The sequence below is a fragment of the Hibiscus syriacus genome, unplaced genomic scaffold (assembly GCF_006381635.1).
Source record: "Hibiscus syriacus cultivar Baekdansim isolate YM2019G1 unplaced genomic scaffold, ASM638163v2 tig00116962_pilon, whole genome shotgun sequence".
Taxonomy (NCBI): Eukaryota; Viridiplantae; Streptophyta; class Magnoliopsida; order Malvales; family Malvaceae; genus Hibiscus; species Hibiscus syriacus.
The window spans coordinates 831,410-903,498 of NW_024063488.1; the positions used below are offsets into that span (position 1 = coordinate 831,410).

General features: G+C 31.9%; 3 protein-coding genes across 3 annotated transcripts; 1 reads left to right on the forward strand and 2 right to left on the reverse strand.

The window, feature by feature from the left end:
• Window positions 1-1,445: 1,445 nt before the first annotated feature.
• On the reverse strand, window positions 1,446-4,596 carry LOC120190119 (cytokinin hydroxylase-like). Its single transcript, XM_039193247.1, has 5 exons — window positions 4,215-4,596; window positions 3,906-4,132; window positions 3,597-3,838; window positions 3,136-3,514; window positions 1,446-1,962 (listed from the first exon to the last, which is right to left on the reverse strand). Exons 1-5 carry the CDS (start codon window positions 4,519-4,521, stop codon window positions 1,540-1,542), a joined length of 1,578 nt encoding a protein of 525 aa, XP_039049178.1. The 5' UTR covers window positions 4,522-4,596; the 3' UTR covers window positions 1,446-1,539.
• A 26,404-nt stretch (window positions 4,597-31,000) lies between these two features.
• Window positions 31,001-31,558, reverse strand: LOC120190139. Its single transcript, XM_039193267.1, has one exon. It carries the CDS (start codon window positions 31,556-31,558, stop codon window positions 31,001-31,003), a length of 558 nt encoding a protein of 185 aa, XP_039049198.1.
• Window positions 31,559-55,561: 24,003 nt separating this feature from the next.
• On the forward strand, window positions 55,562-57,179 carry LOC120190741 (putative glutamine amidotransferase GAT1_2.1). Its single transcript, XM_039193777.1, has 4 exons — window positions 55,562-55,707; window positions 55,786-56,516; window positions 56,592-56,798; window positions 56,874-57,179. The coding sequence occupies exons 1-4, from the start codon at window positions 55,614-55,616 to the stop codon at window positions 57,123-57,125; spliced, it is 1,284 nt and encodes a 427-aa protein (XP_039049708.1). The 5' UTR covers window positions 55,562-55,613; the 3' UTR covers window positions 57,126-57,179.
• Window positions 57,180-72,089: the final 14,910 nt, after the last annotated feature.

Here is a 72,089-nt window from a genome sequence, read left to right on the forward strand (position 1 = left end):
TTCAATAGTTTGATCTCCTTTTGTGGTTCATTTTCTGATGCAGTCAGATCTATTCACATTTTTGATTAATTTTTTTTTACATTTTCCTTGTATAGTCATTGTGTGATTTTAAGTGGTTAGTTTTCTCGTGTTAATAATTATAAGAAAATATGCTTATTATTTATTTAATTTACTGTTGTGATAGTAAACCTTCATTGTATTTAGATTTTTTTTATTTTTAATAAAATTAGCGGTTTTAATAAAAAAAATAACAATCATTACAAATAAAAGCAGATTATAAAATTGTAATTACATGCATGCGGCGATTAAGTAATATAGAATACATATTGATGTATCAATCCGGTTTGTGAAATCTATAAATTTCTAATTATGTATTTCTATATGATGAAGAGATAAGCATAAAGAGATTAAAAAAAAGGAAAAAGAAATTGTTAAAGTGGAATACTAATGATAAGATAAGGGTAAGTTTGTATATTATTCCTGAAATTTACCAACCAAATAGTATCTTTACGTTTGTTGGAGAGCATTAGTATGTATGCCCACAAATCCTAAATTCAATTGGTACAAGTACGAGTTGTCTTTCAATATCAATATCAATATTTGATCCATGCCAATAAACAAAATAAATAAATAAATAAATTAAGTACATTTGAGATTGTCTCAAAATAAATTATAAGTGTATCACGTGAAGTTGGACAGTTCTGTAGTGCGGTGTGTTAATTTAAGATTAATTTAAGATGATTTTATTTAAAAATGTTATTATGTTCAATTTAAAATATTATATAAATTTATAATATTTTTAATTTCGACCGAGAAATTATATTAAAATAATTTAAGACATACAAAAGAAAAATACTATAAAAAATATATCATTTTCAATTATAATCTATTTAACTTAAAAAATTATCTTATATTGCCGAATTGTATTTTAAAATTCACTTAAAAGTTGGATGAACGTGTTCTTAAACTCAAAGGGTCAGACCAATAAAAAAAGAACGAACGTGTGCGTAGGAATTTATCGTACACAGTGCTGTGGACAATGACAGAAAATGATAAATAAATAGAGACACTGACACGAAATTTGGTAGAAAAATAAGTAGAGATTTTAAGAATAATAAAAAAAAGGTAGTGGAGGAGCATCTTAACAAGCAGATGTGGGTGGCTAAGAAACTGAAATACAAGTTGCAATAATTTTTTCATGAAAATTAAATGGAGAGGGGAATGAATATTATGTTATGGACTGTCCTTGATTAACTAATTAATTTTACGTTATTAGACTCATTAAGCGATCTTACTGATAAATTATTATTCTTTTAAGAGGTTTTAAATTTGAATATTTATATTTAGAGGATGTGTGTAATGTCAATGACTAAAAAAGATTCTAAATATATATTATATTGTAATCACCGAAACTATTAAAAAAACAAAATGATATTATGTTATAATCTCGATTTCATAAACTTGTTCTTGTAATGATGCTAATGTATTATCAAAATTACGTTCTCTACTCGGTGGATTCCACTACAAAATCGGCTTGTTTCAAGGATCCAACGGGTTCAAGTGCACTTGAACTCCATATTTCGGCTTTAGAGTCATGACAACGACCGGAGCATGGCGATAGCTTTTTGAAATCGTGAAGCTGAACCGTGAGATAAACATGGATAATATGATCTTAGCTTCCATCATGGCGAAAGATTGGCCGATACAATTCCGAGGACCGGCGGCAAATGGCATGAAATGACGACTGGAGGCGTAAGGTCTCGAATTGAACCTATCGGGATTGAATTCATTGACATCCTTTCCCCACAATTCTTCACTGTGATGTATCGCCAACACTGGTATCCATATCGATAGTCCCTTGGAGATGAAAAGATCGCCCAATTTAATGTCTTCAAATGCCATCCGTGGCAGCACCGTCGCTGGTGGATACAGTCTCAACGACTCGTTTATAACCATGTGTAGCTACACCAAAGAAAAAAGAAAAGAATTCATTAATAGAAGAAATCACGATGTATGGATTTAAATAAATAGCAATTCATTATCGAAATATCAACTATTATATAGTGGTAACGGTGCCATTCGAAATTAGTATTATACGACTGCAACATCCGTAATGACTGCAATAACATCCGTTATATTTATAATCGCGATATACGTAATACAATCGAAAACATGATTACAACTGTAATTTAAAACGTTGGCATGAAGCAATATCTCAGGGAAGGCTTTTTTGACTCCCTTGTGTATAAAAAGAATTCTAACCATTATAATTTGGGTGTCAGTTTAAGTAGAATCTTTGCTGGATCTTTCTAAGACTTGTTTGTGATGTCCAAAAAGATTTCCCCCCCCTATGATTTTCAATTCAAAAATAGATTATGCAGCTTTGGGGCTTATAATTTATATAATAATAATGAAATAAAATAATGGCTATATTATCCACTAGGCGGCTAGAAATAGGATTAAATATTGAAAAGTGGAGATTGAAAAAGTTCAGATTATAAATTTTGAAAAATGTTAAAATACTTTTATACTTTGAAATATAGTTTTCTATGATTAAGATAGTCATAATTTGGGTTAAGATTGAATTTTTAGTTATTAAATTTGATTTTTTTAAAGTTAAAATTCGTGTTTGATCCGATATGACTTAACTCTTATATATATGAGTTAAGATTTACTTATATTTTGTGTAAAACTAAAAAAAAATTATACATTGTGAATAGATCCTATCTCTCTCTAAATAAAAAAAATTAATTTAATTAGTAAAATAATGATCTAAGTAAAAAAAATAGAAAATGGAATTATTATAATTATTCAAGATGATCATAATATTATCTCATATCAAGTTGTGGATTTTTTACCTTAAAATTAAATTCGACCTAATTTAAATTTTATGAAAAGAATATTCGAATCGATCTAATTTATCGAATCAAAATTTATCGATCAAAATTTATCAAATCTAAGTTAAATATGCATCCCTATGTGTGGCTTTACTAGTGGAAGAGTCTTTTCAAGAAAACCATCTCATATAAATAAATAACCTTCCATGAATGAATAAAAAAAAAAGCACCATAAAAAAATAAAATGAAAATTATCCTCTTCCCTATAGGTTTACGCCATGAAAAAAAGAAGTCTCACCACAGTTAGTTTATTGAGTTGATGAACAGACGGAACACCGCCATTGCAGATCTGTTTGAGTTGAGCTCGAACCTTATCTTGCCAAGCAGGGTTTGTGGCCAGTAACATGAGAGTCCACGTAAGCAAAAGAGCAGTGGTTTCATGGCCGGCGAAGAAGAAAGTCTTGCATTCATCCATTATCAACTGCATGTTTAGTTTGAATTTGTCTCCTCTCTTCTTCTCCATCTCATTAAGCAAGACACCCAACAGATCATTCCCATGTGAACTGCTCCGCCCAATTTCTACACAGTCTTTTCGGTTTTGTATTATCTCCAATAGTAATCTATCCACCTCCATCTTCAGGGACTTCATTTCTCTGTTGTATTTTGTTGGGAAAAACCTGGAAAAAGATTGAATACATTTACTCTTCAAGTTCATAATACCTGGCTGGAAAGAACCGGAAAAATGGAAAAATTACTCACCGGCTTCCTGGAAAGCACAAGTGCCTGCTTGCTTGAGCGCAAAGGTGTTGCAACGATGTTAAAAGATTGAATATTTGTTTCCCTTTCTCGTAACTGCTGTCGAATTCAGTTCTTGCGATTATATCAGCTGTAAGCCTAGACATGTATTCTCCGATTTCGAACTCACTTTGGCCTGAATGTACTGCATTCTGCAGTGATTGGATCATCTGCTTGGTGCAGTCCACCATATGTCCGGAATAACTCTGTTGAAACGAAAAAAATGATATAATTTCAAACCATCAAAGCACATTAGAGATTAGATTACAGTACCTTTAGATTATCCCCCATGAACGCTGGAGCAGCGATATGGCGCTGGTGGTACCAGTTCCGGTCATTAGCCATTAACAAACCTCTCCCAGTAAAATGTTTCGAGCCTTGCTGTTGTAGCCATGATTTGCCTGTTACCAGGTGGTGTTTGGTCATCAGTTCTTTGATCAGTTCAGTCTCTGTCACACACATCCTAGGTTCAATCCCATGCCAGTATATGAATCTTTTCCCTGTCCAAAAATTCCCAGAAGAAAAACCATAAGACTGAAACCAAGCATGGTACTATTAGTTAAGCATATACATATTACATACCGTATGATTTGGACCATTTGACATAATGCGGCAAAAGCCGGCCGACGATGTCGTGGTTGACGGTTTCCATGTCTTTCGAGGTCGATTCCGATGTTAGTTTGAACATTTCAAGTATGTTGCCGGTTACTCCGATGGGTTTCGGGCCATGCACTCCTTGTTTCGCCATGGTTTTCCTTATTCGTCTGGGAATCAGCAAGTAACATGATATGGTGTCTAACACAAGTTTACACAACAAGGAAACCATAAATAGAACCGAAAGGGTACTGAAACACACTACCATAGCTGCCATGGTAGTGATCTCAATCATTCAACGATTAAAAATAATATAAGCTCTTTTGTTTGTTTGTTTTTAAAACCAAATTAGTGTCGAGAGAGAAAAGAGTGTACTGAAAGGAATGAGAAAGGAAAAATAGTCTTGGTTGGTAGGAAACAAGCAATGTATAGTAGAACTAGGCCGTGGTATTTTTCTTTCATTAAGACCAATGAATAGGGAGCACATTGTTTATACACTAAAAAAAGAAAGAAAGCGTTACTATGAATTTAGTCACCCAATTATCACTTTAGTTCCGTTTTGGTCACCTAACTTTTTTTTTCATAATCATCACTACGTTATGTTTTAGTTTTATTTTAGTCATCCGTTGTTAAAAAAATAACAGAACTACTGATATGACATTTTTAATTTTTTTCAATGATGTACATGGCATTACCTTATGATTACACCTCAATATCACTGTTAATTTCTTAGCGGCGGATAACCAAAATAAACCAAAACGTAATGTCAGTGATGATTTTGAATTGGGTGACCAAAACAGAAGTAATGTGAGAGTTAGGTGACTAAATACGTAGTTTACTAAAAAAGAAAAGGATAAAACGGTAAATCGGTACAAGTATGGTTTTGAATATGTAATTCAAATTGCTTAAATTGATTAGTTAAATGGGACAGTAGAAGCAATTATAACATGGAAGGTTTGACTCCAATTGGAAGTTCTACATATTGGAAAACGAAATTTTCAGCTGTTCATGAATGGCCTTACTGACATTGAAACTCAGTGGAAGTTCTACTCTTCTTGATTTTCGGTCAATTAAGTGGAAGTTTTATTATATAAGATTATTTGTTTTTGTCATTTGCATTTAACATGGTGAATGTCCATCAGAGTTGACTTTATATGAACTTTTTATTTCCTGAAAATATGCGTTGCAAATTCATTTATGTCGGAAACTCACAAACTCGTAATGAATAAGGCGGGTCAAACTTCCAATAATATATTCTTATAACTCTTATATTTGTTTTGTTATGCTCTTCAAAGGTCATATTTATGTAACTTATATTCATTGAAGTTCTGTGCATAAAGGTCAGATACATGCTTATGGAAATAAGTGTTCTCTCTAAAGTGTCATTTTAAGTGGTGTTTTAGTACAGTCACCTTTTCTTTTCTTTCTTTTTTTTTACTTAATATTTCTATTTAAATTTAAATAAATATAATTTCTGTTTTGATTTCTTTCTTTTCCTATATTCTTTATTTTTGTATGCCTTTATGGAATGATTGTTCGTATGCTTTTATGGTATAATTTTGTCTATCGTCATTATAGTTTGAAGTTTCGTGTTGCATTCATCACAATGCACCTCCTGATCAGGTTAGGTTGAGAATCTTGTACAGTTAGATCCACGCTTCTATCAATATTGTGCCTAGGTTCGAACAAAGATACAGAGGTTATTGAAAGTTATTAAGTTTTTTTGAAAGATGAAACATTTATTCAAGGGAAGATATCGATTTTATTTTTATTCACTTCTTTTTAATTTTCATGTTGAAATTATGTTATTTTTATTGTATCTTATCTTTTTATCTAATGAGAACCTAGCTTTTTATAAAATAAAAAAAAGAAAATTGTCATCTCTTCTTATGTTATACATATATTTATTTGTTCTTACTATAACTTTTATAATTTTATAACACCTCATTAGTACAACCCGACTCAATAGTTATAATTCTTGTTGGTGATTCTGAATAAAAATTTTAGTTTAATATTGATAACTACATCCTCTCGGACCTCTACCTATCAACTTAATTTGAAAAATCTGTTATGTTTTATATAATGTTATTAAAATAAGATTGGTTGTTTTGTGATTGACAAACTATTTTTCATTTCTTTCTTAATTATATGTTGTTTATATATATATATATATAAAGACTCATATTTCTGTATACATAGTGTTCGAACATGTGACTTCAAGAGATAATAATAAGTCTCTTAATCATTGAGATCATTTGATTCATACAACTCTTGAGATATTAGATAAGAATACTTGTCACGAGTATCAGATGCAAAAAATTCATCACGATGTTAAAGTTCTTAGACGTACTATTGTGCAAGGTTCTAAGGCATCTAAACAAGATTAAATACAAGCCATGATTTTCCTGACACAGCATCTTTATAAATGATTGAAAACATATTATTTCACTTTGGAAGGTGCAGTTGGATTACGAAATAGTCTAAAAAAAGATATAACCATAGAAAATGATAATTCTACCAATTGTTCATTCTGTTTCGCTGCACTAAGTTTGCAAGATGTTAAAACAGTGGGTGTAGTTCTTTAGCAACATCATGAATCAGTAACAACACAATATTTGATGTTAAAAGATATTTTTCTCCAAATAACATTATAAATCAAGAACGAAAATAAAATTTTATATTACGCATGTGACGAACCCATCTCTCTCCAACTTCACCACTACAACATTTCCTTGTCCAATCAAACTAAAGTCATTTTGCAAAGTGGGATGCCACATGCCCGCTGTTGGGACACCAAATGCTCAAATAGTGTCAAACCTTTGCAATATATACCCTATTCTAATGTGGTGTGCTCTTTCACCTCCTGCTCTATGTTCAATCTTAGGCATTCATGGTATTCGATTCACAACCAAATTAAATGCTCCTTTCTATTGGAATATGGGAAGGGAATGGTCCATGTCGAGACGTTTCTCTGTCCGACGATGGAGAGTGCAAATAGTACACCTCAAAGAGTGTAACTAGTCTCGAAAAAGTAAGTGTTTATCCTCCTTGAATCAGATGAAACACTAAGTTGTAGAGTCGCCGCCAATCTTTTAATTTGGTGAGATTGGTCACCAAAATATCATATTATTTTAATAAAATTCCTAAGAATAATAAAATATTACAACTCGTGTCTGCTTACCAGGAAAATGAGTTAGAGAGTTGATTACGTATGGGGAAGAATTAGCACCCCCATAACACCCAAAATTGGCATCGGTATTTATTAATTAATGTCTTTGCAATAAATGATAAATTTGCTTCTTAAATTTAAATCTACAAATAACTTAATATAGATAAAATACTAAATAATATTATTAATCATATTATTAATAATAATATTATTATAATCACATAGATTAAATTATTTAAAATAATAATGGTCCTAAAGTATAAATACTAATAATAATTAATCATATAATATTAATAATTAAAATGTAAAATATTACAATTAATTATTATTATTCGAAATACTTCTAAAATAGTGTACTAATTATGTAATTTATCCTATATATATATATATATATATAATAGTGACTAAAATAAAAAAAAATATGAAAATAAAATTAAAAGGTACGAAAAACCTGATTTCAGGACCAACTTGCGAAGTTTACATAATACAGGGACCACACGTGGTATTTGACCATTCTTTAATTACACAGAAGCCCCTCCCCAAAACGACGTCGTTCGAGGAGGGTATAAATAAACTCTAACCCGACCATTAAGGCAATTTCTCACAATTTTCCCTCTTTCGCAACTCTGACTTCTCTCTATACTTCTTCACCGGAGAGAGAGTCGACCACCGGTCGGTCACTGAAAGTTACCACCGACAGCCACCGCCGGTCACCACCCACGGTGTCAGGAAAATACCCAAATACACCAAAATGTAGATCCCAACCTTCTAATCACTATTCCAAACTCCTTTTGGCCTAAAAACCTTCTAATCGGACGGGATCTGAGATTTTACCTTTGATTTCCTCGACTTTACGACGACGTTCAGACTTCGACGATGGTAAGCTTTTTCACTTTGTTGCTTTTCGTCGCTGTTATTATTGCTTGCTGTGTCTCTCTTCTCTTTGTTTTTTCACAGTTTTCATCGTTGTTTGCTTGGTTGTAGGATTGAGCTATTTATAGCCTCCAGAGATCCTCTGTTATAATGAGGAAATTCGGTGAGTCACCGGACCTATGGTGGTGACTCACCCTAGACAGTGAGCTGTGCGGTTCTCGATGATCTTTTGGAGCCTTTGGGAGAACTCTGGAGAGGCGGTGGAGGCGTGGAAGTATTAGAGTGGACTATCTGGACGGTTGTAGATCGTCAGTTGGAATAGCCCTTAGGGTTATAATGAGTAACCTAGGGTTATTGTTGGGTGAATCTAGGCCCTTGGATCTCCTTCTGATCGTGCGGTGGAGAGCTGCTGGCGGCTGGAGAAGATGAGTCAAAACCATAGCGTGTATGGGCCTTCTCGTGGGCCTGTTAGGATTGTTGGGCCTAGATGGTTCTGGGCTTGAAATGGTTGTTGGACTTGGTTGTAACATGGGCCTGTGAGCCTTGCTTTGTAACCGGGCCTTCGGGCTTTATAAATAATAATAGTAATATATAATATTATTATATATAATAACATATATAAAATAAACTCCACTTAGACGAAAACTGCTGTCAACAGCTGCCCCTCTTTGCTTATTTTTGTGTAAACAAGAATAAAACAAAGATAAAAAGACAAAATGTTTTCGTCGAGTGAGCTTCTTGCTTTGCTGGGAATTCGTTCCACTACTCTTTCGTGGTGATCGAATTTTGATATGCTCTTTTGCTCATACTTCACTACTCTTTCGTGAAGGATGAAGATGATTTACAAATGATTTGCTTCACTACTTTTCTGTGAAGGCTGAATTTGCATGACTTGAACAAAATCTGTTTCACTACTCTTTCGTGAATGTCAGACTCAAAATTGGATTGATTCACTACTCTTTCGTGAAGATTTCATACTTTGCTGAAAAATTCGTTCCACTACTCTTCCGTGGAGAGCGAATTTTTCTTCTGCTTCACTACTCTTCCGTGAAGGTTTTATACTTTGCTGAAAAATCCGTTCCACTACTCTTCCGTGGAGAGCGAATTTTGCTTCTGCTTCACTACTCTTCCGTGAAGGTTTCATACTTTGCTGAAAAATCCGTTCCACTACTCTTCCGTGGAGATTGGATTTTGCTTTTGCTTTAATACTCTTCCGTGAAGGTTTCATACTTTGCTAAAAAATATGTTCCACTACTCTTACGTGGAGAATGAATTTTGCTTCTGCTTCACTACTCTTCTGTGAATACTGAAAATGACTGACTTGACAAAAAATCTAATTTCACTACTCTTCTGTGAAGATCAGATTGATTTGATTCCACTACTCTTTCGTGGAGATCTTACAAATGGTCATAAGGACTTATCATGTTACTTGAAAGACTGACAGATGACCCAAAGGATTTACAAATTACTTGTAGGCTTTACAAATGACCTAGAGGTTTTACAAATTACCCAAAGGTTTTACAAATTACCCGAAGGCTTTCCAAATTATCCAAAGGCTTTACAAATTACCCGAAAGATTTACAAATTATGGGAAATAATTTACTGGGTAAGAAACTTATTACTTTTCAAAAATTTCATACTTGACAAAGATTAAATGAGAAACGTTGAAAATTACTTTCTCATTTTTCGAAACAAGTTGTTGGTTGGGCATGCCCCAAAATTAATGCTTCCTCTCTATGGATTGCGTTTATCTATTCTTCAGATGTTTGTCTTTCCAAATATGACTCCTTCATTTGGGATTTGAATCTTACCTTATATTTGTAAGGTATTTTGTCCCTGCATCTATATGTGAGAAATGTATTTATGCAAATGCAATATAATGCATGATACAAATGTTCTTATGAATGCAAAATATGATTCAATCTTCATTTGATTTCAAAATTTGATCTTCTCTAACTTGAACATTTTTTCGGGGTTCACTTCAATCATCAATATAGTAGCTTATGCTATCAAGCCTGCATATATGAAAAACCGTCTGGTTGGCTTGTCTCTTTGTGTCTTATTTGTCTTAATTTTCTCAGAAGAACTGTTTCATTTAAGGAACTTTTGCCACACGTGGAGTTATGACCTTGTTGCCGCACTTTGTCCTTGATAAAACCAACTGTCTTTACCTGAACTTGTGTAGAAATCCGATAAAGCTTTCTGTTTTTTGAAAAGAGAATCTATCATCTTTGTAGCATGTAGATGTAACTATGCTAAACTCAGTAGAGATTAATCAGGATATTAGCCACGTCTGTTCTGATTTGACTCTTGAAACACTTCACAAGAAAGATTTATCCTAATTCCTTTCATGTCTCCATATCTAATCAAATCTCGAACAAGGTTATTCAAACCATATTATATCGAGATGTTTGACCCATCGTTCAATCTTAGTTGGCTCCACTAGTTTCTTGTTGTTAAAGTTCCAACTCCTCTTCGTGGGAAGAAATCTTCATCACTTATCATTTCTTAGAGTTTGATGACAAACTTCATCTTAAGTCAACCACATGATCATAACATTGGCTCAGCACCATAATTACTGGTTCGTAAAATATTTGACAACACATTCATCATTTCATGTGGTTTCTGCCTAGATTTCTCAACCATGGAACTCTTTGTATGATATTCAGAACTTTTGTATGATGTCACAATGATATTCCAATAAGAATATAAGTGAGATGCTTTAACTCGTTAGCATTATATCAGGAAACATTTGACAACACATTCATCTTTTCCTGTGACTCCTGTGGGGATAATGTAATCGCATGGTGGATGAAACAGTGATGTATAGTCAATTCTACTATCATGGTTTCACCATTTTTATTCTTCATACCTTTCTTGTTTCATTTACTCAAATCAATGATATTTCTATAGGATGATAAGGGTCTGATATGCCCTGTTGGATCATACCTATCATTTGCTAGTACAAACGTTACTGATGTAATTGTTCAAAAATACCCTGTTGGATCATTTTTGTCTGAAATGGGCCTTTAGCATTCCCCATATAGATTATTTCTGACTGGAGATAAGCTTTTAACATGCCCCATCATCAAAATGCTCCAACATCATTTCATGCTGATGTGATAGTTCAAGATGTACCAACATTCTAAGTTGTAAGGTTCACTCTTAATGTCCATTTCATTTGAATCTTGTGACTCCCTTGTGATCCAACTTTGATACTGTCCCATAGTGGGTACTTGTGGCTCTATGGGTGCCAAATTTTCTCATCTTGAATGCTTTCATTCTTTCTTGCGAATGAGGCGATTAGGTTGTCACACAAGGAATATTATAAGTCCATTTCCCCATACTTTCAATTTATCAGGCCATTTGCTTTCAAGAAGGTGAAATGTTTCATCATTCTGGCATTACTCATCAACTTGCTTCAGAATCCCTTCTCATCTGAGACTATCATGTTTAAAAATGTTTTTCTTCTTTTCTTTTCAGTGAAAGAATTTTGTAAAATATTGCACATTATCGGTTCACAATAGAATCAAACCATAAGCATGAATTCAAAGAACATCAAAAGAATCAACAACTTTTACTATTTCAGAGTTATAGTTCTTTGACAAGTATCAAGATTGAGAGGTTAGTTTCAGGTTGGCTTTCCTATTTTCTATGGTTACATCTTAGTGAAGATGTCACTCCTCTCTAACTCTTTTGTGAACATTGTCACATGCCTCACTTTCTTGACTTGGTATTTTTAAATCGGATGTGTACAAAGTGACACAACTAGCATAACAGTTACTAGACCTTTTAAAATACCTCCATTTCAATTCTTTGAAATCCTTGATTCTATCCAAAGTAGTGTAAAAACATCGGTCTAACAATGAAATTTCTGTGTGCACAAGTGTGAAGTAGACTATAACATGTGTGAAGTAGACTATAACATGTATTATTTCACTTTTACAACAACCTCTTCTTTTGTAACCTTTTACCATTTTCGCTAGCTGAATTCAACTTTATTGAAATTAGCCTTCATTGGGCTAATTAAAACTTATTCATAAAGCCAGGGCTATTAACCAATTACTCTAGAGGGATAACCTTTCTGCATATATGACTCTTACTCTGTAATGAGAACCTGCTATAATCTATGTGTCTGTTGAAATTCAGAAAATCTCATCACTAGATTTCAATCCCCAAGCAACTGACTTTAAACTAGATTTTTCAAAGTTTCATCGTTGAATCTCATTAATAAAAAAGTAATCTAGTTAGCTTCGAAATGTCACGAAAGATGCCCCTACACTTTTATATTTAAATACCAAGCCTTTTGTCTAATTCCTTGCATTGGAGAAAGCTCTCTCATATTTATGAAAGGGTAGTGTTTGGGATGCATTTCTTCTGAGGTAAATTCAGGGTCCTTTTTTTACTTATGTTCAATCTTGATACTTTTGTCAAAGATGTATAACTCTAACCATAAAGAGTTTTTAATCTATTGATATTCAAAGAAATGCAAGATTACAAAATTGATTCAATGCTCATAACCTTAAAAACAACACATTTTTATTACAAAAATAGAGAAATGAACAAAACATATTCAAACAAGATGCTACAAAATAAAAGGTACGATAGTGGTAGAAAACAACTTCCACTGCCTAATTATTCCTTGGATATTGGGTGTATAGTCAGACCAAAATCTTTATCCATATTTGCCCCCCATTTCTCGATCATTCCTTGGGTTGCTTCTTTGGATGAACTTTTAGATATACAAATCTCTGCTTTCTCTTGATCAAATTCTTTGCCAAATCCTATCATCATCTTTCCTGACTGGCAGTTAGGTTCAATTTGAGTTTCAGAACAAATTTCTTTGGTGATGATAGTTGTATCCTAGTTCTGGATATTCTTTACAAACATGATTGGAGTAGTATTCAATATACTCTTTAAATTTCCCCTGCTTCCCTTGATTTCAGAAAATCTGATACAGGTGTCTGAGGTGCTTTCAGAGTTGTATTTGCTCTATTCCTTTTTAACCCTGTTGGCTAATCTCGAATTACTTTTTCTTTTGCTTTTTCATTTCTCTTTTTTGTTTCACTTATCAAAGAAGTATCGAGAATTAAATCAGCCATACATACTTCATTTTCCTTGGCTTTGCCTTGTCCTCCAATTGTTTTGACTCTATCAACTTTATTATGGGGGTTGATTCACAAATATTTGATTAAAATGGATTGAATATTGGCATCTATTTCTATAACTCCATGAGTCAGAAGATCTTGAACTCGTCGTTTGAAGTTTCCATAATTTTTGATGGAGTGTCCTCGGATTCCAGCATGATACTCACAAAAGACTTCTTTATTATACCACATTGGGTAAGGAGGTACCAAAGGTTTAGCCAAACATGGAGCCATAAGTTGGGCTTCGTGTAATTTGACATATAACCTGCTGTATGAGATCGAAGGAAAACGGGGTAGAGATTCCCTTGATATCATTGTCTCCTTACTATTGTTTTTCGGAAGACCTTGTAACTGATAATCAAAATGTTTGGTTTGAATGTTTAATTCTTGACCCACATGATGACTTAAAGATTTCTCCAGCTTTGAATTTCTGAGGAGTTTAGGTTTCCTATTTTCGAAACATAACAACCATTCTTTCATAAGGTCTTGGACTTTTAATTTCAAAATTATGCAATTTTCTGTAGAATGACCAAAATCTTGAGAATGATAATTGCATGGATTCTTGATATTTTTCCAATTTGGATGCGAATAAGTACTAGGAGGAATAGATGTCACAAGACTACTTTAAAAAAAGAAAGGGTAACATATAACACCCATAACCTGTATAATTATACCTATACAAATTATAGATGTCACTCGAATTTTAAAAACCATTTCCCATTCAAAATTTATTTAAAATTTATTTTCTTAAAATGATAATTGATATTATCAAAATTATCATATCATATGAATTATGATTTGTTATAACAAATTTAAGGCAAAATATTTTTTATGAATAGTGATGAACAATACCGTGAACAGTGATGAATAGTACCATGAACAGTGAACAATGTACCGATGCACTGCTACAGACCGTGAACAGTGTACCGATGCACAAAAAATTCGAATAAAAAATGTGTATCGATGCACTGCTACAGTAACTTCAGCAAAATATATAAAACTCACAAAATTACCATTTTGTTTCCAAATTTGTTCAACAAAGTAAATAAAAACATTAATAATTATATGCCACTAATAAAATCAAATTACATCTTAGGATGTCTTACTGATATTGAAATATTCTTCTTGATACTTGATGTTGCTTTGAACTCTTTACTCCACTACTGGCTTTTAACCTACGCGTGAAAATCATCACACGCTAAGTATATACTTAGTGAGGCCATTAAAACAATAAACAGTGCAATACAATTTATGCATGAATTTCATTGTAAAAAACAAATGCCATTAAATCATGTTACATACATGTCCAATATTTTACCATGATCAAAATAATATAAACTTTCTTACCATTTATCGCCTAAGCTCATAAGCTTATTTTACCAATATACTTGTCATTATTCCATAATCTCGTAAGTTTATTTGCATGTTTACCATTTATTAATCAATAAACCATAAAACCATAAACAATAGGCCAATATACAACCCTGAGGACCCTGGGTATTCGAGTAATATTTGCATCGTAGTGCTACACATAAGGTCGTGCCCACCGTATACACCGAAGTGTATTACACATAAGGCCGTGCCCACCATATACACCGAAGTGTATTACACTTAAGGTCGTGCCCACCATGTACACTTAGTGTCCTTACACACTATAGTGTAATATAAACCTGCAGCTGCTATACTCTATGGCATGCCAACTATACTCTGTCCCTCAATGACTTATTTGAGCATATAGTCTATTTTATTTGATCCATCAATGACAAAGTATATTATCAAATTTAACATTGGGCAGTTCATACCCGAGAAACATTCATGGTAAAATATCACATTTTTCATGATCAAAGCATTTTAATGACATACCGTGACATTTCAATGTCATGTCAAAGTTATAAAAATGACATATATCATGCTGATATAAACAATGTCGACTTATCGCTAGTCTTCCTGATGATGTATAAAACATCCATGTATAATTTCATGCATATATTGCACTCACCTTGACACTTTATATAATCCACAATAGGTGCCTCACTAATTGTCCACAATAAACCTTTTTTTATTTGACTTACTTCAATCACAAATCAATCACAATCTGTACTAATCACAAATTCATAACGATACATATGTTAGTATTATACTAACATAAATACATCCCATAACAACTCAATAATATACTTGGAACTCATTTTATACAAAGTATTTAACACTTAATAATTCCTTTTAACATTGGCACCAACTTTTCCAATTACATAAAATGGTTCTTCACCATTTTATCACTTAGATACATCATGATCAATACTTTATCCTTTAAAACTACGTTTTCATGATTTTGATTCGATTCAAGCATGAAATCAACTTTCAATCTACCATTTAACATCTTTACAATCAAATACCATTTAATCTCTAGAAAGATTAAGCAAGTTTTAACCATAAATTAAGCTTGAAAATGAATCTACTACTTCAAAAACATCAAGATTCATCATCAATTTCATGAACCCTATCATGAACATAAACCCTTAGATTTAGGATCTTTGAAATCCATCAAGATTAGAAAGAAATATTTGTACCAAATGATAGCGTTTTTCGCGTAGATCATTTTCCTATTTCACGGAATAACCCGAATTCCAAAGGAATCGACTCAAAAATGGAAAAAAAAATATTTTTCCCTTACCTTGGTATAACTCACGTCCATGGAGAAGAGATGAACACTTTGGCATTAAAGTTCATATATTTTTCGTGCCTATCATCCTTTAATTATTCATTTAATGAATATTAAATTCATTAAATTGATAAAATACCAATACACCCTTAATGAAACTTTATAATTACCATGATACCAAGATTCATATCCTTATCATCTTCCAAATCATATCACCTGTACCTTATCTTCATCCATAAGTCAAATATGAACAAATTATATCTTATTTTACCGATTTGCCCTTGGAATTTTCCAAAAATTACAATTCAGTCACTTTAATCAAACAGTTAAAATTAAACATGGAATTAAACCATTAAATATTATTTTCCAACATTTTAAAAATGTAAAAATAATATTTTTATTTCTTATTTTCGTGACCTATTTGTAATTTTTCCAAAATTACATTTTGGTTCCTAAACTTTTCAAAGTTTATACTTTGATCACCAAACTTTACCAAATTTATAATTTGGTCTCTAAATAAATCCATTTATGGAATAAAATTATTTTTGGGAAAATTACAACTTAATTCCTTAAAATTTTCCCAAAATATTCTACTTTGAACATCAAACTTTCAAAATTTACATTTTGGTCATTATCTAAATTTTTGGGGTATTACAATTCTTCTCCCATTAAATAAAATTCGTCCTAGAATTTTAAAACGTACATGATATGAAGAGGTGTGGAAACTTCTTTCTCGTGTCCTATTCTCTTTCCCAAGTAGCGTCCTCGACTTTATGATTTTGCCAAAGTACTTTGACTAGAGGAATCGTCTTGTTACACAGTTCTTTAATTTCTCGAGCTAAAATCCGAACTGGTCCTTCTTCATAAGTCAAATCTGGTTGGATCTCAATTTCCTCTGATGCATTAACATGTGAAGGATCTGATCGATACTTTCTAAGCATCGACACATGAAAAACATTGTGTAGTTTGTCTAACTCTGGAGGTAATACTAACTGATAAGCCACCGGTCCGACACGCTTTAAGACCTCATAAGGTCCAATAAATCTTGTATTTAGTTTCCCTTTGCGCCCAAAACGAAAAATCTTTTTCCAAGGTGATACTTTAAGAAAAACTTTATTACCTTCATGAAATTCAATCTATTTTCGTTTCAAGTTTGCATAAGACCTTTGCCGATCAAATACCACCTTGAGATTATCTTGAATTATTTGTACTTTATCCTCAACCTCTTTCAATAAATCAGGACCAACAAGATTTCGATCTTTTAACTCAAACCAATTTAATGGTGTTCTGCATTTTCTCCCATATAAAGCTTCATACAGAGCCATCTTGATGCTCGTTTGATAACTATTATTGTAAATAAATTCTGCTAAAGGCAAATACTTTTCCCATGATCCCTTGAATTCAATTATACATGCTCTCAACATATCCTCCAATATCTGAATAGTACGCTCTGACTGACCATCCGTCTGTGGATGAAATGCCGTACTGAAATTCAATCGAGTACCCAATGCTTTATGCAAAGAATTCCAAAATCTTGAAGTGAACCTTGGATCGCTGTCAGATATGATTGATACTGGCACTCCATGTAGCTGAACTATCTCCTTGATATACAACTCTGCATATTTATCCAAGGCGTAGTCCATTCACACCGGAATGAAATGTGCCGATTTATTTAACCGGCCAACTATCACCCAAATGGAATCATTCTTATTTGATGTCAATGGTAGCCCTGTAACAAAATCCATAGTAACTCTCTCCCACTTTCATTCTGGAATAGAAATTGGTTGTAACAATCCCAAAGGCACTTGATGTTAAACTTTCACTCTTTGACACGTCAGGCATGTAGCAAAAAACTCAGTAATGGCTCTTTTCATACCCGACCACCAAATTTGACTCTTTACATCGTGATACATTTTGCTCCCACCTTGATGCATAGTAAGTGGACTATAATGTGCCTCAGAAAAATATCTTTCTTTAACTCATCATCATATGGAATACATATTCTTCCTCGATAATACAAATATCCATCTGACTTGACTTCAAAGTCTTTAATCTCACATTTTTCCACTAGTGAAATCTTTTCCAAGCATCGGACATCTTTCCTTTATAGCTCTATTATCTGATCTAAAAGTATCGGCTTTATTTTTAATTCAGCTAATAGTGCGCCATTTTTTTAACAATAGTCACACATCCATAGCTCTCAAAGCTGCAAAAGTTTTCTGACTAAGTGCATATGCTACAACATTTGCTTTGCCTAGATGATAATCAATAATCAAATCATAGTCCATTAAAAGTTCTATCAATCTTCTTTGTCTCAAATTGAGCTCTTTTTGTGTCAACATATATTTCAAACTCTTATGATCCATATAAATGTGACATCTCTCACCATACAAATAATGACACCAAATCTTTAGAGCCAAAACGACTGCTGCTAACTCAAGATCATGAGTAGTATAATTCCTTTTATGTGTCTTTAATTGTCGAGAAGCATATGCTACCACCTTACCTTCTTGCATAAGTACACAACCCAAACCATTATGAGATGCATCACTATACACCATATATTCTTTGCCCGATTCCGGTTGTACCAACACTGGTGCTTCCGTTAAAATCTTCTTTAGAGCTTTAAAACTCTCTTGACATTTCTCAGTCCAAGAAAATAAAACATCATTTCGCAAAAGTTTGTTCAAAGGAGAAGTAATCATCGAAAAGTTTTTCACAAACCTTCGATAATAACCAGCAAGTCCCAAAAAACTTCAGACCTCTGTAATATTCTTTGGAGGTTTCCACTCCAATATTGCTTGAACTTTATTTGGATCAACTCTTATGCCTTCTGCAGAGATAACATGACCAAGAAAAGCAACTTCTGATAGCCAAAACTCACACTTTAATAGTTTGGCATATAACTTTTTATTCTTAAGTATTTCGAGCACAATACGAAGATGAACATCATGTTCTATCTTTGTCTTAGAGTATACTAGAATATCATCAATAAAGACCACCACAAATTGATCTAAATAAGGTTGAAATACTTGATTCACCAAATCCATGAATGTTGCTGGAGCATTTGTCAAACCAAACGGCATTACTACGAACTCATAGTGTCCATACCGTATTCTGAAAGCCGTATTTGGAACATCATCCTCTTTAATTTTTAATTGGTGATATCATGATCTAATATCAATCTTAGAGAAAACATCTGCTTCCTTAAGTTGATCAAACAAGTAATCAATCCTCGAAAGAGGATACTTATTCTTTATAGTCACCTTGTTCAACTGTCGATAATCTATGCACAAACGCATTGATCCATCTTTCTTTTTCACGAACAAAACTGGTGCACCCCAAGGAGAAATACTCAGTCTTATAAATCCTCGATCCAGTAGCTCTTGTAATTGAGCCTTTAATTCTCTTAACTCTATTAGAGCCATTCGATAAGGAGCCATCGAAATAGGTGTTGTACCTGGAAATACATCAATCACAAACTCCACCTCTCTATCTGGAGGTTTTCCAGGTTCATCCAGAAAAACCTCTGGATACTCTCGTACAGTTGGAATGCTTCCCAATTTAACTTCAGCAATTCTGGTATCCAACACATTTGCTAAAATTGCTTGACATCCTCGTGACAATAATTTCTTAGCAGTAAAAGCTGAAATCACATTGGATAAGGGATTTACCCTTTATCCAACAAATATTATCTCTGAACCCGTTGTATCTTTTAAAAAAAATCTCTTCAAACGACAATATACCAAACCATAGTAGGAAGACAACCAATCGATACCTAAAATTATCTCAAATTCCTCAAAAGGCAATTCTAATAGGTTTACAGGAAATTCTACTCCTTGTATCTTTATCGGACATTTGTTACAAATCCAACAAATTTTCGCACTATGGCCCAATGGATTGATTGCCATAATATTACTAGAAATAGGTTCTAAACAGATTCCCATATCTCTTATCAGTTTTGTACTAATATACGAGTATGTAGAACCGAGATCAATTAATACGAAAACATGTTCATCAAATAGATAAAATGTGCCTGCTATAATCTCATGAACATCTCTATCATCATCAGTCTTGATGTGATAAACTCTTGCATTAGTTCTGCCTTCATGATTAGACGCAACCTCAGATGTACCAGGTTTACCCATTTTCTCAAACCTTGAGTACCCACCGAAGTTGTCTGTGTCTGTTTGGACTTTCCTCCAGAAAATCCTTTTCTGCCTGTGGATACTGAGGAAACATAACTTTTCTGCTGCTGGCCCTTGTTGCGTTTGGAAAATGGTGCAGAGTAAGAGCTTCCAAACTTTTTATTTATCTGAGCTTTCTTCGCCTCTATATCTTCAAGGTTAACTTTTTCCATAGCTTTAACCTTGTTTACCGCTTCTTGAAAAGAAGTAAAATGATGAGAAACTAGAATTCTCTTATACTGAGAATCCAATCGAGAAACAAATCTATCAATTCTAGATTTCTCAGTCGGAATAAACTCCGTAGCAAATCGACTCAGGTTATGAAACTCACATTCATACTCGTAAACTGTTATGCCGGATTGCTTTAAGTTTAGGAACTGTTGCATCATCTCATTGACAAACACGTCCCCAATATACTTTTCCTTGAATTCCCTCAAAAAGAATTCCCATGTGATTTGCTCATTGGAAACTTGTGCGGTGACTGTATTCCACCACACACTGGCTTGCTCCATCAGTAGAGACACAACCCCTTCTAATTTTCCTTGATCATCACAAGAAATCTTGTTGAGCATATTCTTGACATCATTCAACCAGAAGTCAGCAACCATCGGATTAGCATCAGAATCACCTCGAAATTCAGGTGCTCTCATCTTCCTCAGTTCTTTCGGAACTGGCACTGGGTTCGACGGTTAATAATGGTGTATAGGGCTTGTAAAAATAACATCCGATCTTGAACAGACGTATCCTGTTGATTCATATTAGACAGCTCTGCATTCGACTGAGCATTGGATAGATTCTGATTCACCTCAATACTCCCACTCTGCATAGGAGTAACATGCTAGCATGCCCAACTCGATTCTTGATGACCTGACATCTAAACACAATCAAAATCATCATACTTTAGTAAAGAGTAACTTTACTCCTAATGAGCATCATCACAGTATGTATACAACTATCAGTAACTTTTGACATCCTAGTGGCATGTATACACTTTTTAACTCAAAACAAACTCAGTTTAGTCCTAAAATCAGCTAAACTTGTAGCTCTGATGCCAATAAATGTAATACCCATAACCCGTATAATTATACCTATACAGATTATAGATGTCACTCGAATTTTAAAAACCATTTCCCATTCAAAATTTATTTAAAATTTATTTTCTTAAAATGATAATTGATATTATCAAAATTATCATATCATATGAATTATGATTTGTTATAACAAATTTAAGGCAAAATATTTTTTATGAATAGTGATGAACAGTACCGTTAACAGTGATGAATAGTACCATCAATAGTGAATAATGTACCGATGCACAAAAATTTCAAATAAAAAATGTGTATCGATGCACTGCTACAGTAACTTCAGCAAAATATATAAAACTCACAAAACTACCATTTTGTTTCCAAATTTGTTCAACAAAGTAAATAAAAACATTAATAATTACATGCCACTAATAAAATCAAATTACATGTTAGGATGTCTTACTGATATTGGAATATACTTCTTGATACTTGATGTTGCTTTGAACTCATTATTCCACTACTAGCTTTTTACCTACGCGTGAAAATCATCACAGTGCAATACAATTTATGCATGAATTTCATTGTTAAAAACAAATGCCATTAAATCATGTTACATACATGTCCAATATTTTACCATGATCAAAATAATATAAACTTTATTACCATTTACCGCCTAAGCTCATAAGCTTATTTTACCAATATACTTTCCATTATTCCATAAGCTTGTAAGCTTATTTGCATGCTTACCATTTATTAATCAATAAACCATAAAATATAAATAATATCCCAATATACAACCCTGAGGACCTGGGTATTCGAGTAATATTTGCACCGTAGTGCTACACATAAGGTCATGCCCACCATATACATCGAAGTGTATTACACATAAGGTCGTGCCCACCATGTACACTTAGTGTCCTTACACATTATAGTGTAATATAAACCTGCAGCTGCTATACTCTATGGCATGCCAACTATACTCTGTCCCTCAATGACTTACTTGGGCATATAGTCTATTTTATTTGATCCATCCATAGCAAAGTATATTATCAAATTTAACATTAGGCAGTTCATACACGAAAACATTCATGGTAAAATATCATATTTTTCATGATCAATACATTTTAATGACATACCGTGACATTTAAATGTCATGTCAAAGTTATAAAAATGACATATATCATGTTGATATAAACAAGGTCGACTTATCGCAAGTCTTCCTGGTGATGTATAAAACATCCATGTATAATTTCATGCATGTATTGCACTCACCTTGACACTTTATATAATCCACAATAGGTGCCTCACTAATTGTCCACAATAACCTTTTTTTTATTTGACTTACTTCGATCACAAATCAATCACAATCTGTATTAATCACAAATTCATAACGATACATATGTTAGTATTATACTAACATAAATACATCCCATAACAACTCCATAATATACTTGGAACTCATTTTATACCAAGTATTTAACACTTAATAATTCCTTTTAACATTGACACCAACTTTTCCAATTACATAAAATGGTTCTTCACCATTTTATCACTTAGATATATCATGATCAATACTTTATCCTTTAAAACTACGTTTTCATGATTTTGATTCGATTCAAGCATGAAATCAACTTTCAATCTACCATTTAACATCTCTACAATCAAATCCCTATCAACTTTCATCAGAACACAAAGTTCTCCAACTTAAATTTGGCCGAATTTTACATAATAATCTCTAGAAAGATTAAACATGTTTTAACCATAAATCAAGCTTGAAAATGAATCTTCTACTTCAAAAACATCAAGATTCATCATCAATTTCATGAACCCTATCATGAACATAAACCCTTAGATTTGGGATCTTTGAAATCCATCAAGATTAGAAAGAAATATTTGTACCAAATGATAGCGTTTTTTGCGTAGATCATTTTCCTATTTGACGGCATAACCCGAATTCTAAAGGAATCGACTCAAAAATGGAAACCAAATATTTTCCCTTACCTTGGTATAACTCACGTCCATGGAGAAGAGATGAACACTTTGGCATGAAATTTCAGATATTTTTCATGCCTATCATCTTTTAATTAATCATTTAATGAATATTAAATTCATTAAATTGATAAAATACCAATACACCCTTAATGAAACTTTATAATTACCATAATACCAAGATTCATATCCTTATCATCTTCCAAATCATATCACCTGGACCTTATCTTCATCCATAAGTCAAATATGAACAAATTATATCTTATTTTACCGATTTGCCCTTACAATTTTCCAAAAATTACAATTCAATCACTTTAATCAAACAGTTAAAATTAAACATGGAATTAAACTATTAAATATTATTTTCCAACATTTTAAAAATGTATAAATAATATTTTTATTTCCTTATTTTTCTGACCTATTTGTAATTTTTCCAAAATTACATTTTGGTCCCTAAACTTTTCAAAGTTTATACTTTGGTCACCAAACTTTACCAAATTTATAATTTGGTCACTAAATAAATCCATTTATTGAATAAAATTATTTTTAGGAAAATTACAGCTTAATTCCTTAAATTTGTCCTACATTTTTCTACTTTGAACATCAAACTTTCAAAATTTGCATTTTGGTCATGATCTAAATTTTTGGGGTATTACATAACAACTCTGAATACGAAATTGGAATTGGAATAAGATGTATCATCCTTTTTTTTTCCTTCTTTCCTTTTTTTAACCTTTTCCAATGGGACTTGATCCATGTTTCTTTTCTTTGAACCAACTTCAATTTCCATATTCTTTATCATTTTTCCTGATTCCTGAAGCTAAATTGGATTTCTAAGTTCCACACTAGGTTCTTGGTCATTTGTCATCATGATAGTCACTGCATCATTAGAATCCAAACTTTTTTCCAAGGCTTTCATCTTTTCATGTTCAATAGGGTTTTCTAACATCTTATCCCCATATAGCAGAGTAACTATCATACTCTCCATCTTGGTTATATGTTCCCTGGACACAGCTTGGAACTTTCTTGTTTCTTTAAGCATTTCTCGTTGGATTTCTACCATTTGTTCCTAGATTATTTTTATTTTTCTAACTCGAGCTAATATTTCATTCATCGTTTTTCAATCTTTTTAAAGATTTGCCCCTGATTTTCAAAACTCCTGATTTCAAAATCTTTCACTGATTACTTTCATGTCTTTGTTATTGATACATGTTATTATGCTATGTAGAACATGAATGTATGTATGAAAAGGTGTAATTCAAGAGTGATCATCTTAAAACAGCTTCCATTGAACATAAAAAGGTTTTTTTAGTACATCTAGAGGATAATTACATATAAGGGATAACTTTCCTTCCTAATTTTTCTATCTCCTTATAAAGCTAAATTAATTTTCATTTATGCTCCAAAATTGAGTTGTCATTCTGCTCCAGCTCCTTTGTAAAGCCAGCTAAGTCTACCAGCTTGTGGGCCACCTTGTTTTCTTGAGTAGTAGCTTTCTTCATGTCATTATCTTTTTATTGAATCTTACTTGCTATTTCTTGAAGCTGTAGACAATATTGCTCATTTTCCTTTATTAGAGAACCTTTATGTTCAAAAAGTTCTTGTACCAGATCTCCATAATCATCCACCATTTTCATCAATGTGTGGCTCTGAATTCTAATAGCTTTCAGTTCAACATTAATCTCATATTGATAGACCATATATAAGTTTCCATGTTGGCTATATCCTTCTTCAATATCTGGTTTTCAGATTGACATTTTTCCAAATTGGTGATGAATGTATTGCACATTTCTTCAGCAATGTGTAAATCACAGGAAAAATTCTTTACTTGATTCTCATGTATCTTTTTCCAGTGCTCAGCATCACTCTTCAGTTTAATGATTCTTGCTAGCAATTCTTTCAGGATATTTCCTAGTCCAACATCTTTGAAGGTTTGAATAACTCTTCGAAAATCATTAAGCATGGCTTCAACTTCTATGCTTAATTTCTTGTTTTCATCTTTCCAAAAACGGGCTAACTCTCTCCCTTGTGACTGGTTCTATTGATGCTCTTACCATAAAATACTTTTGGTACCAATCTAACAGAATTTTTATGTGCATACCCCTCCATTATTTTAAAAGCTTCCTCAAGATACCCTTCTTTGATTGGTTTACAATTTACTTGATCATGAAACCCTTTGTCCATAACGAAAACCTTTGATTATGAAAATCACTCTTGAATCCACACCCTTGAGTATGCCATGATTAAGCAAATGCAAACAGAACAATTAATATATGCATCTTCAGAATAAATAAAGATAAGAAAAAATTGGTCAGTACCAATTAATGAAATGAAAATATCCTATACATCCTAACCTCATGCTTCTAGTTCCATGTTTTGTTTGGAAAAATAACCTAACCACATGATTTCTAGTTCACATACATTTATTCAGAAAATAAAATAATAAAATAAATAAAAGACTCAACATGCCTTCCCTTGTGTGCTAATATCTCAAGACTTATTTGGGTTAAGTTCCACTTAGACTCAAGTTCTAGGTTTTATTATATACTGAATTTTGGCTCTAGGGTAAAAAGGTCAACGAATTATCCTTTGTTGGTGTCCCCATGGACTGCTAAGCCCTCAATCCTAATCCATTACAGACTTTCGGAATAAGTTCCATTCGAAGGAACACACTTCCTTATATCCATACGGAGGTGAAAACCACACGAGGAACATAAGGTGTGAGCTCAAAGAATGGTCCCCTATCCCATACGGAGGTGAAAACCACATGAGGGAGTAGTTTCTCATTCGTTTAAATAGGATAAGAGCGGGGTTTTAGCTCATGTCATGAATGCAATGCACATTGGGCGAGGAAAAGCATAAAAAGGAATAAAAAGAATGTACACCCTATTATTCTATTCTAATGAACCAAAATTAAATATGTACACACATAAAAAACAAAAAAGTTAGTAAAATAATTAAAATAATCATAACAAAATTAAAACAAATTTATTATTTTATTGTAAAGACAAATAATTAATAAATTGGTGGCTGGATTTTTTTAAAATCCCCAGCGGAGTCGCCAACCTGTCGAGACGTTTCTCTGCCCGGTGACAGAGAGTGCAAATAGTACACCCCAAAGAGTGTAACTAGTCTCGAAAAAGTAAGTGTTTATCCTCCTTGAATCAAATGAAACACCAAGTTGTAGAGTTGCCACCAATCTTTTAATTTGGTGAGATTGGTCACCAAAAATTCATATTATTTTAATAAAATTCCTAAGAATAATATTAAAATAATACAACTCGGGTCTGCTTACCAGAAAAATGAGTTCGTGAGTCAGTTACGTATTGGGAAGGATTAACACGCCCATAACGCCCAAAATTGGTACCAATATTTATTAATTGATGTCTTTGCAATAAATGATAAATTTGCTTCTTAAATTTAAATCTACAAATAACTTAATATAGATAAAATACTAAATAATATTATTAATCATATTAATAATAATAATAATATTATAATCACATAGATTAAATTTTGTAAAATAATAATGATCCTAAAGTATAAATACTAATAATAATTAATCATATAATATTAATAATTAAAATGTAAAATATTAAAATTAATTATTATTATTCGAAATACTATTAAAATAGTGTACTAATTATGTAATTTATCCTATATATATATAAATAATAGTGACTAAAATAAAAAAATAAAAAATGAAAATAAAATTAAAAGGTACAAAAAACCTGATTTCAGGACCAACTTGCAAAGTTTACAGAATATAGAGGCCAAGTGTTTGACCATTCCTTAATTATCCAGAAGCCCCTCCCCAAAACGACGTCGTTCAGTGAGGGTATAAATAAACCCTAACCTGACCATTAAGGCCATTTCTCACCATTTTCCCTCTTTTGCTTCTCTCTTTTAGAGAGAGAAGCTCTGACTTCTCTCTAGACTTATTCACCGAAGAGAGTCGACCACCGGTCGGTCACCGGAAACCACCACCGATAGCCACCGCCGGCCACCACCCTCGATGGCCGAAAAATACCCAAATACACCAAATTGTAGATCTGAGCCTTCTAATCACTATTCCAAACTCCTTTTGGCCTAAAAACATTCTATTTGGCCGGGATCTGAGATTTTACCTTTGATTTCCTCAACTTTCCGACGACGTTCAGACTTCAACGATGGTAAGCTTCTTCACTTTCTTCTCTTTGCTTTCCGTCGCTATTGCTGTTGCTTGCTGTGTCTCTCTTCTCTTTGATTTTTGATGTTTTCGTCGTTGTTTGCTTGGTTGTAGGATTGTGCTATTTATAGCATCTAGAGATCATCTGTTATGATGAGGACATCCGGTGAGTCACCTGACCTATGGTGGTGACTCACCCTAGGCAGTTAGCTGTGCGGTTCTCGTTGATCTTCTGGAGCCTTTGGGAGAACTCTAGAGAGGCGGTGGAGGTGTGGCAATGTTGGAGTGGACTATCTGGACGGTTGTAGATCATCGGCCGGAATAACCCTTTGGGTTGCAATGAGTACCCTAGGGTTATATTTGGGCGAATCTGGGCCCTTGGATCTCCTTCTGATCGTGCGGTGGAGAGCTGCTGGCGGCTGGAGAAGATGAGTCGAAACCCTAGCGTGCATGAGCCTTCTCGTGGGCCTATTGGGATTATTGGGCCTAGATGGTTCTGGGCTTGGTTGTAATATGGGCCTATGAGCCTTGCTTTGTAATCGGGCCTTCGAGCTTTATAAATAATAATAGTAATATATAATATTATTATATATAATAACGTATATAAAATAAATGTCACTCGGACGAAAACTGCTGTCGACAGTCCACCTTTAATATTAGTACTTCTTTCTTTAGGTGCAATGTCGATTAGATCAAAGAATGGAACTTATGGTGAAGATGAAACTATACATGGTATGATCTGCAGAAAAGTAATAAGATAGCAATACAGAACCAATTTACCAGTGAGGAAAGCTAGTAATCTCAACAACCAGAAACAACTTCATTGCAGCAAAACCTAAACAAACTACCCTTAGCTTATCTATATATGCTAATTTATATTCATGGATTCATCACGTAAATCAGATATTTTGAACTGTTTTATATCTTGACATATATTGTTATAAATGTGTGAGTAATGAATGCCCATAACAAGCCTCGTTACGTGATAAGCATGTTAATGATTTTAGATGAATTAATTTTTGCCAATATTATAAGAATAGAACTATACCTCAAACAAAAAAGATATACTTATGATTATTTGACGAAATGGATTTAGTGACTACTAAAACTATAGATTACAAGAACCAGAAGTATTACATGATTTATATGTATATACATTTTAGGATAAAATACACAAATGGTCCCCTGTGTTGCTTTATTGAGTCACCAACTATTAAAAGTGATAAATGATCATTTGACTATAAGGTGTTACTTTATTGAGTCACTTGACTATTAAAAGTTACAAAATGATCATTTGACTAATCATATGTTCCAAACTCATCCTTTTTTGTTACAAAATTGATGAAAGTTTGAGTTGGACGTGAAAATGTTGGTTGAGATATGACATTTGTTTGAGATTTCAGGATCAGATGTTATCATATCACAGTCGGTAATTTAACGTCCAGCTTAAACTGTCACCAATTTTTTAATAGAAAAGGATGAGTTTGGAACATATGAATAGTCAGGTGACCATTTTGTAACTTTTAATAGTTGTGGGACTAAACAAAGTATTGTCCTATAATCAAGGAACCATTTCGTAACTTTTAATAGTCGGGAGACTCAAAAAACATCGCCCTATAATCAGAGGACCATTTATATATTTTATATTACATTTTAATATTTTAATTTGTATTTTTATTAATCAACATTATTATAATTTTAATAATTTGGAATAAATAATTTTACGTATGTATATTTTAATTTAAATCATTGTTCATTTTCATAATAATTTAACTTACAACAATCACAATTATATTTATATCTAATTTGTCATTGCTTGTAATAATATTGTTTCTTCTTTTGCAATAACTTTTAATATTATTGTTGTCTTTTAATTTAATTGTTATCGTACTTAACGTCACCGTAATAATATTTTCGGTCACCATCGAAATTAATTCAATATTTTAATATTGGCAAAAATAAAATAATTTACGCAAATTAAATCGAAATTAATGTTTGCCGATTTCAATTCCACATTCAATATTGAATAAGTCAACTTAATATTCCACATTTTCATTTCGTCATACAAAGATCAACTATCTCCCATTCAAACCATCATGTTATGGTCACGTGTTAAATGATTTCAATGATTAAAAAATATTATTATCTTTTAAAATTGTAAATTCGAACATTACATATATATATATATATATTAAGATGTATAAGTATTTAATGTCAAATTATTGAGTAATAGAATATATTTATATCATCTTATATTCACCTTAAACTAATTAAAAAAATCGATGTTATGGTGTTATCGAGTTAGGACCTTCAATTAAATATTTAAGATTTATTCTATAGTTTGATTATTTAATAACTCGTTGAATAATGTCAGTGATAGAAGATAATATTATTTTTCTTAGAAGATTAAAATTCGAGCAGCTGTGAATGTTATCAACAAATTAAAAAAATATGAATATATATTAAATTGTAATCGCCTCAAACTATTAAAAAAATAATATGACATAACAAATCAAGCATCCATCAACTAATAGAACAACAACAAATTTATCCCCTAAGAACTCATCAATTAATAGAAGTTTTGGATTCGAACAACTGCATCTGCATGGTATGAGCGCTTAGTTAATAATTAAGAAAAATTCTAAATATATATTATCTTATAATCATCTCATACAAAATAAAAAAATGTATCCCCTAGAAACTCATTTACAAAAATAAAAGAAAAAATTTCAACAATTTCACTTGGAAGGAGTACTTATTAAAAAACGAAAAAGGAAAAATTGGGAAAATATGAAGGAAGTAGATGAAATGGAAAGACCTATAAGTTTTAAAATTACTTTTTTTATTTTAAAATATTCTTTTTTAAAAATTAAAAAATACATTAACTAAGTACATATATTTTTAATAATAAAAAGATGAAAATATATTTGATATTTTTTTTCATAATACAGACACAAAAATATTATACGATAAATCTCATATATATATGATCTCGAGGTAGATTAGAGATTTTATCCTTTAAAAGTTGTTTAAAAAGAAAATACAATTTACATTTTGATAGATTTAAATAAGGGTCAATTTATCAATTAGATCTAAAATTAAAATGATTAAATCATTATTTACTAATTCTGACATATTTATTTTTTATATTTTTCAAAAATTAATTTGAAAATTTTCAATAAAACCCATTTTGTTCTATGTTTTATTTTATTTTATTATTATGTGATAAGCGAAGACAATATATATTTAGAGATAACTTTTAACTTCTTTACATTGAGCACCTACATCCCTTTCTCAAAGAATAACAATAATTTATTTACGACGGAAGTCAATTAGTTCATGCTTTATTCTATGTTTTTTTATTTTTCAAAGAAAAAAACGAAAATCTACCTATGTTTCATGAAATTTTAATATTTCTAAGCAATAAGTAAAAACATGACGGGGATTCATAAACACAGCCTCAAAAAATCAGTAAAACAAATCCAATGAAGAAACCAAATGAAGAAAACGAAAACAAGTTTGAAATTCAACGTCTTGTTTGTTTTCAATACTGTCTACCTGTTACCACTAATCTTCCCTCTGTTTTCACCATTAATAGCACCGAATGAAATCCGTTTCAATTCTTCAATACTTGCACAACTCTTCCTTGTTATCATCATCAACCTTCCTTTCTTCTCTTTTGACGATTTATTTCCCGGCGGTGTCAATTCAGTAGCGCCGGTGACCGGCTGCTTCCGATTCTCTTTCCTCAAAGTTGCTGAAAAATGGGGCACCGGTGGAGCCAAAACAGAGGGACTTTTCCTAGAAATCGCCAGACTTGAACTAGATTTCACTAGTTTCTTTTTCTGGGTATTTTGGAATTCGATTTCTTCACTTTCTTTTTGCTTCCCACGTTTCATTCTCAGCCTTGTTTCTCTTAACTCTGCATATGCTCTGTATCTGGGACCTCTTTCCAATATATAAGTGTCTGTTGTAAGCCTCAGAGGAATTGGGTTATTGGGGCTTGAATTTAGAGAAAGAATGAGAGAAATTGGATCGAGCACATGATTAAGAGATTGTAAATATGAATTTGGCTGATGGGTTGGCCGCGGAGAATTCCTTGTCCCTACCATTTTTGGTGAAGTTTTAAGGTCCCCTCTGTTTCTTGCTCTGTTTTTGTAGGGGAAAAGAGTCAACTGTCAAAGAAAGCTAATGGTTGAATTTAAAAAGTCAGTCTTTTGTTGAAGTTTTATTTTTTTACAAATTCTAAATTCAATACTATTTAATATTAAAATAATAATAAAGTATAATTTTAGGGATAAATATATTTTTAAGTAATCGTATGTATAATTACATGTACAATCATTTACGATATATTCTATAATTATTTAATTAAAATCAAATATTATTTGATATAATGTATGTATTATTCGACTTCTCTCCACTCATGAATCGCTGGTATCAAAATTTTAATATTTTTGGTCTCATATACTCATACATATGTATATTGTATTAGTTATAATATTAATTGAACTAAATTAAATCGATTAAGGAGATATATATTCTTTGGATATATTTTTAAAATTTATTTTTAATAATTTATTATTGAGAAAATAACTTCAGTGACCGAAAATGCTTTATAATATACGATTTTAACCAACTTTTTTTGGATTTGCGAAAATGACCAACAAATTCGCAACGCGAACTCCAATTTCGCAACACAGTTTCCAAATTCGCAACGCGATTTCTGAATTCGCAACTCGATTTTCGAATTTGCAACACGAATTTTAATTTCGCAATAGGTTTTATTTTCGCAACACAAATGTTTTGGGTATATAACTACGCAACAGTAACAACTCATAACCTAAATCCCTAAATCGCAACTCATTCCATCTCCATCTATCACTCTCTCCGACGACATTCGTTCCTATATCCAACGACTTCCTTCCCCATCTCTAATTTTTTTTACATAATTTTATTTCTATATAATTTTTCAATGATTTCTCTCCCAAATTATCAACTATCAACTTAATAAAGGTACGTTTTTCTCTAAGTTAATGATGATATGTAGTTTATAGCTCGTTTGTTTAGTAAATTAATTTACAATTTGTAGAATGAAATCATCTAATGTTGATCATGTTTGGATAGATTTGTGTTTTTGAGGGTCATGGGAGAATGTTCATGGTGTTTTACAATATATGCCTTTACCCATGAATCTTCAATTAAAACTCTCATTAAAAAAGTTAACTTATGAAACTCTAATGTTACGTGTTGCAAAGAAATTGAATTTAGAGCCCTAAGTGGATTTAGGCTATCTTATCAGAGAAAATGTAAAGTTTATTTGTTAACCGACAATGAAGATGTTGAACGATTCATTGCTTACATTAGTGTTTCGCAAGAAGATGATATTACATTGTATGTTGTTGAACCTAGAAGTAGTGAAGTTGGGTCAGTAGCGGGTAGTAATCAACTAAGTTCTTCAACCCCAGTTTATGGTGCTCACAATGTACAACATTGTTATCAACCTCAAAATTTAATGGTTCCACCACAATTTCATCACCAAGAAAATTTTATTTCACCACATTTCCAATACCAAACACAATCTCAAAACCCATAACCTTTTCCTAATCCAAATCTCAATCAACTTTCAGCACCAAATTTCAGTTTTCGTATTGACCAGTTAGACGATTATGAGCCAACAGAAAAAATTGTGAGTACTAGTCAGTATTCGAAATTTGATCTTGGTCAATACCCAGACTTTGATCTTGGTCAGTACTCGGATTTTGATGATGTTTCAGAATAAGAAACAGACCCTGCGTGTAATGATTTTGATATTGGTCATTACCCAAATTTAGATGATAAAATAGTCGCTGCCGAGGAAGATGTTGTTGATAATAATGATGAGGAAGTTACGACTGTGAATGAACATGTTGAACATCCATTCTTTAATTCATATAACCCTGAAGAAGAAAAAGAAGAAAAAGAAGTCCCCGAAGAAAAGAAAAAGAAGAAAATGCCACGGGAGTATAACTGGAATATACCAGAATTACTTCAGATACCGGAAGAAGAGTTGGTAAAGATAGCAGTTGATTGTTACACAAAAGTTATTCGTATCAAGAAAGATGATTATTTTGATACAAAAGAAGACTTGAAGATAGCTTTGTATACGAAATGTGTGGAAGATGGCTATCAATTAAAAGTTAACAAATCAAGCAAAGATCGTTTCGAAACAAAGTGTATGATTGACAAAAACTATACGTGGCGTATGATTGCAAAAAGGATAAAAGATTGTGAAATGTTTCAAGTTAGGACTTTTATTGATAAACATATATGTTCAAGAACCCAAGTTTTTCCTCACCATAGACAGACAAACAAAAAGGCGTTGGGTGGTTTTCTGGCTGAGTTAATGTTTTTGAATGGCAGGGTATATCGGGGACATGAAATTATGACTGACATGAATGCTCGGTTCAATATTAGTATCTCATATTCTCAAGCTTGGAGAGCCAAATGTTATGCATTGGAATTGTTGAAGGGGTCTCCAAAAGCATCATTTGCCCAACTGCCGACTTATTGTTACAATTTAAAGCTGAAAAATCATGGGTCGGTAACTCATATCAAAGAAGATAGAAATGGACGCTTTGAGTTGTTGTTTATCACCATTGGTATTGCGATTAGTAAATCAATATAATTTTGTTGACTCATTTTTGTTAGTTACATACATTTCACATTTAAATGATTATATTTCTTGTGTATATTATTTTGTAAATTCGTTCGTTTATTACTTGCATATGCCCATTTATTATAGTTGACGGAGAACATTTGAAAGGTCGATACCTTGGAGTAAACTTATTAGCAGTAGCCATTGATGCTAACAATGAGATACTGCCAATAACTTATGGGGTTGGCAAATCTGAAACCTCTGATTCATGGACATGGTTTATGGGTATCTTAGGGATTGCATAGGTCCTATTAGCAATCTGATAATCATATCTGATAGGGCAAACTCAATTGACAACGCTGTTAGAACGTGTTTCCCAGATGCTTTTTATGGACTTTGTGGTGTTCATTTGTACAAAAATCTAAAATCATGGTCTACTGGTATAAAAATCACAAATGGACATACTGGAAGGCTGTAAAAGCTTATCGGGAAGTGGATTTTAATAAGCATATAAATTGTTTAAGATGTGTTTTGCCTCAATGTGCTCAAACACTAGAAGATGTCAGATTTGAAAGATGATCAAGAGTACATCAACTTGGAGCAATATATGGTTTAATGACGTCTAATAGTGCAAAATCAATCAACGCTCTAAGTTTTCATTCCCAAAAATTACCCATTATTATGTTAATGGAGTTTTTTTGAGCCTCTATTCAACAGTGATACTACAAGAAAAGAAACCATGCAGGTATTGTTTCTTTAAATTCGTAACTTATCATATTTATATATTTTACTAAGTATTATTTATTTAAATTTATAGGAACATTGGAATGTCGTGTTACACCATGGACTGAAAAAAAGATAACGAAACGTGTTGTGAAGCCAACATCATGGAGAGTTGAACCATGTTCAAACACTTTGTTTGAAGTATTGGATAATAACTTAAATGAGCTTGTCGATCTAAATGCAAAGACGTGTAGTTGTATGAAATGGCAAACATCTGGTTATCTGTGTGACCATGTTATAAAAGTTGCTCTTCATCTAAACCAAGATGATTCAAGCGCATACACTATGGATTGCTACACTACATAAGTATATCGACAGACTTATGTCGAGATTTTCTACCCTATTTCACATGCTTCTGAATGAGACATACCGGAATACTTACAAAAAGTTTTACCACCAGTCATGGACAGCAGGCTACCTGGTCGACCAAAAAATCACGATCGTATACCGTCTAAGGGTGAAGAGAAGAGGATATCGACATGTAGTCGGTGCAAGGAAAGTGGTCATACAAGGTTGACCTGTGGATCACCAGTGCCATCACAATCATCTTTTCCTCTACCAAAATATGGTTCCTCATAAAAATCCAAAGCTCATATGGTGCCAAGCAAAAGGAAATCAAAATCGCAATCAAAATCCCAATCACAACCGGCTTTACCTTTTGGGACTTATTAACTTAGATGATTTTTAAATGCAAACGTTGTATTATGTGTATTTTATGTGTGAATGCATACATTTTCAGTTAGACATGCATTAGTAACTTGAGTTTGAACATTGTTATGATCTGTTCAGTTGTTATCACTTATCAGATTGTTGTCTGTTATCTTTTTGAAGGTGTTTTCCTTGAATTCGCAACGCGAAAGTCAAATTCACGTTGCGATTTTTGTTGCAATTGTTGCGAAAGTCAACGCGAAAGTAAATTTCACAACGCGAATTTGACTTTCATGTTGCGAATTTGACTTTCGTATTATGAATTTGACTTTCACGTTGCGAATTTGATTTTCGCATTGCGAAAGTGTACCTTCAATAGGTCTTTTTTGCCTTCAACATAATGTAGATTGAAATTTTCTTAAACAACAAATCAACTTTTACAAATAAATTAAACAAGCAAAAAACAATTCTTATTTACACATCTAAAAAAACAAATCAACAACACATTGATACAATTAGCCCCATACAACAAATTTCACGCAACTCACTTCATGATTAACCTGCATAAATCAAACATTTGCTCAAATAACACTTTCTACACATCTAAAACCAACAAACAGCAAATTATTGAATTCTAGGTACTTAACCAAACATTTTCAAACCAACAAAGAGTACAACACTTGCTCAAACTTACCAATAACAAATGGTTGTTTATGCACACTTTCAGTACGTGGATGCAGATAGGCAACGTCTCGAATATATCGCTCTAGCCATAAAATGACAAAACCACAACCCTACTGTACCTCTATCTATATATATGGGAGGTAGAAACTGTTTACTTCATGTTTTCAAACTTTCCAAGCACATGCATACAAGAGAACCATAATCCCCTCTGGCTCCCACCGTTTGTTGTGGCGCTGTCTCATCTATAATCATTGTAACTTTAAACTTTTTTGGCTTCTTATTTCCAAAATTAGTCCAATAATCAATCGCATCCAAGTATTTAGCCAAATGAGTGCTCCATCCCTTACAAAATAATATCTTTCAAATAAGACAATGGTATGTAATTCAACATGCTGTCATATACTATCGTCTTCAGGGATGGGAGCTGAAGCTCGACGAGAAGCCAATGATGACATTCCATAACAGGGATAAACACATGTAATCATAAATAATAATTCAATTGCGCACATCAAATAAAATTTATGAACACCTTTAAAATATTCAAAAATAAATACTAACCTTGTCGACCTCCCACCACGTAGGATAAAGCTTAACTTTTCCATTACCCAACGAATATGAAGCATCTCTCTGGTCCTTCAAGTGAGCTATGTGAAAAGACGAAGGCATAATAGTCTATCACATCTTTTTTTTTCTTCAATTTCCTTATAATCGGAAGACGTGACACCCATGCATCAATATACTATGGATAAAAAATACATATATTAGTGAATTTAATAAATTTAAAAAAAAATAATCAAAATGCAATATAAGAAGAATATAAGACTTACCCCCATTCGAAATAGTTATTCTCTTCAACCCATAATAAAACACCCCACCAAGACCGATCAAGAAAGAAATGCACACTATCGTCAATTTTGCATATGTCAGCGTAACATCCCTGGCTCCGCTCATGTAGATAAAAATCAACTGCAGTCTTAGCCCAAAGGGTATTATCCATAATTGTTTCCGGTAGTGTTCTCCTCTCCTGCTGAGGAATGGTACTGGCCAGTAACTCATACGAAAGCCAACTCTCATCCATCATATCGGGCATGTGAGGGGGTTTATCAATATGTCGACATAGTATGCCATGTGAATCGGGCTCTTGAACGGTGGGAGGGACCTCTTGAATAATGACAGGGGCCTCTTGAACAGTGGGAGGGTCCTCTTGAACGATGAGAAGGGCCTCTTGAACGATAGGAAAGGCCTCTTGAACGATGACAGGTGAATCGGGCTTCTTCTTACGGAGTCTTGACACTATTGGGGTGAAAAGAGACGTAATGACACGTGCACGACGTCTGATGCGTGAACCCCATCGTGTAAGAAAAACTCGACGTAAAACATCTACCTTATCGGGACGCTAAAAATAAATTAATACATAAATTAGTAAATAAATAAATAAATAATGTCGAAAAAATGTTATTTGCATTTTTAGTATAGTATTAAACAAACTTACCTCATTGTGTAGAGTATGAACCTCATTCTACAACGATAAAATAATCTCACGTAGAACGGCTACCTCATCACGTAAAGTAGATGCCTCACCAAGTAAAGCACCATTATCATCACGTAAAACGTCTACCTCACCATGTAAAGACCGTACCTCATCACACCATGCACTATTGTCGTTACGTAAAGTACTGACCTCATGACACAAAGCACTAACCTCATCATGTAACTCCCCTAACTCATCCCGTGGAGGTGGAGAACAGGGAGATAAATGTCATGGCATCTTTGTTTGTCGTCTATCATGAGGTGATGGTGGAGAAGAGGCTCGATGATGTGATGGAATAGGTGATGGCTCTCGTTGTGGAGGTGTATAATCGGCTCGATCAAGTGATGGCTCTGGGTGTCGAGCTGTAGAATCGACTTGATCAAGTGATGGCTCTCGAAGTGGGGGGTGCTCATCATCCGTCCCATCAAAAAAATGGTTACTAGCTTGCCACCAATCAGTGGCAAGCTCAGCCTTTGTAATGGATAGTTGGCCTCCTAACAATATAAAAGCTCAAACAAAGTTAAACGTCCACTAGTAATAACTTATTTATATATAGTAGTATTTGTGTTAACTTACATCATTCATCGTCGTATATGGTAGTAAATCTTCCCAATCCAACAGTCGGATCCTCCTCCAGGTAATAGCCCTAGGAATATCATTTGAATTTTTTCTTGCATATGTCTACATGCTGGGAAAAGCCTCAAATATCCAAATCTACAAACAATATAATACACAAAAATTAGTAATTGTTAAATAATTAATTATAATTTTGGAAACATTATATAGAAATTCTTACATTAAAGGCCCAAATAAAGCCTACCAAAGTGTATTTGGAACCGTCACTACGCAAACTACGACGGTCCTCAAAGGCAGACGACAACTTTTTCCAGGTAGTTTTCCATAGATATGAACCCCAGGGAAACACGTTCCATGCATTTAGGTCATCTACCAATAATATTAGGTCCTCAGAAATAGGTTGTCTGGCCTCTTTGCCTAAAAAGTCGACATTCAAAAGTAATAAAAGGCATACTCGGACAACATCAAGGTCATCCATACGAGTAAAACCATCTTTAAGAAGTAATCTTTTCAAATCGTCGACGTGTAAACTGGGTTTCGCTTTTGCCAACTCAGGAAAAACTCGAGATAACCATGATGGGTGGACGATATGACTAGTGTGCCGATCTACTTCATCCAATTACACAATGTAAAAATTCTTAGTTTTTCATAGATTTAGGACGGTTAGATAAGTGAAAATAAACTACTCGAGATAATCTTCATCACCACGTTGTATCCTCTCGGGTAGATCATTAGTCATGGTCTGAAGAAACAAATGGGTCAACATAGCATCTCCACCTGGATGTTGTACTTTCAGCCATGACCCAAAGCAAGTATCCTCAAACAGTTTTCTTTGTACAGGTGTAAGTGTTGACGCTATTGTAGTGGCTAGGCTTAATTTATTCCTTAGAGTCAATGAAGTCGAAAAAAATTTCTAACAAAAACAATAAACATACCAAGTTAGATATACCAAAAACTACAAATTATACACTATAAACAGGCATGATATTAAACAGTGAAAACAAAGCCAAATATGTTTCAAACTAGTACGGTATTCACCCAAGTCATTATTCTATCATAGTTTTTTAGTTGAAGTAATGCAATTCATTCAAGTTTCATTTTGCAGAAGAAAAGTAGTTTCTGAAACTTAAATTTGCAACGCGAAAATGAAAATCGCAACGCGAAACTAAAATCGCATTGCGATTTTCGTGTTGCGAATTTCATTTTCGTGTTGCGAATTTAAGTTTCAAAAACTATTCTTCTGCAAATTAAAACTTGAATGAATTGCATTACTTCAACCAAAAGACAAAACAAAGACAAATACTAACTTCACAGGGTTAAAGACTAAACAGTTTAGCAGTATTGGCAGCAACCGAATGAATTTACTAAGCAATCTAAGTGAAATGGTTAATCTATATATTGAAATTACCAGTAAATTTATCATCAATTTAAATATGAAAAATCTATTAATAATACAAAAATTTCAAAATAAAAATAATTAAAAAAACTAACCATCGGTGGTTGATTTTCCATTTGTGGCCGTGAATGGTTGTGAGGGTGGCTTTGAGAGATGGAGATAGATGGATTTCGTCGTAGATGGGGACGGATTTCGCCGGAGATTGAGAAGGATGTCGCCGTAGAGAGTGAGAGATGGAGATGGGACTGAGTTGTGATTTTGGGTTTTAGGTTATGAGTTGCGATTATACTGTTTACATTTGTATTGCGAAATTAATATTATGTTTCGAATTCGAAAATAAAATTCGCGTTGTGAAAATAAACGCACATTGCAAATTTGACTTCTGTGTTGCGAATTACAAATTCGCGTTACGATTTTAGAAAAGCGTGTTGCAAATTTGAAAACTGTATTACGAAATTGGAGTTCGCGTTGCGAATTTGTTGGTCATTTTCGCAAATCCAAAAAAAGTTGGTTAAAATCGTATATTATAAGGCATTTTCGGTCACTAAAGTTATTTTCTCTTTATTATTTACACTTTTTGATATTTTTAAATTTTAATATTGTTTAATTTTTAGTAATTTTCAATATTTAAACTTTTTTTTTAATATTTTAATATTTTTTTATATTTTTATATTGTAAATTTTAAATATATTTTTTGTAAAAATTAAATAATTCTATTTTTTTTCAAAAGAATCAATTAAATCCTTAAACATTAAAAATTAAATCTATCTGTTCTATCAACATTTATAGGTGGATTACGATTAATATGTAAGTATTATAAAAATCATGTTAGTTTTGTAACGGTCAATAATATTCTTATTAATAATTAATTTATTTTTGAGTTTAATAGCCACTGTCAATAATATTTTTTCATAAAAAAATTTCAAAGATGTTTTTATATATTTATTTAAAATATTATGTTTTACTCCCTATCATATTTTTTTCTATTTATAATGAAAAAATGAACTTTAAATATTATTTAAGATAATTAATGTTGCATTCAATTAGATTAAATAATAATTGTTAATAATTTAAGTTATTTTTACCATTTTAAATGAAAAGTATTTGAAATATAACAAAATTTGTCTTTCTTTTCCCACATACTCTTATTTATGAAAGTATTTGTTATATCAATTTTGTTATTGTCACTTGTCATGATCTTGACGAAAAAGTTAATATCCAATAGCGGCAATTTGAAGGCGTTACATTTGGATCCGAATGCTTAATCCCTTCCACTCCATTATTCTTTCGGTGACAATTTTTCTCTCCTCCTCCTCAATAAATAATTCACAATAGTAGATTAAACTATTGAAAAACCACTGAAAATCAAAATTAAATATTATGAGAAAACTATTTACAAACGCAAATTGCATATCTAAGTCTAATTCGAAGGTTCAAAATAAGGAAGATCGATAGGATAACAAATAAGTGACATGTCGATCATTCGTGACAATATCAAATCCAATCCTGAAAATTAAATAATAAATGGTTAAACGACTAAAAACGTGCCATAAAAAATAATTATTAGAAACTAAAAGAACAAAGATATGCTATATAAGAAAATAGAAAAATAAAAAATACAAGCAATTAATGACCAATATCAAAATTGATATTGTTGCTCGTTAAATGAAATAAAAAATAAAAGAAAAATAAAGACCTTTAAGTTAGAGAAGAAAGGGTTTATAAATGATATCAATATAATTATCTAAAGGCTTAACGTAAAAATAAGTGTTAAAAATAGGTGTCTAACGTTTAAATGTTACAGTTTTAGGTGTCTGGACCGTTAATACCGTTAAATTCGGTCGTTAAGTGACACATGTTAGACATATAAAATTTAAAAAAAATTAAATAAATTTTTAATTTTTTTATAACCATGACACATGTCACTTAACAATCGAATTTAACGATAAAAACCTAAAGTAAACTTTAAGTATAATTTGAACACTTATTTTTATATTAAACCTTATCTAAAACATCCTCTATTTAAGGTGTTAACTCTAATGTATATATACTAGTTATTATTCAATATACTGATAATCAAATATATATTTTTAAAAATAAATTTATTTGAATTTCATTTAATATACTTAAATAATCTTAAATTTTAATTATAATCTTTAATCCTTAAACTTTAAATTTTAAATTTTAGACCTTAAATATTAAATCATAAATCCTAAAACACATAATATCGAATAAAACATACGGCTGCATTAAAATTCCACTTGTAAGATTTCTTTCTTTACTGTCAGTGCACAATATATATATTTAATTTAAGGTCTATGTTTAAAGTTGGTGGTTATTATCATAATAATATTTTATCATTATTTAAATATTGACATCAATATTTTTATCTTATTCTTTAATGTCATCAAAATTTTAAAATAAATTAAAAACTATTAACAATTGATATTAACAATTGAATAAAGAGTTAACAATCTCTAGAGAATGTGGTTAAAAGTTTTCAGTTAATACATTTATTCTTACTTAAGTTATATGTCCAATATCTATTAAGAGCAAAATTATCTTCCTCTCTGTATGTAGGAATTGTTTAAAAAAGATTAATACAAAAATAAGCATTTAAATTATGTATCGAAAAATATTTTAGTGCTTAAAGAAATTTTCGCTAAAATAGGTATTTAATATTTTTTCGGTAACACTTTTAGGGGCATATCATTTTTTTATTTTTTAATAATAAAATATTACTTTTTAAATTAAAATATTATTTTTCTAAAATAAAAATATTAAAAAATAAATTTTAGAAAAAATGGGTCCCACCTCACCCTCATCTCCCACTCCGTCTCCCTTCTCTCCCCCTTCCCTTACAACAGCTTCACAGTCTGCTAAAATGTTGGAAAAAATTGCACGACTGACGTAAAAGGTCGCCTATGGTCATCGCCGACGGCGGTCCCCCTTCCCCTCTGAACCATTGGGATTAAATCCCAACTAAATCCCTCACCCATTAATTTTAGGTTTAGGGATTTTAAGTTTAAGGGTTTATAGATTTAGAGAGATTCGACGATGATGAGAGGGATGATCGGCAATGGAAGTCCAATGACGGGTGGGTGGTCATTTTATGATAGTGAAGGCAGTCGGTGATGGCCGATGACGGCTGGTTGAGAGATTAAATGAATGATTTTAGAGTTTGAAGGATTTTTTGTAATTTCGGAAAATTTTAGATTTTTTAAAATTAATAATATTTTTATTTTAAAAAAATTCAAAAAATATGAGCGTGAAACGTGTTAGATAACAGTCAAATTTAACGATCGTTACGGTCTAAGCACATAAAAGTGTAACAGAAAAAACATTAGACACATATTTTTAACAAAAATTTCTTTAGACACTAATATATTTTTCAAATAATAGTTTAAACACTTATTTTTGTATTATGTTTTAAAAATTAAGTAAGAATAAATTATCTATTATTTTTAATTATATGAAAGAAAAAGACAAAAAATATTGATGTTAGCTAAAAGATATATTATTGTGTCGGATTAGTATAGAGTGCACGTCGCACATCGAAATACACTACTAATGTGATACACCGATGTACACCACTAATTAAAATGTCATTATTAAATAAATATTAAAAATATAATGACCTATCCACAATTAATCCTTTATTATTAGCTTAAAGATATATTATTGGGTCAGATTAGTATAGAATACACGTCGCACATCGAAATACACCACTAATGTGACACACCGATGTACACCACTAATGTGATACACCGATGTACACCACTAATTAAAATGTCCTTATTAAATAAATATTAAAAATATAATGACCTATCCACAATTAATCCTTTATTATTATTTTTTAATTTAAATTTTAATAAGAATATAATTAATTTATATTTTTTTTATTAAAATTATAATTATTTTAGGATTATAACACTTAGTTTATATAAGTTTGCATATTCATCCCAATAACAACCATCAAACTAACCGTCGGTGATCCTATTCATCGCTGAAAAATAGTGTTACTTACTTGTGGTTATGTAGTGCCATCCCCACTAAGCTCTTCCCAAGATCATGTAATTTTTTTCTCATCTGCATATTAGTTTATTCAGTTGCTTAAGAAATTATTGATAATTTTCGATTTATATGTAATTGGAGCTTATGTTTTGATCAATGTCACATACTTACAGATTCATCCTATACAAAGACCCAGTCTTCGGTTCCCCTCATTGGAACTGGTTTTGGATGTGATTTTTTTAATTCACCACTAATGATGGCAGAACCTGATGGTTTAGGCAATTTGCAATCATTGTTTACATATGAAGAATTAACTAAGGCTACAAATATTTTTTAGGCCATAATCTTTTGGGTGAACGTGAATTTGAGGTTGTTTATAAATGTTGCATACAAGATGGAAGAGGGGTGGTTGTAAAGCAGCTAAAAATCGGTGGGGACTGGGTAAACGATAATTTAAAGCTGAGATTGAAGGACATGATCTTTCGGTGATGAATATGATCGTCGACAGTTGATTCTGATGATTGTTGTTGGGATGAATATGTGAATTTATATAAATTAAGTGTTCCAATAATAAACAAATAAAAATTCCCGAAATAATTATAATTTTTAATAAAAATATAATTTAATTATATTCATATTAAACTTTAAACTAAATAATAATAATAAAGGATTAAATTTGGATAGATCATTATATTTTTTTCATATTTATGAAATAAGGACAATTTAGTTAGTGATGTACATCTATACATCACATTAGTGATGTGTTTTGGTATACGACGTGCATTCTAGAATTTTCCTTATTATGTCACATTTATATTAATTTATCAGAAAAATACTAAACAAAACGAAAGATTTTATTGTCTAAAATGATTAAATGGATAAAATTGAGAAATAAAAAATATTATATTTCTTCTTGTAATTATGAAGTATAATTCTCTCATGTACATAGTTAAATATGTATAATGAATATCAATAATTTAAAATTATATTAAATTATAATTGAGTTATATAAAATCATAGAACAATAAAAATCTAATTGTATTATGTCAATAATCTCTAGAGTAGATGATTAAAAGTTTTCAGTAGGCACCTCCCTCTTCTTTAAGTTGTGAGTTCAATACTCATTAGGAGTAAAATTTCATTTTCCCCTCCCTAGATAGGTTTTGTTCAAAAAGAAAGTTTGAATTGGGATAATTGAGTAAAACTTATAAATATTGAGTGTGAAAAAGAATTAGAGAAATGCAATTGTTGAAAAATTAATTTGGGTCATTTTATTATAGTGTACTTAAAAATCGTCATGTGGACATGATAAGTTCTATAAAATATAATAGATAATAAGAACTTGTTAATTCCCGACTCGACTCATTTTATTAGTTGAAAAAAATAAAAATATCAAGAATCTTTTATATTAATGCTATGAGAAATTAATTTATATAAACATAATTTCCTATTGAATGTTTTATTCAATCTAGATTGAACTTAAAATCATTGGTGCATAGTCCAATCCTTTAGGCCCTCAATCAGCTGTCATAGTAGAAGCTTTACCAAAGCCATGAATAAAGGAGAGGTAAGATTAGCACCACATTTGAGACTTGATTTATAGCAATTTTAGGTGTACGACCCCAGTCTGGATCTTGATTTTTAATCATCATTTTTACTTATTTTGTTTTTGAATTCGATCATTAATTATCGCTTGGTTTTCCCTTTTTAGCTAATCAGTTCGAGTCCTCCGGTGATGATCCATGATTCTATAAGGAATTGATCATCAAGAAACTTGTTTGTAAGTTGGACGAGCTGGGATGACATTCACAACAATGATTTTCAGATGTAAACACATCACATTGTACAAGCCCAATTTCGTTGGGCTTATTTCGGAATCGAGGCTCATTTTTCAAAGTTGAAGCATAAAAACAATATATATATATATATATATATATATATATATGATATTACAAAACTTTTTTAGTTTTATATAGATTTAAGATTGTTAAATAAGTGAAAATAGAAGAATAAGATTAACGGTAATAAATAAGAAGATATTCATTCGAAAAAGAACAAGGAGTTAATCTCAATCTATTTTTACACATACAACGGTCCTAAATCTGTGTAAAACTAAAAGATTTTTACAGTGTAAGTGGATCTTAACACATAAAGTAAGATCCAATTACACAATATAGAATAAAAGAAAGTTTTACACTAATTTAGGATAGTTGAATGAGTGAAATAGATGATAAATTGCTTAAAGAAGATATTCATTGAAAAAAAACGAGGATATAATCTAAGTTATTTATTTCCACTCATCCAATTATCCTAAATCAATGTAAAACTAATTTTTTTTTACATTGTGTAAGTGAATTCTAACCTTATATATGGTTATGATCCAATTATACAATGCATTTTATAGTTTTCACAGGTTTAGGACCATTGGATAAGTGAAAATAGAAGAATGAGATTAACTCTTTATTTGTTCCATAGAATATATTCACATTTCCTACCGTTAATTTGAGTAGTTTATTTTCACTTATCTAACCGTCCTAAATCTATGAAAAACTAAGAATTTTTACATTGTGTAATTGGATGAATGAAAATAGATGCATTAATAGCTTCCTCGCTTATGTAGAGTAGTGGGAAAAAATTCCTTGTATAAGACTCTCACCATATTATTTTATGATCTAAGATTATTGCTATAGTGTCAAAGAGAGGACGTCAAGAACATCGTGTAACATCAATTTTCTGATGGAAGAAGCACGAATTTTCACGCGTCTTTAGTTTTCCTAAAGTTGAAAACGCATAGCCGTCTTGGAGTCTTCAACTGAAGACTCCATGCACTCCTGGAGCCTTATGAAGGTACTATAGCAATTGTCCTAGTATGGGAAATAATGTTTGAGGTGGATTATTTTGGTAATTTTTTTCAAAGATTATTTTAGCTATTATCCTTGGGATTAATTTCTAAGTTTTTTTAGTGAATACCTTCTCATTTCCTATTATTCTCCTCAATTATATATTTTCACCTATTCAACGATTTTAAATCCAAGATTAAATATTATCACTCAGTAATTTAATATACCAAAAATGTCACATCACCAAATAGTAATGCTAATTAATCAACTAATAATCGTACAAAATCTTCCATCTAAAAGTGATCAATAAGATTAAAAAGGTCATAATTGATCACAAAGATACTTAAGAATAATATTGAAAAATAAAATAAACATTAAAGACTAAAAGTGAAATTATGGCTTTAAGAAAAAGAGAGGAACTTATTTACAATAATCCTTAATTCTTTATACTTGAATAAGTTAAAGGGTAAACAACACAAATGATCACTAATGTTTGAGTAAGTTTTTATTTTACCTACTAAAGTTGCAAAAACAACAAATTGATCACTAACGTTAACAAAAATATTAATATATTTAATTTTATCCTTAAACTACCGCTAAAATATAAAATACCTTTAATTTTCAATTTTTTCTAAACACCCCACCAACAACAAGGTCAAAAAGCACCTCTCTGAGATCTGTGATGATTTGGCGGTCAAAAGGCAAAGCATCTCCCTCGTATCTGTAACACTTGACCACATGTTGATTAGCATGCTTCCCCCCCCCCCCCTCATGTTTACGTCTCATAAATGAAGAGGAACTGAAATATTGTAACATCGCCTTCCTCGTTTGCACAATATTAACGATGGCAATTGGCAAAGGGAAAAGATGGGAAATAAAAATACTAACTCTAGGCTTTAGAAGTTAAAATTCTCAAATGCTTTTATGCACCAACAACAACAATACCAGAGTCTATATAAACAAATTTTCCCACTAAAAAAACACCAATCGGTAGCTTCTTTAATTAAGGATTTGTCTTTATAAAGGATACGAACAACAGAGATTCTCAACTATAACAGGTCTATTTATGTTGGTTGAAACTTGAAATACAACTCGTTAACCAAGTTAATGTTAAGAAAAATGGTGCCTTGAGCTCAATAAAGAATACCAAGTGTAAATTCATGTATGTAATGTTGGCAGATGCACGCGTCCCAAGTCATAAGCAAATCATCTATAATGCCTCCTGCCACTTCGGGGCAGGCACCTTCGATCAAACAAACAGTTTTTATTATAGATTTTCTAATAGTAGTGAAAACAATGTTGAATCTCTTGAATAATAAAAAAATTATCCACACTCATGTCCTTTTGAAGATGGAAGTGAATACATGAGCTCAACAGATGATAAAATTTAATAGAGATATTTAAAACTAAAAGAAATCCAATTAGTGTAAGTAACAAACACAAGGCAGAAAAATAAATTAACAGTAAACTACTAATGGAAAAAGTACTGTTCTTAATCCATACTAACCCAACTGAAGTCATGTTTGAAAGGACCAACCTGAATTAATGTCACAACTCGCGTACCAAACTTAATAACAACACTTAAATTACTTTCACACTTAGGGTGCGTTTGATTCAAGGAATATAAGATTATCAGTGGGAATAAAAGATTACCAGGAATAAGATTACTGTGAATGTTTTATTTTGTATTTGGTTGGTTTAACAGGAATGCAAGATTACAATATTTGGTTAAAGGAATAAAATATTATTGGAATGTATATTTTACCAAATTGTCCTTATTATATATTTATTTTTTTTAACAAGATGAATTTTACTATAATATTACTATAATTAATTTATATATATATTTTAAAAATTTTAAATTCATAAAATTTATATAATTTTTTTACAAAATTAAAAAGATAAATAGGTTTAATGAAAGGGTAATTTTTTATTTTAACCCCTGAACTTCATATAAAATTTTAATTATAGATTTTTTTGTAAATCTAAAATAGTTTAAGGATAAATTTGTAATTTAACCTTCGTAGAATTTTTATTATTCAACGATAGAAGAAGGATATTTAAATAAAAAATTTAAGGGCATTTTAGTCCAAAACGCTGATAATCCAACAATACCTAAGGGAAAGGGTAATCACATTCCCGGTAATATATCCCAAAAAATCTACTATTGGTAATAAAAGATTACCGGGGGCTGGAAATGTTGGTCAACCAAACGGGGGAATGAGAATTCATTCTCCTGGTAATAAGATATACCTTGAACCAAACAACCCGGTAATAAGATTCAACCCGGCACTAAAGGAATAGACTTATATGCTCAATAAAATAAAACATGTTTGAAAGGAACTCTTCTTCTCAGTTCAAACACTCTTGTATGACATATTAGAGATCGATCGATCAAGTAGATCAAGCTTCAAATCTAAATTTATATAGAAATAAAGCACATTTGAAACCATGGTATGTGGAACTAAAAAAAAGTGAACTTTTTTGCCATGCAATTGCTTTCCATCCTTCGTATAGAATTCACGATTATCAACCCAAAATTTTGCCACTCCAATTCCTCACTTAAGCTCTTCTATTCTTGGATATCTGCGTCCCAGAAGGGGAAAAAATCCACATTTCATTGTCTTAGTTCAATATAAAAATTCTAAAGTGAAAAAAACCCCTAAATACCAAACCCAGGGTAAACTTACTCTAATAAAAAAATAAATATTATAACGATTTGGAATAAATTATATATAAAATTATTATTTAGTGACCTATTTGATGTTTTAGTAGTAATTTAGGAGTAAAACTAAATATTAACCTTTTTTGTTAACGTTGTCATACATTAATTTAACGGGATAACTATATAATGATCATTTTATTATAAATTAATAACGTAAGCGATTAATTTATTTCCTTTAAAATTTCAGTAAAAAAATTACTTAAACATCATTTGTATGATCTTTCCATTTCTGACCTTTTGATGGCGTGTTGCTCAAATATAATATTCAGTAGATAATATATCCAAATATTTAAGTTAATGGGATAAGTGCATGCACCAGCCTGATTATCCACCCGGCGCCCTTCTCCACATCATATGCTAATCCAAATCCAATCCCCTAAGCTCATAGCTTTCTCCACGTCAGCTTTGACTCGTCCCACACATTTCTCTATTTATCATATAAGGATTTGTTTTTTTTTTGGATAAAGAAAAATATGTTTCCATAACATTTGATTTTTAATATTTTAATTATTATCCATTAGCAAATTCGAACACATATGTAAATACTGATATTAGGATATTCATTCAAATGTATTTTCAAGAAGAATTAATTATATCATATGTCTTCAAATTATGATCTTCGTTTTAAATTAGTTTATAAATTTTTGAATATTTCAGTTTCAGTATCAAACTATGATTCTACCTCTAAATTAAAATTCAAACTTCTGAGTATTCTAATTTTATTTTTAAACTATGACCATCATTTTAAATTGATCATCAAACTTTTGAATATTTAAATTTCATCTTCAAATTTATCTAAATATGTAATTAGTTTCAATCATAGTTTAACATAAATTTTATTTTTTTCAAACACATAAAAATACAATCTGACTTAATGATTTTATTAACAGGGACATGATTAACATAAACTCTCATTTTAGATTTATTTTATTATAAATGGACATTAGTGGTGCACGGACCTCCCACCTACCACTTTTTAAAATCAATTGGCCACGTTTTTTATAGATAATTTTAAATTTTAAACATTGTTGTTCTTCCTAACTAAACCAAAACACGTTGCATTTTAAAATCTATTATTCCTATTTGTTTCGTCAATTAAGTAGAACGACAAATTTCTAACGAACATAGACATTTGCTAATCACAACTCAAAATACTACATTAATTAAACATGCTTATCCAAAATATATAAAATAAGTTTGTCCTTAATTGATGATAATATATAATATAAGTTTACGCACACTTTGAACCAGATTATGATTCAGCCTTGAAAAACTTTACATATATTCAGTCACAAATCATATTATATAATTATATTTTTTTCGATATTTTGTTAATGGCTGAGTTTATAAAATTTTAAATTTAAAGATGAGTAGAAAAATAATAGGTTTATTTTATGTAGGATAGTATTACTTAACCTAAAATTTGTTTGATTTTTTTCTTTCTATTGTGCTATATATATTAGTAAATTATTATTTAAGATTAATATGATAAAAGTAATTAACAATGGTTAGTTCAAGTGGTAACTAGCTTGATATCACTTAAGTAAGGTCTCGAGTTCAAGTCTTTGTATTTGTAAAAAATTCCTGCTGGGAGAATTACTTACCAAAGTCAGTTGTGCGACTCGAATCAGTCCAGATTAATCAAGGCGAAACTTCAAAACTGGGAGGACAATAAATTTTTTTGATAAAAGTAAAAATAACATTAATATATATATGCGTGTGCGTGCGTTAAAGAAATTGTAATAGAAAAGTATGAAGACAAACTTGAATTTCCTTTTCCAAAAACCATAGGTAAAAGGAGGCAAAGCCAATTTTGAGCATTCTTTTAATTGATCACCACCTAATGAATTAGCCCCCAAATTTGTGTAATGTATACCAAACTTTTGGTTCCTTTTTTTCTTTTTCTTTTTCCAACCGATAACATTCAAAACTACACAAATAGTCATCAACTTATTATTTATTTCGTATTTTTCATTATCAAACCATTTTTTAACAAAAGCGTCACCAACATTATTTTTTATATCTTAGTCATTAATAGTTAAATATTTAACGACGATATTAACATGATTTTCTCTAATTTTTCACATCATTTTCTCTCTTTTATTCATCATTGTCGTGCTATTTTGTGTTAGTTTTATTCGAACCAGTGAGATGGTGATACATATCAAAACCTAATTATTTTTAAGGGTAAAGTATAGTAATGGTCACTGAATATTTCTGAAGCTCGCATTTAGGTCCCTCAACTTTTAAAACTTGCAATACAGTCCCCCAACATTTAATCCACTTGCAATATGGTCCCCGCACCTATGAAAATTAGGGTAAATTATATAAATGGTCACTGAACTTTTCAGACACTTGAATTTAGGTCCCCTAACTTTTTAAAACTTACAAAACATTCCTCAATTTCATTCTAAACCCCAAATTCTAAAGTAATTCAATTTCATTCTAAACCCTAAATTCCAAAATAATTCAATTACATTCTAAAACCCAAATTCTAAAATATTTCAATTTAAGGAGGAATATACTAGATTATCTTTAAGAACGTGATAGCGTTTTGATTTTTTTACTTTTGTGAAGAAAAAAAATACACTCCCTCCTCGTAAATGTAAATTTAGTGACCTTCAATAATTTAAATATAAAAATTGATTATGGAAGAAATTGAATAAAAAACACAATCTCTCAATGAAAAAATTAAGAATCAAAATCCCCAATTGACATCCTTATAATTTTTATTTATTTCAATTATAATTTAGTTTTTTAATAGTTTGATGTGATTATAAGATAGTATTTATTCAAATTTTTTAATTTAGTAATAATATAGATATACCCTACAAACACAATTGTTTGAATTTAAAACTTTTAAAGAAAATAACATTTTTTTACCTATGAAACCACTTAACGAGTTAAAATATAATTTTGTTAAGTGTATTAGAAAATTAAAAAATAGATCGTGCTAGAACTAAAAGAATACGTGACAATGAAATAGAAAGTTTACGTACGTTATGAAAACATGGCACAAACCCCATCTCTTTTTGAGTTGTTTGTTATCATCAACTTAGGGTATATTATATTAAATTATTGATTTTTTTTATTTTATTTTTGAAGTAGTCAACTTCACTGTTTATTTTGTTATTGTGTTTTTTATGATTTTATTAAATAATTTTTCTACAAAAAATATTCGATGTAATAAGTAAATAAATATTTAATTATCATGGTAATATTTATATTTTAATTATAATAGAAATAATATAAAAATAAAATATATTTATACATCATTACTATAATTAACATAAGTCATATATAAAATTTTGACTATGCTATTTATGTAGTCTTAATATTTATATGAAAGATATAAAATATATTAACACATATGATTAGATATAAAAACATACACAAATAATTAGAAATATATTTATTTTTAAATAAATGAATTATTATCATATATTCTTACTATTGAAAAATTTTCATGTCTTTAAATTAATATTAAAAAATTATCATATGTTTTTAAATATAAAAAGTAAATTAATTAATAATTTAGTGACATTGGCGTCGTTTATAAAAAAAGACAGAAATTGAAGTATTTTAGAATTTGGGGTTTAGAATGTAATTGAATTATTTTGGAATTTAGGGTTTAGAATGAAATTGAATTACTTTAGAATTTGTGTTTTAGAATGAAATTGAGGATTGTTTTGTAAGTTTTAAAAGTTGGGGGATCTAAATTCAAGTACCTAAAAAGTTTAGTGACTATTTATATAATTTACCCTAATTTTCATAGGTGCGGGGACCATATTACAAACGGATTAAATGTTTGGGGACTGTATTAAAAGTTTTAAAAGTTAGGGGACCTAAATGCAAGCTTCAGAAATGTTCAATGACCATTACTATACTTTACCCTTATTTTAAATATTAATTTTATTTAGATTAATTAGATGAAGATATATGTTTCTACCTAATTATTTTAAATAAAATCAAAGAAAATAAATTGATACATTTAAGAGTGAAGAGAATCAAACTATGAACCCCTTAAATGGGAAAAGTGCCAAAATAATGATGTGGGATTTTTTTATTCCTAAACTAAAGCACTAATCTGATTAATTCCTGATATAAGGTGTTTTCTACAGGAATTTGGGATCTCTCGGCGTCTTTAGGGGGTGTTGGATTGTTTTTTTGATCTCTAGACATCTTTAATATAAATGCAGAAAAAATTGGCATTTTTACACAAATATCACCTTAACATAAATTAATTACTTGTTAGGTACTGTTTAAGAATATTTTATGAATCTAGCAAATTTTTAAATACTTTCTATAAAATTATTCACGTATTAAATTACACAATACAATTGTGTCTACCAATTACCACTTAACACTTTTTGATGCGTTTTTTACCCTTTCAAAATCATATACGTATAGTATATTCTAGGAAAACTTAGAGGGTAAGTAATTTAAATATTTTATTTTTTGCAGTTATAAAATGGAAAGCGATCTGCTACGTTATATTTAATATTTTGTTAGTATTTTATTTAATTATTGTATTATTTGATTTTTTAATTATTTGATTTAAATATTTTATTTTTTTTGCAGTTATAAAATAGAAAGCGGTCTGCTTTTGGATGTAAATCTGTATAAGTTAACGGAAACAATGATGTTGGATATTTGTACTGAAGCGACGACATTCTCCTAGTTGAGAGGATTGCTGTGAATGTTTACGGGTTGAGAGCATATTTATAGCCAAGAGAAAAGTTTAAAAGTCGAGAAATATGAATATAATTATTTAAGGCGCAACCCATGCACCGTAAACATCATTGTTTCCGTTAACTTATACAAATTTCCATCCAAACGAAGCATTTTATAACTGCAAAAAAAAATATTTAAATAAAATAATTAAAAAATAAAATAATACAATAATTTGCTAGATTCGTAAAATATACTTAAACAGTGCCTAACAAGTAATTAATTTATGTTAAGGTGATATTTGTGTAAAAATGCCAATTTTTTTCCTACATTTCTATTAAAGACGCCTAGAGATCCAAGAAACAATTCAACACCCTCTAAAGAAGTCGAGAGATCCCAAATTCATGTAGAAAACACCCTATATCAGGAATAAATCAGATGAGTGCTTTAGTTTAGGAATTAAAAAATCCCACATCATTATTTTGGCACTTTTGCCCCCCTTAAATGGGTTTCCTATACATAGCCACTAGGTCAAATTTAAAATTTATTATAATTAAGTGGCATGATTAATAAAATTGGGAAATTGATGGTAAAATTGAAAAGGGGCAATAGTTAAGTTGTCTTTAGTATAATTTACCTAATTTGGTTTTTAAATTAGGACTGAGTCAAACATTGTGAAGGACGAGATCGAATCGAATTTGAGTTTAGAGTAAATATTTTTTGACTCGACCTGATTCAGAATAATAATATAATTTTCTTCTATATATTTAGAGACAATTGTTATAATACTTATTTTTATATTTTGTTGAGCAAAAATATTTTTTTTATATATATTTATGTTGGATGAGATCAGGATGTGAGCTTTTGTTTCAAAATTTAGGTTGAGTGAGCTCTCCCTAAACTCGGGTTAGATAATTTTTTGTAGAGAGGGTATACTTTTCGGGTTAGGCCGAATTCTAGTGGAGGAGATATACGTTTTGGGTGGAGTCAAATTTTAGTAGAGAGTATATTTCTTGAATGTGGTCAAGTCGGTCGAAAACTTATCTTAACCTGACCTATTGTCATCCATGTTTACTTGAGGTAGCAATAAAATAAAATATTTAATTCTTTATTATTATTTGTGTATAAAGTAAACAAATAATCACTGTACTATGTTAAAATAATTTTTCAAGTCATTAAAGTTTTAAAAGTGTTAAAATAATTATTAAATTTATCAAATTATTGCAAAATAGTTATGACATATTATAGAATAGTGATAATTTTTAATAAATTTAAGGATCATTATGTAATAGCTTGATAATTTTAATGATCGTTTTATAATTTATAAAACTTTAATAGTTAAAAAGATTATTTTAGAATAGTTTAATAACTATTGGTATATTTTACCCTATTTTTTTTAATCCCTTTATGTAATTTTAGAATTTCAAAGAAATGAAGGAAGTCGTTTAAAATGAATTTGGGTCGCATGCGGCGCCGGGGCTCTGCTCACCTCTCTTATTTAATCTCCCATCGTTTTCCTCTTTACCATTATATCCAACCAAAACCTCTATCCATCTTATAAATACCTCTTCAAACCCAAACAAGCGCTAACACAATCAGTATTTGATAGAATTTCCAGAATTTCCAGAATTCAATCAAATAATCCACTCTTTATATATTTATATGGCTCTCAACAATGATCTTTCCGTCATCCTCCCTCGTGTTCTTATCGTCTCTAGACGTAGCGTTCGCAAGAACAAATTTGTAGATTTTGTTGGTAAGCTTTTTAGATCCCTGATTGGTTAATGGTAATCCTTTTTTTTTCTGATGGAATTTTGGGTGTTAAAAATTGCAGGTGAATATCATCTTGATCTTATAGTCACCTACGGTGCAGTTCCTGTGATTGTTCCACGAGTTAGTGGGGTTCATATGTTATTGGATAGTTTCGAGCCAATCCATGGTGTTCTTCTCTGTGAAGGAGAAGATATTGATCCGTCTTTATATGAAACCGAAATATCCGGCCTTTGGCCTGAAGAAGTTGAAGAAATCAGGAGACTGCATGCAAGTGATACGGCCGTCGATAAAGAGAAAGATTCGATCGAGTTAAGGCTAGCAAAGCTTTGCCTTGAAAGGAACATTCCTTATCTGGGAATTTGCAGGGGTTCACAGGTTTTAAACGTTGCTTGCGGTGGTACCCTTTATCAAGATATCGACAAAGAATTGACAAGGAAATTACCGGAAAATCAAAGGGTAGTCCACATGGATTATGATAATTACGATGGGCATAGACATTCGGTGAGAGTAGTGGAGAATACCCCTTTGCAGTGCTGGTTTAAGGATTCTTTGGAAGAAGGGAAAATGGATATTCTTGTCAATAGTTATCATCATCAAGGTGTAAAGCGATTGGCACAACGATTTGTGCCGATGGCTTTTGCACCGGATGGCTTGATCGAAGGATTCTATGATCCAGATGCCTATAATCCAGAAGAGGGTAAATTTATAATGGGACTTCAATTTCATCCTGAGAGAATGAGGCGACCTGAATCTGAAGAATTTGATTATCCAGGATTCCCATCTGCTTATCAGGTTTGCCTAGATCCATACCTTATTTGATTTGGGGTTTTTTTGAATTTGTTTTCTGATTCTGGATAATTTGTGCAGGAATTTGTGAAGGCTGTAATTGCATATCAGAAGAAACTCAATAGCTCGACATCTTTGCCAAAGCCATTGAAGCTTAACAAGGAAATGGAGAACAAGAGGAAAGTCATAGTCCGAAGCTTCTCACTTGCAAAGAATTTATACACTGCAGGAAACGAGATGCATCCTTCTAAAGAATCTGAACTTGAAGCTGGTGCAGAATTTTTGGAGGTATATATTCAAAGAGTTTGCTTTTTAGATTATTGAATTGGTTAATTTATTGAGTGAGATGGTTTGTTTTTGCAGTCAAACACAGCTCTTAGTGTGCAGCAAGAGATTAGGCTGAAGCAGATGGGAGCAACAGTGAGAAACGGGAGCCATTACATTGAGAAACTGAAGTTAAACGAAGAAAGGGAAAAATTGGCTAGAAATGTAATGGGGAAGATGTCGGTTGAACAATTATCTGATCTAATGTCATTCTACCACATGATGGGGCAGATCTGCTCTGAAGTTTTGGAAAGGAAACTAAATGGCATCATAAATGACAATGGCTGCTAGTTGTTGTGGTTCTTCTGGTGAGGGTAGCATCTGGCTTTATTGTCAATAAAAAATGTCGTTTCACAGGAAACCTGGATCTGTTATGTCTTCCTGGAGACTCGCACGAAAACTAGGTTTGATGGGGTCACTTTGTTTTGTCTTATTTGATTCATTTCATGTGAATTTGTCATTTACTCTATCAAGGTCCCCAGTAGGTTTGTTTCGTCTACATCCATTGTTTTAGTTGTGAAAGAACAGTCGATGCTTATATCTCCAACTAGCATCTTAGCAGCCTTGCCCTTGACCTACAATTTAACATCGTCTTCGTATTTATTAGTATTAAAAAAGGACCCTTGCTACGTTTTGATAAACCCTATTAAATTTTTCAAGTAATTTGTTAGTGTTTTAACTTATTAGTATTAATCTTCGCGTAATGAGATCTTTGAAGAGTTTTTTCTTTACAATAGAAGCTCCGAAGTATAATATGTTTTTAAATCTTCTTCACAAAATATCAAATAATTTTCTATCACTAAAATTACAACAAAATCTAACTTAACTATTAACTATGATCTGAATAAAAATATAACATTCGAGATTTCAAAATTGTGATTATTCTCTCCCTATTCACAAACATGATCAAGAATAAAGATCATGGATTCTGAATTTCGCATCATGGAGAAACTAATAAAACCATCCAAATTAGTCTATTTTGCTAGCTTCCCAATGTTTGTATAAAGGCTTGTAACATCCAACATTTCAACACCAACATCGTCTGCAATCCCCCTAAACTGTGTTCAGATATTAGAATCAAATTTTGATAAACATAAACGACCCGAATCATTATTCATAAATTTTAGTACTCAAAAATATCAAATTAAATATGATGATTTATACCTCAAATAATTTATTTAATAAATGTCATATGTCATAGTTCGATAATAAGAAACTGGAATACGAAAAACTTATTACGATTTAAATAAAGAAGTATTTAATTATTTAAAGTCCATTTTTATTAAATCAAAGCAGTAATTGGAGATTTGCATGTACAATGAGAGAATGTATAATTTATGATATATTGAAAGGTTAGAGAATTAAAAGTAGAAACCGGGATTTTTGGTTTTTTACATCACCTTCTCGCTATGTAAATATCTTATATAGTATGTGATTTATGATATGTCGAAAGGTTAGAGAATTAAAAGAAAGAATTTAAGTATCACTTTAGACAATACAGGTAACATTGTTTGAAAATGTATCACCATACATCATCACCAGTCACATACTCTATCCCACATATTTTTTTTAAAAATGTATATTTTTTTGAATACATAAATTTGCCGAAAAATATTTATTTATTAACAAATGATGTAGTATATAAAGTTTAGTAAGTTAAGTCTATATTTATATATATAATAGTACAAAAAAATCATATAATCATCGTGTATACAAAATATTAGATATATATGAAGTTATACGTACATACATAATTTTGTCGAATAGTTTGTGTGATTAAAAGATAATATATATTCAAAATCTTTCTTAATCATTGACAACCCAACCCTACAGACACAATTGTTAGAACCCATGACCTATAGGGAGAATAATATTCCCCTTAACTACTGAAGTCACTTGATAGGTTCTACGTACATATTTAGTAACAAAGTCCCATGTCACCCAAAATAATCAAGAGACGGATAAAAGTGTCGCAATGAAATATAAAAGCGAAAAATGGTTGACCCTTCATATGCCAAGTCCAAAAGTTTAGAGTCTAGCTATATTTGAAATAATAAAATTAAGGGGTGAACTAGAAAACTCAATGTACTCTTTAAAGTGTAGATAAATATGCAAAAATTAAAAATATCATGAAAATTATTTGAAAAACATGTTATAAAAATATGACTACTGTCCCATCCAATCACTAATAATGTGTAGGTTCCATATTAATTGTTCACCAAAGATCGAAATCTATACAAAACTTGTACACAGTTAACTCAGGTTAGGCTTTTACAAAATTTACATTATGATAAAGTAAAAGTACGTAACTCAGTTTGGTCTAATTTATCACATCAAACATCTAAATTCGCGTCATAGTCATATAATCACTTACCACAATTGGAGTGAAGCAAAAACATAATCATTCTTTACACATTATTATAATAGCTTGTCGAAATTTATTAAATCATCACAGATGTTATCTGACGTGCTCTAATTGAACCAAAGTACATAGTTCGCCACATTTACATATAATAACCTACACAATCAAATCGAAACATATATTTACAAACACATTGTAAACATTAATTTTTTCATATTATTATTTTTATTATTATTATTATTAAAATTATTATTATTATTAAATATGTATATATATATATATATATAAAATATATAAATATACAAGGCCCAAAATTGGGGCCTAATTACAATCAGACCCATAAGGCCCAAGACACGGTGGCCCAATCCAGTACAGGCCCGATCAGCTAGCCCAATAGAACCCTAAACCCAACTAGGGTTTCACACATCCCAGCCGCCGCCATCTCAAGAGTTTCCAGACACCTCTGATGCACCACGCGGCTGCCGTTTCCTCTGCCAGGTGGTCCAACCGACGCTACCGACGTTTTCAATGCCAGGTGCTTCAACCACCACGCCGCCGTCCTCAGCAGCTGCCACGACCCCTCCACGCGTCTTCATTCTTCGGTGAGTCACCACAAGTTCGGTGACTCACCGAAACCCATCTTCATGACCGGTCCGAGCAAGGCTCCATGGTGGCTATAAAAAGCCACTATACCTGCGAAGGAAAAGGAGCACCAGAAAATAAAAAAGAAAAACGGAGAGAAGAATGGAAGACAGAGAGCCACAATAACCACGAACAGAGGGCAAGCCCAAGCGTCGTCGGAAACTGTCGGTAACCGAAGGTAATATTCGGTTTATTCTAGGTCCGGAGCTAGTAAGGGATTTCTAGGGGTAAATAAGGGTAGGTCCGACGGTGGCGATCGGCGTCAGAACTTGAGCGCCGACTGGTGGCCGGCCAACCTCCGGTGGGAGGTTTCTAGAGAGAAGGCAGAGAAAAAATTCTTCTCTCAACTAGAGAGAGAAGAGGAAAGAACAAATGAGAAATTTGGCCTTTAAGGCCGGTTATAAGAGGCTATAAATACCCTCACCAAAACGACGTAGTTTTGGTGAGGGCCTTGATGTAATTTCAATCATGGACAAACCCTTCCCGCAGTCACTCCAATTATGTATTCTTTACAAATTAGTCACTACAATCAACTTATAATTATTTCAATTCAGTTTTGTATTTTTAATTATTTATAATTTAGTCATTACCAGTTTATATATTTATATTTAAGGATAAATACCCATACTAGTCCCTTATAATTTTATTAATTTATATTTATATACCGAATTAATTAATATAGGATAAATCACACTGTTAATACCTATAGTTTATAATACTTCGAATTAGGCATTTAATTTTAATATGTCATATTTTAATCATTACTTTCATTTATTTATAAGTTTTATTACCTTTTTATATTTTAATACTATAGTTTTAATTTTTATTTATTTCAGTCACTATTTATTTATATTTTAATTTAATTTATTATTTTATATGTTTATTTGCAGTATATTTAATTTATTATTTACCTAGAAGCCCTTTTCTGATATTTCTAAATAAATAAATATATTGTTTAATAAAATATATATATATTAATATATTAATAAACTTAACAGAATTATGAATTAAATATATTTGAATTTTTGATAGAGACAATTTATAATTAATAAGTACCAATTTTGGGCGTTATAGGGGTGCTAATCCTTCCCTAAACGTAACCGACCACGAATCCCTTTTTATTTCTAAAAAGAACGAATTTTTGGTTAAACGCATATCAGTTTATCTTTTAACTGATGTTTTCTTAAAAAACTCTTTTAAAAGGTAATTTTTAGGTATTCGACCTACCTGATCCAAAAGGCCGATGGCGACTCTCAAACCATTTTTTAATTATTTTTTATCCACATTATTTTTCCCGCCAAGTAAAAAACAATTCGTGCCCGGACGAAAACTGGTTACGACAGCTTGGCGACTCCACTGGGGACACAATCTGGTCAAGCTTCAAAATCAATTATAAATTGTCTCTATTAATTAGAAATTAAAAATTCATATATTTAATTTTTAATTCTTTCTTTTCGAAATTTATATATATATATTTATTATTTTCATAATATTTATATATATTATTTTATTAATGTTTCATTTTATTTTCAAGTAATTTATTTCATTATCTATGTTTCTGTCAGAGGTTTGAACATTTCTCCTCACACACAACACTTGCATTGCATAAACATAATCTCTATAACTGAGATTTGTCCCTTTTAAGAGTGAGTGAAAGCGACGTCTTCGTGAGAATTTATTCTCCGTGTTAGACCTAGCAAGTAGCTTTCGGGATTCATATGCTCTATGTCTTCGTGAGAATTTATTCTCCGTGTCAGGCATAGAGGAGTGTAACCCCTCGAATTGAACTCGATCCACTTTAGTCTGTGATGGACTAGGATAGAGGGTTAGCAGCCCAAGGGGGCACTAACAAGGACAATTCGGGTACCTTTACTCCTAGAACTGAAACCCTGCATATAATAAACCCTAGTACTTCACTTGATCTAAGAAGTACTGAAACTCTGTCCATAGGTGTACACAAAGGAGAAATAAGCTTTAGCTTTTAATTTATTATTTTTATCTCTGAATATATGCATGCGAACTAAAAATCATGCGGTTAGGTTAATTTTTCCAAACAAAGCATGGAACTAAAAAGCATGAGGTTAGGATACATTATATACCTTGATAGATAGAATCTTTCTTGGTACTAACCAATTTATTTTTTTCCCTTCCCATTTTTATTTTTCATACATTTTGTTTTACTCTAACTTGTTTATATTGATTTCTTTCGTCTGCATTGCATGATCATGGCATAACCAAAATGTGTTGACTTGAAAGACTGTTCATCAAATTGGAAAGAAATCATAAATGGACAAAAAGTTTTATGATCGAATGAAATATGACGTGGTCAAGGAATGGCATCTCGAGGGAACTCCGAGGATAGAAGAGAGCTATGCACCCAAAGATTGTATGCCCATTGAAGAGTAGAAGGAGATACGACAAATAAGAGAGCAGATGTCCAAGATGATGGAAAGAATATCTGTCTTGACCAAAGGAAAAGAGATTTCTGCACAAAAAGATATAGAGATCAATGAACATAATCTTGCAATTTCAGATATGCAAGGGACTTCTGGTCCTAATCAATTGGAGAAGTTACAGACAATCATCATTCATATTCACAAATCGTCTGGAGATACCCAGGAAATGATGACAACTGTAAAAGCTCCTAGAGAAGAGAAGAAATCATCGAAGTTTAGTATGCTCCCAGTATCTAAAAATCAGGTTCAATCCAAGACAAAAAACGGTTCTCATGTTGATGCTATACCTATATCATATAAAGAGTTATATGAAAAGCTACTTGAAGCATGAGAAGTGGCTCCATATTACATAAAACCATTCCAACCTCCGTATCCAAATTGGTATGGCATCAACATTCATTGTGAATATCATGCCGGAGCTCAAGGACATACCATTGAGAATTGTCTTGCCTTCAAACGTCGAGTCCAAAGTATTTTGGATCATGGAACCTTACAATTTATGGTAAATGATCGACCTAGTTTGGTAACCGAAGGTCCTGTTAGATTAATACCAAAAGTCTTCAAAGGTAAGAGTATCAGTAGGGGCGCCCAGAAAGAAGAAGATTTGCTGAGGTTTGAGGCTCAAATACGTCATTTGAAGATTGAAAATGATAAATTGAGCACCAAAATGGAAACCATGCAGGAAGATTTCCAGAAGGTCAGTCAAGCCTTTCAAAATGCTGGCATAGGAAAGACCCCAGAAGAGTGGATAACAGGGGTCACCAAACTGAAAAAGAATTACAATATAAATGAAGGACGAGCCAAGAAGTTTTCTCATGATTTACGAGTTGCAGAAGAAAGACTCAATACAACTGTCATTGAATTGAGAAAATATCAAGTCGAAAATCAAAGGTTAAATAGGGCTATGACCAACTTGGAAGCATCATATCAGATTCATCAGCTTGAGATCGATACTGAATTAAAAGCCACTATGGCCAAGAACAAAACATTGAAGAAATGTTTAGATGATTATGGAGATCTTGTACGAGAACTTCTTGAACATAAAGATTCTCTCACAAGAAAAAATGAACAATATTGTTTACAACTTTGAGAGTTAATGCAAAAGATGAAGGAAAAAAAAACAATATCATGAAGGAAGCCGCCGCTCAAGCAAAAAATGTGGCTCATAAGCTGGTGGACTTAGCTGGTTTCACGAGAGAGTTAAGGCAGATTGATAACTCCACAACTGAATATGAGTGGAAGTTAAAATGGCTTTTAAGGAAAATAGAGAAATTAGGAGTAAAAGCCATCCACTACATGTAAAAGTTTTGTTTGATGCACGAAAACTTTTGTGTTCAATGAAATCTGTTCTAAGATGATCACTCTTGAGTAACACCTTTTCATACATGCATTTGCATTTTGCATCGTTGTATTTTCATTTATACTTTTATGTTTACTTTTGTATTACACAATTTGCATTTTTATTGTTACATTCACATATTTACATTTCCATTTTGCATTTTTTTAATTTTTAAGTTTATATTTATATTTTCATTTTTGCATTTGGATATTTGCATAATTACATTTGGATATTTGCATAATTACATTTTATTTCAAACTATTTTACATGTATTTAATAATGACAACGTGGAATAATTCGTGGAGAATTTCATGACAGAATCAAAGTAGAGTTAACTTGGTCTTCCTAAAGAAGGATAATAGCCATGAATGAGATTTTAGCAAGGGTTGGTCGAATCGAGAAACTACAAGAGCAACTTATCAAGACTCAACAAGAGATGATGGATCAAGCAAAAAAATTCCAAGATGATTCAAAAGAGCAAATGACAAAACTAATGGATAAGGTGAATATTGTGATCCATGGAGAGAAACCCTTAGAGGATCCTGTTGTGAAAGATTTGAATGAGATTATGAATGATGTAGCTGATACAATGGAAACAAATAACCAAGACTTTGTCGGGGAATGTGGAAATTCGATAAATCTCCAAAAATTGGGTATGACCCCAGAAAATGCGACAAATATCAAGTTGAAGAGAAGCATGGAAGAAATTTCAGTACCATTGAAGAAAGCTAAACAAAGCAAACAGTCACAAGGTCTTCAAGAAAGCAGAGTAAACAATTGTAATGTTACAGTGATGTCAGGGGAAATTTTACCCAAGTTTCATTCAGTTTCATGCAGCAAGTTATATCTTGAGTTACTCAAAGCCCAGATTATTACTCCATGTCGAGATAAGCCTTTATTGCTTCCATACCCGAGTTGGTATAATGAGAAACTCTCTTGTGATTATCACGCTGAAACCCAAGGACATTCCATTGAGAATTGTGGTCGCTTCAAACAACGAGTTCAAGACCTTTTGGTTCAGGGAATCATAGAAGTGGATGATCAGTTTATTTTGGTCAAACAATCGAGAATTAAACATCAAAATGGAGTTGGTAGTATCAAAACAAGTAAAGTACATGCCACAGAAAACAAAGAAAACAAAGTACTTGAGCCAAATATAAAACGTTCAATTCTCAATACTTCTCTAATTATAAATGATAAAAAAGTAAAAGGAGAGGTAATTCGAGACTGGCCCACATGTTTAAGAATGAATAGGAAAGATAAAACTCTGAAGAAACCTCAAACGCATGTATCAGATTTTCTGAAGACCAGTGAAAAGAGTCTGGATACAAAGAGTTTGGTGAATATTACTCCAATTACAACCACAATATGTGTTCAGAATCAGGACAAGGCTATCATCCTTATGAAAAGTTATCCTAAATCCAAAAATGAGCTCAATTACCAGCTAGAGAAGAAAAAGAGGATGATGGAGACTGCTCAGAATAAAGCAAAGAGTTGTGTATCTGAAGGCTTACCCAAAGAAGTTGACACAAAAGATGATCAAGAAATGGGGGGAAAATGAGGAAAATCTTGGGCCAATTACATACCCAACATTACTGGAATGATGGGGTAGGCTGAATAAACAAGTGGAAGTTGTTATCTACCACTGTAGTACTTTTCTATTTTCAGCATCCTGTTTAAACTTGTTTTTTGTTCCTTTCTCCGCCTTTTGTGCAATAAATAAATTTTTGTTGCTTATTAAGGTTATGAGCATTGAGTCAATTTTGCAATCTTGCAGTTCTTTGAATATCAACTGGATTAAAAAGCTCTTCATGATTAGAGTTATAATCTTTGACAGAATATCAGGATTGAAAACCAGAAAAACAAGGACCATTGACCTTACCTCAGAAGAAATACACCCAAACACTATCCTATTACAAATATGAGATAGCCTACTCCTATTGAAAGAAATTACAAAAAGGCTTGGTATTTATATATAGGAGCGTACAAGATGGGGCATCGTTGATGTATTACATTACAAAACCGATTAGAATATTTTTCTATTGATGATGTTCAATGATGAACATAATTTTTTACAAATAAGTAAATCTAGTTTAAGTCAGTTGCTTGGGAATTGAACTCTAACAAAGAGATTTTCTGAATTCCACCAAAATACCTAGACTATAACAGGTTCTTCTTAACAAGCTTAAGAAATTGGATTTGGATACCCATATTATATTATTATATACAATAAAGCTTTAGTTATCCCCATAAAGCAATTGGTTAATAGCCCCGACTTTATGGATAATATTCAGTTAGTTTGTTATGCTCGAACTGTTCCTCTAGAGCAAATGGTTAATAGCCCCGGCTTTATGGATAATATTCAGCTAACCTATTATACTATTATATTCAATAAAACTGTCCCTCTAGAGCAATTGGTTAATCACCCCAGCTTTATGGATAAGTTTCAATTAACCTAATAAAGGTGATTATATTATTATATATAATAAAGCTGAATTCAGCTAGCCAAAATGGAAAATATGTTAACAAATGGACTAAGGGAGTTATGAAACACCTGTTATAGTCAACTTCACACAAGCACTCAGAAATTTCATTTTTAGACCGATATTTTCGCACTACTTTGATTAGATGAGTCTAAATGAAAGATTCCAGAGAATTGAAATGGAAGGACTCTAGAAGGTCTAGTGATTGGCAATCCTAGTTGCGTCATTTTGTGCGCATCTGGTTAAAATACCAAGTCCTTAAAGTGAGGCATGTGACAAAGTTCACAAAGAGAGAGAGGAGTGACATCTTAAATAGATGTAACCATAAAAAATAGGAAGGCCATCCTGAAACCAACCCAAATTTTGATATTTGTCAAAGAGCTATAATTCTTAAATTTTAAAGAGTTGTTAATTCTTTTTATATTCTTTGAATTCATGCTTATGATTTTATTATATTGTGAACCTGTGATAGGCAACATTTTACAAAATTCTTTTATTCTTTGATAAAGAAAGGAGGAAAAACATTTTTCAAACAAGACAGTCTCAAATGAGGAAGGTCCTTAAAGAAGATTGATGCCTATTCTATATCTATTGTAGAAAGAATAAGTCATACCAAAATGATGAAACATTCTTGAAATCAAGTGGTCTGAAAAGCCAAAAAGTTTGGGGAATTGAACTCAGGGCGCTCTCCGGTGACATCATTAGCAATCCATCAGGAAAGATTATCGCTTATTTCATGTTGAGGGCGATAAGCATCACCAGACAAATTATTTTCCCCAGCCATCAATCCATGTTTCTGGAAGATTACATCACAGAGATATAAGTCCCAGTAAGATGTATTATGGGAATGAACAAGTCACTACCTGCACTCTGGTTATACTGTGATGCTAGCTCAAGTCTTGATACATCATTGCTGCCTCTTCCATGCTGATCAATTTCCTTGAAAAGATTATATCCATTATGTCTTTCAGAAGATTGCTGAACTTGAAATTGAGAACATATGGAACAGAATAGGACATTGAAACAAATTCTACACTTATAGACCTTTCATATGGGGTGACATTGGTTACAAGATTCGAAAAGTAAAGATAATCAGTTTTACCGTCAATTAAACTTTTCCATGGTTCAGTAAGAGTATGATATATCTTGGAGTAGCAAAAGAGACAGTCGCTGTAACAGTCATTGCAAGTAAATGCACCAACAAAAATATTCAAGCCCATCCCAATGATGTTTATTTCTTCCAGTAAGGTTGTTACACTGGATGCTACCGACAACAAGGTCGAAATTTCCAAATCTACTCATCAATTGCTCCAACCAATCATAATTCAGTTCTTACACATTTGTTTTCAAAAGTATGCCAAGACAGTAGAAGGTAACCTCTGCATCACTGATTCCAGAGAAAATAGACAGGACATTGATATCACTGGGGAACTTGTCTCTAGCAGCTCCTCATGTATAGTTTTTAGGGAAACCTAGAAGCATTTCCACCTCATCAGGTTTAAGTGGAGTAACTTTATTCCTTCCAACCCATACCAGATTCCATTTTCAGCACTCATCAAGAACATACTTCTGGACACTCGAAGGTGGCTCATCGTCATAAGCTTCAAGAGCCTTACAGATCCTTTCTGTCAATTTGACACTTCCTATACATGTTTGTAAATAGTTCAACTTTGTTCTTGGATCCCAGGAAGGCCATCATTTCTTTGTCAATGGAAAAATATCATGTATAGTGTGTGGAGAAAACAAGATAAGAGGAAATCTATTCTCAATTGGCAGATTATGAATATAGCCCATTTTCAGTGTAGCAGCATGAAAATACTTCGAATCTACAAATTCTGGCTCTACATCGTATAAGTACCGTGACATTTCGGTCCAAACACCAATTGGAGCAAGTGCCATGTTCTCGTAGTAGAAATAAGGAGGCTCAATAGAATCTTCTGGAAGTGTTCTTTGAGTTATCTGATCTGGTTCGATAGAAACCCCAAAACAAATCATTAGATTTAAAAGATGAACTGCATAATCGTCTTCATTAATAAGCCTTTTTTCTAGTTTTCTCTGCTTCTTCATTTTCCAAAAATCATAGCACAGGTTTTGTCTTTTCTTGTAATTGGGGTAATTACATAATGACTTCCTATCTTCTCCTGAAAGAAGTGCATCAGCAGCCTTAGCCATTTGAGCAGCACATATAAAATCTGTCAATTCTGCAATTGATAAATTCGGACCACATCTCTCCATGATTATTGAAGCCTCAGCCTCTGAGAATCCCATTTTCGTCAAGTATAACAGTTTATTCTCCTTATCAGAATCAGAATTCAGGATTTCCTCGGTATCAGAAGAACTATCAATATCTTTGAAATCATCCTGAAAGATCGCTTCATAATCAGATGAGTTGTTATCATAATCAACATGTTGTATGGGTGTGGATTTTTGATGAGCCTGTACCACTGTATATGTAGTCTTGCTATTGCATCATATTACTGTTCGCATAAATTGGTTTCTCTCCCACAGAAAAGTATATTTCAGAGATGGCCTTCACTGAAATATGATAAGCAACTATATCGGCCTGGAATTGATTACCAAGCGATTTATATTGCTCTGTCCGTCTAGACTCCTTCAGAAAAGACACATATCTCAGACGTTTCTGTCATAATAATTGAGTACTTCTTAAGTTTTAGACAACATGAAGAGAATTCTTCCAGTTACCTGACAACACTATTGTTTAATGACACCAGAATGAGAGTATTCAAGATAAACAGATTTGGAGCACGAATAACGCCACAAGTATCCACCACAGTACATTGTCAAAATTGAACCTTGTAGGGATCATGATATTCAAGTCAAACAGACGTTGAGAGTAAACCAGAAATAGAAAATTGAGGCATCTCGAAAGCCCAATTCAGACAGATCTAGAGGGACATCTTGAGGGCCCATTTCAACCAGAAATAGAATATTGGGGCATTTTGAAGGCTCACAACAATATGAATATTTGGGCATTCTTGGAGGCTCATCTCAACAAGAAGTAATGTTAAGCACACTTTTAACATCTGTATCAGCAAATGTTGGGGCATTTTAAAGGTTCCTTCAGACAGATCCATGTGGGGCATTTTGAAGGCTCAGATTAACAAGAAGCAAATATCGGGGCATGCTGAAAGCTTATTTCAATCAGAATTAGGACCGTTGATGCATTTTTGAACGTTCGTATCAGCAAATGCTGGGGCATACTGAAGGCCCACATCATCATGTGTTAAAAATCATTGACTTGAGCAGATATTTCCAATGAGACAGAAAAATATGAAGAATGAAAATGGTGAAACAATAACAACCAATCTGACTACATAATTGCTTCGTTCATCAGGCAGTTGCATTAGGGTCATGTTGTTGAACAAATATTTATTCAGCAAGTATGGTTTCAAATACCCAATCTTCTTAAACCATGTATCACATGAAAATGTGTTCTTTGTTAAGCTACATCATGGTTGCATGAATAAAGATGATCCCCTTGTAGACCATTCGATCCAAGGATCAGTTCCTCGAGACCTCGAACTCTGAATTTAGCCTTTTGTGTGTCGGTGATAATTGAAAATATTTCTTTGAGATTCTTGTCAGTTAGTTTCAACCATACTGTTGAGGTTACGAAGCTGTTTTTCACATCAGTTTTGTTTACTTGATGACATTGAAGAGAGAAGCTCATGTATATTGCTCTTTCCCGATGTTACTGGGGTTATCATTGCCAGCTAGACTGGACTGAGTTTTCATCTATTTGGTTTATCATATGTGTTTCATCCCCAGCGTCAAGAATTCTACGGATATCTTTCCATACATGGCTCTTATAGTGGGTGTGTTTCTACTTCTTACAACGCTCATTACAGAAGAAAGCGTGATCAATATCACTTTTGCCTTTGCCCGAGATGATATCAAAATCAGTTAGTGTCTCTTATTCAGTTCGACACTAGCATATTTTGTGAATTTGATCAAGTTTTGGTCATGAAACACACCAACATTTCACTTGTATTCCCATTGAGTTCTGTTCTCAAGTGATCTTGTGACATCATACAAAAGCTTTGAACAAATATGCAAAGAGTTTCAATGATTGAGAAATCTTGGCAGAAGCCATAGGAAAAGATGAATGTGTTGTCAAATATTTTACATCTAAGTAGAAACCACAGGAAATGATGAATGTGTTGTCAAATGTTTTACGAACCAGTTATTCCGATGCTAAACCAATGTTGTTATCATATGGTTTTCCTTTATTGATCCAAGATAAATTTTGTCTTCTTCAACCCCAAGATTAAAAGTGAGATATAATGAAGATTTCTTTTCACAGAAGGAGAGCTGAAATTTTAACAACAAGAAACTAGTGGAGACAACTATGATTGAACGACAAGTTGTTGTTAAGCATCTCGATATGATATGGTCCAAGTTACCTTGTTCGAGATCTAATTATAGGTGGATACATGAAAGGAATTAGGATAAATTCTCCTTATGATGTGTTTCAAGAGTCAAATGAGAACAGACGTTTCCCTGCTGAATTTGGCATATTTACATCTACATTTTTCAAAGATGATAGATTCTCTCTTCAAAGATGATAGATTCTCTTTTTAAAAATGATAGATTCTCTTTTCAAAGATTAAAGCTTTATTGAATTTCTACACAAGTCCCGACAAAGAAAGCTGGTTTTATCTAAGACAAAATGGGGCATCAAAGTCATAGTTCTGACTACAGCAAGAGTTCCACAAATGAAACATTTCTTCTGAGACTTTAATGCAAAAGAAGAAGACACAAATATACAAGATTAATCAGATGGTTCTTCAGCTTTATGGCATAGGTTGCTACACTAATATCCGAAGGTAACCCTGGCAATAAATGATGAAGTGAAGGAAGACCTAGTTCACCACTTTGAAGTCAAATGAAGATTCATAAGAATATCATTTACACAATAGACAATGCATTACATTGATACATATGATTGCATTCAAACATGAAGTTTTACAGATCTTCGTATGAACAAGAAGATTCATGGTAAAAAATACCTTATAAGAAGAAGGTATTCAAAACCGCAAATACATGAATCACGCCAACATCTGAAGAATAGATGGACACAATCCACAAGAATGAACATTATCTTGAGATTGGGTCATGTTACCCAATCAACATGTTATTTAGAAAAATAATGAGAAAACGATTTCCATAGTTTCTCATTCAATCTTTTCTAAAAATGAAATTGTTGAAAAGTAAGAAAATGATTTTCATAGTTTCTTACTTAGTAAACTATTTCCCACATCTGTAAGTCCTACAGTGCATGATGTTTCCAAAAAGTCTTCAGGAGCTTTTTGATGTTTTCAAAAACCTTCGGGTCATCTGTAAGCCCTTCAGTGCATGATGTTTTCAAAACCTTCGGGTCATCTGTAAGCCCTTCAGTGCATGATGTTTTCAAAACCTTCGAGTCATCTGTAATTCCTTCAGTGCATGATGTTTTCAAAAACCTTCGGGTCATCTGTAAGTCCTTCAGTGCATGATGTTATCAAAACCTTCGGGTCATCTGTAAGTCCTTCAGTGCATGATGTTATCAAAACCTTCGGGTCATCTGTAAGTCCTTCAGTGCATGATGTTATCAAAACCTTTGGGTCATCTGTAAGTCCTTCAGTGCATGATGTTATCAAAACCTTTGGATCATCTGTAAGTCTTTCAGTGCATGATGTTTTCAAAAACCTTCGGGTCATCTGTAAGCCCTTCAGTGCATGATGTTTTCAAAAACCTTCGGGTCATCTGTACGTCCTTCAGTGCATGATGTTTTCAAAAACCTTCGGCTCATCTGTAAGTCCTTCAGTGCATGATGTTATCAAAACCTTCGGGTCATCTGTAAGTCCTTCAGTGCATGATGTTATCAAAACCTTCGGGTCATCTGTAAGTCCTTCAGTGCATGATGTTTTCAAAAACCTTCGGGTCATCTATAAGCCCTTCAGTGCATGATGT

Bases quoted from the DNA above. Each gene is read 5' to 3' on its own strand.
- LOC120190139 (XM_039193267.1), bottom strand. From the start codon at position 31,558: ATGGTAGGGACAAGGAATTCTCCGCGGCCAACCCATCAGCCAAATTCA.
- LOC120190119 (XM_039193247.1), bottom strand. From the start codon at position 4,521: ATGATTGAGATCACTACCATGGCAGCTATGGTAGTGTGTTTCAGTACC. The intron at 3,839-3,905 runs GTACTGTAATCT...TCGTTTCAACAG, and splicing joins TCATGGGGGATAATCTAAAG to AGTTATTCCGGACATATGGT. The intron at 3,515-3,596 runs GTGAGTAATTTT...ATCTTTTTCCAG, and splicing joins TTGTGCTTTCCAGGAAGCCG to GTTTTTCCCAACAAAATACA.
- LOC120190741 (XM_039193777.1), top strand. From the start codon at position 55,614: ATGGCTCTCAACAATGATCTTTCCGTCATCCTCCCTCGTGTTCTTATC. The intron at 55,708-55,785 runs GTAAGCTTTTTA...TAAAAATTGCAG, and splicing joins CAAATTTGTAGATTTTGTTG to GTGAATATCATCTTGATCTT. The intron at 56,799-56,873 runs GTATATATTCAA...TTGTTTTTGCAG, and splicing joins CTGGTGCAGAATTTTTGGAG to TCAAACACAGCTCTTAGTGT.